The sequence below is a fragment of the Balaenoptera musculus genome, chromosome 11 (assembly GCF_009873245.2).
Source record: "Balaenoptera musculus isolate JJ_BM4_2016_0621 chromosome 11, mBalMus1.pri.v3, whole genome shotgun sequence".
NCBI lineage: Eukaryota > Metazoa > Chordata > Mammalia > Artiodactyla > Balaenopteridae > Balaenoptera > Balaenoptera musculus.
The window spans coordinates 60,678,413-60,750,232 of record NC_045795.1 but is presented as its reverse complement, the minus strand read 5'-3'; the positions used below and the strand labels follow the sequence as shown (position 1 = coordinate 60,750,232).

The 71,820-nt window shown below is 43.0% G+C and overlaps 2 protein-coding genes and 1 non-coding gene across 4 annotated transcripts; 2 read left to right on the top strand and 1 right to left on the bottom strand.

Moving 5' to 3' along the window:
- Positions 1-5,052: 5,052 nt before the first annotated feature.
- Positions 5,053-5,124, bottom strand: TRNAW-CCA. Its single transcript has one exon. It is a non-coding gene; the product is annotated as a tRNA-Trp (tRNA).
- A 35,817-nt stretch (positions 5,125-40,941) lies between these two features.
- Positions 40,942-42,003, top strand: CCR8 (C-C motif chemokine receptor 8). The gene has a single exon (XM_036870412.1). It carries the CDS (start codon positions 40,942-40,944, stop codon positions 42,001-42,003), a length of 1,062 nt encoding a protein of 353 aa, XP_036726307.1.
- A 17,952-nt stretch (positions 42,004-59,955) lies between these two features.
- On the top strand, positions 59,956-71,344 carry SLC25A38 (solute carrier family 25 member 38). Of its 2 annotated transcripts, XM_036869710.1 has the most exons (7): positions 59,956-60,349; positions 65,428-65,549; positions 66,175-66,259; positions 66,960-67,139; positions 67,374-67,542; positions 69,295-69,461; positions 70,548-71,344. In XM_036869710.1, exons 1-7 carry the CDS (start codon positions 60,281-60,283, stop codon positions 70,668-70,670), a joined length of 915 nt encoding a protein of 304 aa, XP_036725605.1. In that variant the 5' UTR covers positions 59,956-60,280; the 3' UTR covers positions 70,671-71,344. The 2 variants fall into 2 exon arrangements, with proteins under 2 accessions (XP_036725605.1, XP_036725606.1); XM_036869711.1 differs by lacking the exon at positions 69,295-69,461 and having other exon boundaries at positions 59,960-60,349; positions 70,548-71,338.
- The last annotated feature ends 476 nt before the right edge of the window (positions 71,345-71,820 follow it).

Sequence of the window (71,820 nt, the reverse complement as noted above, 5' to 3'; positions counted from 1 at the left end):
GCCTCCTTTCTGCTCCCCGAGACCTTGGTCCTATTTTCAATGCTGGTTGAGTTTTCACTGGTGCCTTCCTGGTCTCTTTGCCCCCTGTGCATCTCCCTGCCTTGCTCACCCCCTTCACCCCTCCAGGCCTCAGCCATCCTCCTCCACTTCCTCTCCTGCCCCCTCCTTCAGTTTCTCATCCTGAGGAAATCGAGCCCACAAGCCAGCTCAACCAGAAGAACTGGAACCAGCACTTCAGAAGGGCTCAGTAATAGTGACTTTCTCTATTTAACAAAGATTCCTACCTGCATGCCAACACCAGGGCTGTTTTTCTTAGAATGCAGGCTCATTGAAGTCAGAGGAAGCAGCTTGTCCACCCATCAACAAATGTGGCCCAAGGCATACTCGTTGTTAGGTCCATTGTGAGATGTGAAGGTGGTCTCTGAGCCGTTCCCTCTGCCGTCTTCCTTAAGGAGCTTGTTGTCCGGCGGCAGAGGTTGACCCAGGTGGAAAGGACTGCAGTAGACATTGAGATGTGCCCCTGGTCTCCCTTCAGACTGAAGGACTTATTCCCCCAGCTTCTGGGAGTGCTGCGGGCAGGTGGCCCCCTGCTGTCAGCCGTCTCAGGAATTGTTTTGGCTGAAGAAAGCCCCCTAGCCAAAGGTCTAGCCTGCATCAAATGACTGATCTACACCAGGTTATAAAGGCCCAACTTTCTCAACCCAAATTCGAGGCATCTCAGAAGGGTCATTCCAGTTTCAGAGCTCCCTGGGAGGGTGAGCTGAGGCCTTCAGAGCTTCACCTCTCTGTCTCCCCAGTTCTTGCCTCCCTCTACTTCCTCTCACAGATGTTGACCCCAAGGGCACCCCTTAATCAACTCCCTGCACCCTCATCTCCCTCTCAGAGTCTGCTTCTGGGGAACCCAACTTGCAACATTTGGTGCCGGGAGTGACCCAAGAAAGCAGCCGCTAAGATGGAATTGGTTTTCTTGGTGTAGCAGTAACACCACACCAGGACTCTAAAGTAATCCCTTCCCTGAATTCCTCGTTTTCTACAAATTCATAATCGCATGTGTCACCTTCTGGGCCCAAAGCCCACGTCCTTCCTCTAGTGTAAATTGTTCCCACACTTTCTCCTCTGCTCCCCCAGTCTCCAGACCACAGCCCTGTTTCATGGGTAGGCATGATGACACGGGGGTTTGTGCCTACTTTTGTCATGCTGGCATCTTGTGTTCTGGCCTGAGAGACAGGTCGGAACTCAGGGCTGCCAGAGCAACTGGAAGCTGTGGGAGCAGGAATGCCAGGAAGGAGGGAGCTAAAGGCAGAGCACTGAAATCTATGAGAAAACTCCCCTCCTGGTCTTGGCCCACCTCTCCTCTATGGGCTTCTTTCTTTTTTTTTTTAATCTTTGTATCATTTAATGTTATGAAAATTCATCAGGATCAATAAGAATAGAGGTACAATATCGTTTTGAATGCCCATGTATTCCATTGTATGGATATACTATAATTTAACTAATCCTCTACTGTTGGGCATTTGGAGTGTTTCCATTTGTTGTTAAGGTTAATTTTGTGTGTGGGGGCTTATTTCTTAAAACTGAGGGAAGGGCCACTTATGATGTAATTCTGTTCCCAGTGGGAAGCAGGGCTCCAGTGTTGCCAGGACTATCCCATCTCTTGGGTTTGTTTATGCTGCTGGCAGCATGACAGGCTCGGGGCCACAGGGGAGGGAGGGCTGCCGCCAGGGAGGAGCCAGTTTATGGTCAGGGAGACTGATGCCTAAAGGCAGGATTGGCTAAAATACCCTGAACTTCACTCCCACCACCTCAATGGTAGATGAGGTGACAGTTGATAAGGAGACACGGGAAATGGTCTTGGGTTGCCAAGAAGCAGACCTGAGACAAGGATTCGGGTGTAGTTAGTTTATTGGGAGGTGGTTCTGATTTTGGTGGTGAAAAGCTGGAAGAAGGACCTCGGTTCTTGTCTTCTTTGAAGAAAGAATTCAGCAAAGAGACCAAGATTGTGAAAAAGATATGTGTTTTTTAGAAGCATGTGAAGGAACACACAGGTGAACTCGGAGTGAGTTTTGTGCAATGGGACAGCTTAGGTTGCTTAAATAGGGGCAGTCTTCCGGTTTTTTTCCTGGCCAATCATCTCCATATCTGGTCCTGGTGTGGGCACGCATCTCTCAGCTAAGATGGATTCCAGCTGGCATCTTCTCCCTTCTTTTGTCCTTCCCCTAGACTGAGGACCTACTCTGAGCATGTGTCAGGCCAGGAAATCCATGAGAATGCACCCAATCAGGGCCCAATGCTCCCGCTGGTATCCCAACTGAAGCATCAGCAGGAGACCAGCTGCAGCTGCTCAGCCTGGGGCCTATATATCCCCTACCTCAGTTCCAGGCAGCAGGGATGAGGAAGTCAGGACGTGAAAGAAGGAAGGGAAAGAAACTGACCTGATGTTACTGAGTAGCTTCTGCTGTGGGGACCTGAGGCCTAATCCCACTGGGGACCCTCTGAGACAGGGCCAGGACTCGGGTGACGCACTCAGCGTGCCAAATTAAGGAGGGACCCACTCTCGCACGACCCTGGTAGGTGCCGTCTAAAATTTTGCACCCTGGTGCCTCTCTTGCCTTGTCCTAGTCCCTGCCCTGCTCTGTGCAGAACTAACATCACAATCGTCCTACCAACAACTGGGAGCTGAGGCCTCTCGGCGCTGACCCAATTCTCCACTGATTAAGCGTTGCCCCTGGGTTGTTAAATCTGGGCGCTTCCAGCCCGGAGGCAGGAGTCAGAGGGAGGAAGCTTCTGGTCCTCCAGGAACTGCCCACTGTAGGTGAGATGAACTCAGGTTGGCTAAGAGCACACAGGCCTGGGCATCCATAGCACCTGCAGTGGACGGAGAGGATGTGTTTAGAAACAGAGTTCAGGGAGCCTGGAGTATTTCCCTCCTCTCCCCGGGGCCCACCCCATTCTGCTTCTTTGACGTTTGAAGCCATTAAAGGAAAATTTCAAGAGAATCCCTTGGAGGACTAGACTATGTCTCCTGGAATCCGAAGATGCCAGGACTGGTAGCCTCCTCATGCCTGTGAAGTCCTCAAGGTGAGGTGTCTCTGTGGCAGAGCAAGAGGTGGGCTACCTGGGAAGGTATCACCCAGGTCAGTGGTGGGAGTTTCTAAAGAAATGCACAGAAACGCTCCATGGGAAAGAGGCAGCCTCAGGCACTACCACACAGAGGGCATCAGTGCCAGGCTGTGACCAGAGCAGCCCTGATAGACCCTCTCTGCTCTCCACCTTTCCTCCCCATCTGAACCCAGCCCTGGAGAAAGAAGGGCAGCAGATTGAGTGGGGAGGGGAGAAGGGAAGGATGGGGAGGAGAAGCCACCCACTCCCCTCCCCCAGGACAGTTTCCTCAGCCTGAGGAGGCCCAGGTTGGAGGACCAGGAAGCGTTAAGTGGATAAGAGATCGATGCTTTGATATTTTATTGGACTGAACTTTTTAAAATACGTTTTAAAAAAAGAGTATTAACAGCCAAGTGTGACTCAGAAAGGTGTGGGGTTTCCACGTAGGGAAGAATGAGTCAACAGTCAGCAGTACGGGTTTGCAGGGGCAGTAGTGGGAGAGAAAAATGTCATTTTCTGGTGTTGTCCTCCTGGGTTCATTCATTTGTTAAACCTATGTCCTCTATTCTAGCTTTGCCCAAAGGTGGTAAAATGGCGCTATTTAAAAATTCTGTCTGTATTTCTAGAATTTGTTCAGAATTTGGAAGAGAGTTGTGGTTAATTGGCACACCCCCTGCCCCCACCAGCCAGTGAGGGCCTGGCCCCTGTGTGCTGATGCTGCTTCCAAAGCAAGGGGACTGTTGGGAGCCGAGAAGCCACCCCAGTCGTGCCTGTTGCAGCCTCTCCCCCAAGAGAGTTCCCAGAGGTTGAGATATTGATACAATCACCGTAGCCAAGACAGGAAGCTCTAAGAACTAGAATATTAATAGTAAGACCAGAATTGACATTCATCCAGAGCTCAGTGTTACTGCTGTCGCAGCTGCCTATGGCCAGCGTTGTTATTAAATAGCTTGAACATCATCTCTGAGAAAAGCTGGACCCCCCCCCCCATGCTTGCTGATGGCTCGGTGTTGGATACCAAAGGGATTCTCCTTCTCACCTGAGGCGATAGAAGGAAGGGTCAGTCTCGCTCAGGGCTTGCAGATGTAACATGCACACAGATCACCTGGGCTCTTGTCAAAATGCAGTCGGATCCGGAGTAGGGCCAGGATTATGCATTTCTAACTAGCTCCCAGGTGGTGTCTGTGCTTTGGTGCATGACCACATTTCCAGCAGCAAAGATCCAGAACAGTGGTTCTCCACCTTCGCTGCATATTAGAATCACATGGGGGAATTTGCAAAAAACTCAGATTCAGATTTCATTGGTCTGGAGTGGGATTCTGACCCTGATGTTTTTAAAATTCCCCTATAATTCTATAAACTGCTAAGATTGAGGAATATTGATTTAGAATAAGAATCATAACTGTTATTTGTTTATTTCATAACTGTTATTTATTTATGGACGATAAATGTGGTTGAGGAGTTAATGCCTGCATGGACAAAGGATGATGATTCTTCTAATGCTCTCCAGGTGAGGGTGAAAATGCCTAGGAAGTGTCACCCCACCTGCACCTGATACCTCACGCCAGTGCAGGAAATGGCTGCTGATAAAATCACCCTTCCACCCCAACCTCATCCTGAAAGGCTAGGACAGCCCCTTGAGTGGATTGTGGTTGCTCTGAATTGTCTGTGCAGAAAGGAGGGGAGGGAGGGTACGTGTGAGTGTGCATGCTCGAGAGACATCGATGCATCTGTGATGGAAATTCAGCATGAGCACATAGACCCAAATGTCCCTTGGTACATGAAGCCTTCCTCCCTCAAGTCCCACAGTTTAAAAATAGTTTTCTTCATTTGATGCGAGGCGATGATGGCAATGCTTTGAGACCAGTGACTCTGTAAAGTTCTTTATATATGTGTATATATATATTTAAAAAAATTTTTTTTGGCCGCGCCACATGGCTTGCAGGATCTTAGTTCCCCGACCAGGGATTGAACCCGGGCCCCGGCATTGGAAGCTTGGAGTCCTAACCACTGGACCACCAGGGAATTCCCTCTGTAAATTTCCTAAGTGCTTTTTGTATTAACTTGCCAGGACTGCCATGACAAATTACCAAAGACTGGGTGGCTTAAACAACAGAACTGTATTCTCTCACAGTTCTGGGGACCAAAGTCCAATATCAAGGTGTAGGCAGGGCCACGCTCTCTCATCACTCCAATCTCTGCCTCTGTCATCCCATGGATTCCCCCCTGTATCTATTCTCTTATTCTAAGGACACCAGTCATATTGGATTAAAGGCTCACCCTACTCAAGTGTGACCTCATCTTAACTAATAACATCTGCAATGATCCTATTTCTAAATGAGGTCACATTCTGGGATTCTGGGAGGAACATGAATTTGGGGGAGGATACTATCCAACCCAGTACACTCTTCTTACCTAAAGATGGAAAGATTCCTAAGGCCATCACAGGTACATATTAGAAATACCTTACCCAAATACCTTGCAAGTGGGAGTTCTCTGTTTTACACCAGAGCCCAGCCTGTTCCTTTTCCAGCAACTTCTCAGGCAGTGCAGCATAATGGAAAGAATGCAGAACATGGAGCCTGGTGGACCTGAGGTCGAATCTCCACTTAGCTGTGAGACTTTGGTTAAGTTGCTTATACCCTCTTGGGTTGCATGATTTGTAACATGGGGCAATAGGGCAGATAACCAAACATCTGTGGGCACTTTCTTCTGTGTGTGATACACCATATAAGAACCTTTATAGATGTTATTTGATTAACAGAAATATCATCCTCATGAAGCTGTGAGGATAAATTAGTTAATATAGAGCCTGTACCTGATACACCGTAGGTGATGAACAAATATTAGTTCTTTTTACGTTACTCCCCACTCCAGGTGCTGGCAATTTCTGATATTCCCTAAGCAGAGCCAACCAGATAATCCGCCCTTGCATTTCTGATAGGCAGCCTGGAGCGGGAGACTTGGGAGTCAGCTCTGCCAGGAGCTCCACCGTGACTTGGGCAAGCCACTTAAACTCTTTCCATCCAGTGGTTCACACTGCTGCCTACTCAAGAATGAGCAGCATCTGAGAGCAGTGTGCCAGTGTGGGAAGTGGAGCCCAGGGCCTGGCAGGTGAGAAGGTTCATGGGCTGTGGAGCATTCCTGTCCTGAGTGGTCCTGAGCTCACCTGCTCCATCCCGCCATCTGCCCCTCGGTGCACCTGCCCTAATCTTTACTGGGCTGTGTTCTAAGCTCTCTGTGGATCTGCCAAGGGTTAATTGGCTTCTGGCCTTTAAAGAAAATGTGAAACTAACAGAAGAGCCCCTCCCTGGGTTTGGATAATGTGCGTGTGTGTGTGTGTGTGTGTGCGTGTGTTTCCTTGCTCTCTTGCAGGACTACCTGTTTCTGCAGATTCTTTCCCCACCCCATTAGCTCTGGAAGTGGCAGGGCACTCGTGCAAATCTGTCAGCTACCACATCACGTCCTTGATTTTCTGTCTTCTTCTTCTCCAGGAACCTCTCTGTTGAGGGCTGGTGTGTCCTCCTGGCACAGTTGACACTTCCGATGGGCTCAGCTGCCAAATTGCTGGGTGTGATTATTTTTTTAGGTGTCAAGTGGTGACAGGGGATCCCACCCCCAGTTTATTGGTCAAGCCTTCTAACATCCCAGCTCCACAGTAATAACAACCCATCATATTCTTTTTTTCTTTTAACAATCATAGAAGTATTATTTATAATAGTAAAATATTGGCAACTTCCAACATCCATCCAGAGGAGAAATAAATTGTCATATCTATAATGGAATTCACATAGCAGTGAAAAGGAATGAACTAGAGCTACATGAATCAATATGGATTAATTCCACAAATATAAGATTGATCAAAAGAAAGCAATTTGCAAATGAATTTTTGCAGTATGATATCCACAGGAAAGTTCAATACACACAACAATTCTATTAATTGAACAGGGAGAAATGTATATGGAAAGGAAAAAAGAAATGCAAATAAATGAAAAACCTCCAAAATCTGGACAGATTTCCTCCTGGGTAGAAAGAAGGAAGAGAAGGAACCTTGGAGGACACTGTAAGGGGGATTTAACTATGTTGGCAATGTTATATTTTTAAGCTGGGTGATGAGTTGTTATTCTTTGTTTTTTAATTGGGGTATAGTTGTTTTACAATGTTATGTTAGTTTCTACTGTACAGCAAAGTGAAGGAGAGTTCCCTGTGCTATATAGCAGGTAGTCATTAGTTATCTATTTTATACATATTAGTGTATATATGTCAATCCGAATCTCCCAATTCATCCCACCACCCCCTTCCCACCTTGGTGTCAATACATTTGTTCTCTACATCTGTGTCTCTATTTCTGCCTTGCAAACCGGTTCATCTGTACCATTTTTCTAGATTCCACGTATATGTGTTAATATACAATATTTATTTTTCTACTTCTGACTTACTTCACTCTGTATGACAGTCTCTAGAGGTCCATCTACATCTCTACAAATGACCCAATTTGGTTTCTTTTTATGGCCGAGTAATATTCCATTGTATATATGTATCACAACTTCTTTATCCATTCGACTGTCGATGGGCATTTAGGCTGCTTCCATGACCTGGCTATTGAAAACAGTGCTGCAATGAACATTGGGGTGCATTGTGTCTTTTTAAATTATGGTTTTCTCTGGGTATATGCCCAGTAGTGGTACTGCTGGGTCATATGGTAATTCTATTTTTAGTTTTTTAAGGAACCTCCATACTGTTCTCCACAGAGGCTGTATCAATTTACATTCCCACCAACAGTGCAAGAGGGTCCCATTTTCTCCACACCCTCTCCAGCATTTATTGTTTGTAGATTTTCTGATGATGCCCATTTTAACCAGTGTGAGTTGATACCTCACTGTAGTTTGATTTGCATTTGTCTGATAATTGGTGATATTGAGCACCTTTTCCTGTGCCTCTTGGCCATCTGTATGTCATCTATGGAGAAATGCCTTTTTAGGTCTTCCACCTATTTTTCGATTGGGTTGTTTGTTTTTTTGATATTGAACTGCATGAAATGTTTGTATATTTTGGAGATTAATCCTTTGTCCGCTGATTTATTTGCAAATATTTTCTCCCATTCTGAGGGCTGTCTTTTCATCTTTATGGTTTCCTTTGCTGTGCAAAAGCATTTAAGTTTCATTAGGTCCCATTTGTTTATTTTTGTTTTTATTTTTATTACTCTAGGAGGTGGGTCAAAAAAGATCTTGCTGTGATTTATGCCAAAGAGTGTTCTTCCTGTGTTTTCCTCTAAGAGTTTTATAGTGTCTGGTCTTACATTTAGGTCTATAATCCATTTTGAGTTTATTTTTGTGCATAGTGCTAGGGAGTGTTGTAATTTCATTCTTTTACATGTAGCTGTCCAGTTTTCCCAGCACCACTTATTGAAGAGACTGTCTTTTCTCCATTGTATATTCTTGCCTCCTTTCTCATAAATTAGTTCACCATAGGTGCGTGGGTTTATCTCTGGGCTTTCTATCCTGTTCCATTGACCAAAATTTCTGTTTCTATGCCAGTACCATATAGTCTTGATTACTGTAGCTTTGTAGCATAGTCTCAAGTCAGGGAGTGATTCCTCCAACTCCGTTTTTTTCCCTCAAGATTGCTTTTGCTATTCTGGGTCTTTTGTGTTTCCATACAAATTTTAATATATTTTTGTTCTAGTTCTGTGAAAAATGCCATTGGTAATTTGATAGGGATTGCACTGAATCTGTAGGTTGCTTTGGGTAGTATAGTCATTTTCACAGTATTGATTCTTCCGATCCAAGAACGTGGTATATCTCTCCAACTCTTTCTGTCATCCTTGACTTCTTTCATCAGTGTCTTATAGTTTTCTGAGTACAGGTCTTTTGCCTCCTTAGGTAGGTTTATTCCTAGGTATTTTATTCTTTTTGTTGCAGTGGTGAATGGGATTGTTTCCTTAATTTCTCTTTCTGATCTTTCGTTGTTAGTCTATAGGAATGCAAGAGATTTCTGTGCATTAATTTTGTATCCTACAACTTTACCAAATTCATTGATTAGCTCTAGTAGTCTTCTGGTGGCATCTTTAGGATTTCCTATGTATAGTATCATGTCATCTGCAAACAGTGACAGTTCTACTTCTTCTTTTCCAATTTGGATTCATTTTATTTCTTTTTCTTCTCTGATTGCTGTGGCTAGGACTTCCAAAACTATGTTGAATAGTAGTGGTGAGAGTGGACATCCTTGTCTTGTTCCTGATCTTAGAGGAAATGCTTTCAGTTTTTCACCACTGAGGTTGATGTTTGCTGTGAGTTTGTCATATATGGCCTTTATTATGTTGAGGTAGGTTCCACCTATGCCCATTTTCTGGAGAGTTTTTATCATAAATCAGTGTTGTATTTTGTCAACAGCTTTTTCTGCATCTACTGAGATGATCATATGGTTTTTATTCTTCAATTTGTTAATATGGTGTATCACACTGATTCATTTGCATATATTGAAGAATCCTTGCATCCCTGGGATAAATCCCACTTGATTATGGTGTATGATCCTTTTAATGTGCTGTTGGATTCTGTTTGCTAGTATTTTGTTGAGGATTTTTGCATCTACATTCATCAGTGATATTGGCCTGTAGTTTTCTTTTTTTGTGATATCTTTTTCTGGTTTTGGTATCAGGGTGATGGTGGCCTTGTAGAATGAGTTTGGGTGTGTTCCTTCCTCTGCAATTTTTTGGAAGTTTGAGAAGGATGGGTGTTAGCTCTTCTCTAAATGTTTGATAGAGTTCACCTGTGAAGCCATCTGGTCCTGGACTTTTGTTTGTTGGAAGATTTTTTTTTTTTTTTTTTGGCTGTGTCAGGTCTTAGTTGCAGCTCACAGGTTTAGTTGCCCCGAGGCATGTGGGATCTTAGTTCCCAGGCCAGGGATCGAACCTGCATCCCATGCATTGAAAGGCAGATTCTTAACCACTGGACCACCAGGGAAGTCCCTGTTGGAAGATTTTTAATCAGAGTTTCAATTTCATTACTTGTGATTGGTCTGTTCATATTTTCTGTTTCTTCCTGGTTCAGTCTTGGAAGGTTATACCTTTCTAAGAATTTGTCCATTTCTTCTGGGTTGTCCATTTTATTGGCATAGAGTTGCTTGTAGTAGTCTCTTAGGATGCTTTGTATTTCTGCGGTGTCTGTTGTAACTTCTCCTTTTTCATTTCTAATTTTATTGATTTAAGTCCTCTCCCTCCTTTTCTTGATGAATCTGGCTAATGGTTTATCAATTTTGTTTATCTTCTCAAAGAACCAGCTTTTAGTTTTATTGATCTTTGCTATTGTTTTCTTTGTTTCTATTTCATTTATTTCTGCTCTGATCTTTATGATTTCTTTCTTTCTGCTAACTTTGGGTTTTGTTTGTTCTTCTTTCTCTAGTTCCTTTAGGTGTAAGGTTAGGTTATTTACTTGAGATTTTTCTTGTTTCTTGAGGTAGGCTTGTATAGCTATAAACTTCCCTCTTAGAACTGCTTTTGCTGCATCCCATAGGTTTTGGATCGTCGTGTTTTCATTGTCATTTGTCTCTAGGTATTTTTTGATTTCTTCAGTGATCTCTTGGTTATTTAGTAATGTATTGTTTAGCCTCCATGTGTTTGTGTTTTTTACGTTTTTTTCCCTGTAATTCATTTCTAATCTCATAGCGTTGAGGTCAGAAAAGATGCTTGATATGATTTCAATTTTCTTAAATTTACTGAGGCTTGATTTGTGACCCAAGACATGATCTATCCTGGAGAACGTTCTGTGTGCACTTGTGAAGAAAGTGTAATCTGCTGTTTTTGGATGGAATGTCCAATAAATATCAATTAAATCTATCTGGTCTATTGTGTCATTTAAAGCTTCTGTTTCCTTATTTATTTTCATTTTGGATGATCTGTCCATTGGTGTAAGTGAGGTGTTAAAGTCCCCCACTGTTATTGTGCTACTGTCGATTTCCTCTTTTATAGCTGTTAGCAGTTGCCTTATGTATTGTGGTGCCCCTATGTTGGGTGCATATATATTTATAATTGTTATATCTTCTTCTTGGATTGATACCTTGATCATTATGTAGTGTCCTTCCTTGTCTCTTGTAACATTCTTTATTTTAAAGTCTATTTTATCTGATATGAGTATAGCTACTCCAGCTTTCTTTTGATTTCCATTTGATTGGAATATCTTTTTCCATCCCCTCACTCTCATTCTGTATGTGTCCCTAGGTCTGAAGTGGGTCTCTTGTAGACAGCATATATACAGGTCTTGTTTTCTTATCCATTCAGCCAGTCTATGTCTTCTGGTTGGAGCATTTAATCCATTCATGTTTAAGGTAATTATCGATATGTATGTTCCTATGACCATTTTCTTAATTGTTTTGGGTTTGTTTTTGTAGGTCCTTTTCTTCTCTTGTGTTTCTCACTTAGAGAAGTTCCTTTAGCATTTGTTGTAAAGCTGGTTTGGTGGTGCTGAATCCACTTGGCTTTTGCTTGTCTATAAAGCTTTTGATTTCTCCATCAAATCTGAATGAGATCCTTGCTGGTTAGAGTAATCTTGGTTGTAGGTTCTTCCCTTTCATCACTTTAAATATGTCATGCCACTCCCTTCTGGCCTGCAGAGTTTCTGCTGAAAAATCTGCTGATAACCTTATGGGGATTCCCTTGTATATTATTTGTTGCTTTTCCCTTGCTGCTTTTAATATTTTTTCCGTGAATTTAATTTTTGATAACTTGATTAATATGTGTCTCAGCATGTTTCTCCTTGGGTTTATCCTGTATGGGTCTCTCTGCCTTTTCTGGACTTGGGTGGCTATTTCTTTCCCATGTTAGGGAAGTTTTCGACTATAATCTCTTCAAATATTTTCTTAGACCCTTTCTCTTTCTCTTCTTCTTCTGGGACCCATATAATTTGAATGTTGGTGCATTTAATGTTGTCCTAGAGGTCTCTGAGACTGTCCTCAATTCTTTTCATTCTTTTTTCTTTATTCTGCTCTGTGGCAGTTATTTCTACCATTCTATCTTCCAGCTCACTTATCCCTTCTTCTGCCTTAGTTATTCTGCTATTGATTCCTTCTAGAGTATTTTAAATTTCAGTTATTGTGTTGTTAATCACTGTTTGTTTGCTCTTGGTCCTTGTTAAACGTTTCTTGTATTTTCTCCATTCTATTTCCGAGATTTTGGATCATCTTTACCATCATTACTCTGAATTGTTTTTCAGGTAGACTGCCTCTTTCCTCTTCATTCTTTTGGTCTTGTGGGTTTTTACCTTGCTCCTTAATCTGCTGCATAGTTCTCTGTCTTCTCATTTTGTTTAGCTTACTGTGTTTGGGGTCTTCTTTCCACAGGCTGCAGGGTCGTATTTCCTCTTACTTCTGGTGTCTGCCCACAGTGGATGAGGCTGGTCCAGTGGCTTGTGTAGGCTTCCTGGTAGGGGGGAACTGGTGCCTGTGTTCTGGTGGGTGGAGCTGGATCTTGTCCCTCTCATGGGCAGGGCCGTATCCGGTGGTGTATTTTGGGGTGTCTGTGAGATTAGTATGACTTTAGGCAGCCTGTCTGCTAATGGGTGGGGTTGTGTTCCTGTCTTGCTACTTGTTTGGCATGAGGGGTCCAGCACTGGAGCTTGCTGACCGTTGGGTGGAGCCGGGTCTTAGTGGGGTTTTTTGGCCTTTTTTTTTTAACATCTTTATTGGAGTATAATTGCTTTACAATGGTGTGGTAGTTTCTGCTGTATAACAATAACCTATATGTATACCTATATCCCCATATCCCCTCCCTCTTGCATCTCCCTCCCACCAACCCTATCCCACCCCTCTACGTGGTCACAGAGACCCAAGCTGATCTCCCTGTGCTATGTGGCTGCTTCCCACTAGCTAGCTATTTTACATTTGGTAGTGCATATGTGTCCATGCCACTCTCTCACTTCATCCCAGCGTACGCTTCCCACTCCCCATGTCCTCAAGTCCATTCTCTATGTCTGTGTCTTTTTTCCTGTCCTACCCCTAGGTTCTACAGAACCTTTTTTTTTTTTTTAGATTCCATATATATGTGTTAGCATACGGTATTTGTTTTTCTCTTTGACTTACTTCACTCTGTATGACAGTCTCTAGGTTCATCCACCTCACTACAAATAACTCAATTTCGTTTCCTTTTATGGCTGAGTACTATTCCATTGTATATATGTGCCACATCTTCTTTATCCATTCATCTGACAATGGACACTTAGATTGCTTTCATGTCCTGGCTGTTGTAAATAGAGCTGCAATGAACATTGTGGTACATGACTCTTTTTGAATTATGGTTTTCTCCGGGTATATGCCCAATAGTGGGATTGCTGGGTCATATGGTAGCTCTATTTTTAGTTTTTTAAGGAACCTCCATACTGTTCTCCATAGTGGCTGTATCAATTTACATTCCCACCAACAGTGCAAGAGGGTTCCCTTTTCTCCACACCCTCTCCAGTGTTTATTGTCTGTAGATTTTTTGATGATGGCCATTCTGACTGGTGGGAGGTGATACCACATTGTAGTTTTGATTTGCATTTCTCTAATGATTAGTGATGTTGAGCATCCTTTCATGTGTTTGTTGGCAATCTGTATATCTTCTTTGGAGAAATGTTTATTTAGATCTTCTGTCCATTTTTGGATTGGGTTGTTTGTTTTTTTGATATTGAGCTGCATGAGCTGCTTGTAAATTTTGGAGATTAATCCTTTGTCACTTGCTTCGTTTACAAATATTTTCTCCCATTCTGAGGGTTGTCTTTTCGTCCTGTGTATGGTTTCCTTTGCTGTGCAAAAGCTTTTAAGTTTCATTAGGTCCCATTTGTTTATTTTTGTTTTTATTTCCATTTCTCTAGGAGGTGGGTCAAAAAGGATCTTGCTGTGATTTATGTCATACAGTGTTCTGCCTATGTTTTCCTCTAAGAGTTTGATGGTGTCTGGCCTTACATTTAGGTCTTTAATCCATTTTGAGTTTATTTTTGTGTATGGTGTTAGGGAGTGTTCTAATTTCATTCTTTTACATGTAGCTGTCCAGTTTTCCCAGCACCACTTATTGAAGAGGCTGTCTTTTCTCCATTGTATATTCTTCTCTCCTTTATCAAAAATAAGATGACCATATGTGTGTGAATTTATCTCTGGGCTTTCTATCCTGTTCTCTTGATCTATGTTTCTGTTTTTGTGCCAGTACCATACTATCTTGTTTACTGTAGCTTTATAGTATAGTCTGATGTCTGGGAGCGTGATTCCTCCAGATCCATTTTTCTTTCTCAAGATTGCTTTGGCTATTCGGGGTCTTTTGTGTTTTCATACAAATTATGAAGTTTTTTGTTCTAGTTCTGTGAAAAATGCCAGTGGTAGCTTGACAGGGATTGCATTGAATCTGTAGATTGCTTTGGGTAGTAGAGTCATTTTCACAATGTTGATTCTTCCAATCTAAGGTCATGGTATATCTTTCCATCTGTTTGTATGTATCATCTTTAATTTCTTTCATCAGTGTCTTATAGTTTTCTGCATACAGGTCTTTTGTCTCCTTATGTAGGTTTATTCCTAGGTATTTTATTCTTTTTGTTGCAGTGGTAAATGGGAGTGTTTCCTTGATTTCTCTTTCAGATTTTTCATCCTTAGTGTATAGGAATGCAGGAGATTTCTGTGCATTAATTTTGTATCCTGCTACTTTACCAAATTCATTGATAGCTCTAGTATTTTTCTGGTAGCATCTTTAGGATTCTCTATGTATAGTATGATGTCATCTGCCAACAGTGACAAATTTGCTTCTTCTTTTCCAATTTGGATTCCTTTTATATCTTTTTCTTCTCTGACTGCTGTGGCTAACACTTCCAAAACTATGTTGAATAATAGTAGTGAGAGTGGACAACCTTGTCTTGTTCCTAATCTTAGAGGAAATGGTTTCAGTTTTTCACCATTGAGAACGATGTTGGCTGTGGGTTTGTCATATATGGCCTTTATTATGTTGAGGTAAGTTCCCTCTATGCCTACTTTCTGGAGGGTTTTTAATCATAAATAGGTGTTGAATTTTGTCGAAAGCTTTTTCTGCCTCTATTGAGATGATCATATGGTTTTTCTCCTTCAATTTGTTAATATGGTGTATCACATTGATTGATTTGCGTATATTGAAGAATCCTTGCATTCCTGGGATAAGCCCCACTTGATCATCATGTATGATCCTTTTAATGTGCTGTTGGATTCTGTTTGCTAGTATTTTGTTGAGAATTTTTGCACCTATGTTCATCAGTGATATTGGCCTATAGTTTTCTTTCTTTGTGACATCTTTGTCTGGTTTAGGTATCAGGGTGATGGTGGTCTTGTAGAATGAGTTGGGGAGTGTTCCTCCCTCTGCTATATTTTGGAAGAGTTTGAGAAAGATAGGTGTTAGCTCTTCTCTAAATGTTTGATAAAATTCACCTGTGAAGCCATCTGGTCCTGGACTTTTGTTTGTTGGAAGATATTTAATCACAATCTCAATTTCAGTGCTTCTGATTGCTCTGTTTCTATTTTCTATTTCTTCCTGGTTCAGTCTCAGAAGGTTGTGCTTTTCTAAGAATTTGTCCATTTCTTCCAGGTTGTCCATTTTATTGGCATATAGTTGCTTGTAGTAATGTCTCATGATCCTTTGTATTTCTGCGGTGTCAGTTGTTACTTCTCCATTTTCATTTCTAAATCTATTGATATGAGTTTTCTCCCTTTTTTTCTTGATGAGTCTGGCTAATGGTTTATCAGTTTTGTTTGGTTTAACAGTTTTGTTTATCTTCTCAAAGAACCAGTTTTTAGTTTTATTGATCTTTGCTATTGTTTTCTTTTTTTCTATTTCATGTATTTCTGCTCTGGTCTTTATGATTTCTTTCCTTCTGCTAGCTTTGGGGTTTTTTTGTTCTTTCTCTAATTGCTTTAGGTGTAAGGTTAAGTTGTCTATTTGAGATGTTTCTTATTTCTTCAGGTAGGATTGTATTGCTATAAACTTCCCTGTTAGAACTGCTTTTGCTGCATCTCATAGGTTTTGGGTCGTTGTGTTTTCATTGTCATTTATCTCTAGGTATTTTTTGATTTCCTCTTCGATTTCTTCAGTGATCTCTTGGTTATTTAGTAGTGTATTGTTTAGCCTCCATGTGCTTGTATTTTTTACAGATTTTTTCCTGTAATTGATATCTAGTCTCATAGTGTTGTGGTCAGAAAAGATACTTGATACATTTCAATTTTCTTAAATTTACCAGGCTTGATTTGTGACCCAAGATATGATCTATTCTGGAGAATGTTCCATGAGCACTTGAGAAGAAAGTGTATTCTGTTGTTTTTGGATTGAATGTCCTGTAAATATCAATTAATTCCATCTTGTTTAATGTATCATTTAAGGTTTGTGTTTCCTTATTTATTTTCATTTTGGATGATCTGTCCATTGGTGAAAGTGGGGTATCAAAAGTCCCCTACTATAATTGTGTTACTGTTGATTTCCCCTTTTATGGCTGTTAGCAGTTGCCTTATGTATTGAGGTGCTCGTATGTTGGATGCATAAATATTTACAATTGTTATATCTTCTTTTTGGATTGATCCCTTGATCATTATGTAGTGTCCTTCTTTGTCTCTTGTAATAGTCTTTATTTTAAAATCTATTTTGTCTGATATGAGAATTGCTACTCCAGCTTTCTTTTTTTTTTTAATTTCTATATTTTATTTCCTCATAACAATGTAACATTTTTTTGGCTTTAACAATAACCAGAAAAACTCCTAAAATAGCTACACTAAAGAAATTTCCATTTCCTAACATAACATTGAAACATTTTATCTGTCATTTAAATTTTCCTTTCTCTAGTACATATTCAAATAAAAATCAATCTATAATAAATTAACACAGGACTAATTATACTGCAATCTTATATCATATATATTTATTAAAAAATTTTTTAACAAACTTTTCCAAGTCTAATTTTAAAAGCATTTTAAATCCCACATATTTTAGGGTTTATGGTGTCAAATCAATATTTTGTATTGTTAGAAAACTTTCCAACTCTTGCTGTTGATTTGGTGAGCTAGAAAAAAAATGTACTGTCCATCTTTCTTTTGATTTCCATTTGCATGGAATATCTTTTTCCATCCCCTCAGTTTCAGTCTGTATGAGTCCCTAGGACTGAAGTGGGTCTCTTGTAGACAGCATATATACAGGTCTTGTTTTTGTATCCATTCAGCCAGTCTGTGTCTTTTGGTTGGAGCATTTAATCCATTTACATTTAAGGTAATTATTGATATGTATGTTCCTATTACCATTTTCTTAATTGTTTTGGGTTTGTTATTATAGGTCTTTTCCTTCTCTTGTGTTTCCTGCCTTGAGAAGTTCCTTTAGCATTTGTTGTAAAGCTGGTTTGGTGGTGCTGTATTCTCTTAGCTTTTGCTTGTCTATAAAAGTTTTAATTTCTCCATTGAATCTAAATGAGAAAAAGAAAAAAATAGTAGTAATAATAATAATATTTTCTTGTGACCTCAGCTGTCAGTGTCCTTGTCCCCACAGTGAGCCACAGCCAATCCCTGCCTGCCCAGGAAGTCCTCCAGTACTTCTAGGTAGGTCTCTGGACCTGCTGTGGGCACTGTGGGGCCAGCTCAGACTCTGATCTGGCCTTACTCCCGCGTGTACTTGTCTCCAAAGTCCACAGTTGCCTCCAAGGTCCACAGCCTCAATTGTGGGAGCACTCATCATCTATTCAGATATTTCACAGATGCAGGGTCTAGCATGCTGATTGCAAGGATTTAATCCGCTGCTCCTGTGGCTGCATGGAGAGATTTCCCTTTCTCTTCTTTGGTAGCACTGCCCCTGGAGCTCAGCTTTGGCTTTGGCCCTACCTCTGCATGTGTGCCGCCCTCAGGCATCTGTTCTCCGCCCAGGCAAGAAGGGGCGAAAGCAGTGGCTGATTAGGGCTCACTTGCTCACTCAGGCCAGGGAGAGGGAGGGATACGGCAGTCACAATTGGGATGTGCGGGAGTGCCTGCGGCAGCAGAGGCCAGCAGGAAGTTGCTACAGCCTGAGGCGCGCAGTGCATTCTCCTGGGGAATTTGGCCCAGGTCACAGGACCCTCGGCAGTGGCAGGCTGCACAGGCTCCCGGGAGGGTGTAAGCAGTGACCTGCGCTTGCTCACAGGACCCTTGGTGGCAGCGTTGGCAGCATCGCGCCCGTCTCTGGGGTCTGAGATAACAGCTGCGGCTTGCGCCTGCCTCTGGAGCTCGCATAGGCGATGCCCTGCCATCTGTGAGCGCACGGACCTAGAAGCTCCTATGGCGGGCCGACCCCTCGCCTTGTGTGCTCCGCAACAATGGTCTCTTGCCTCTCTGGCGGGCCCAGGCTTTTTCCCGGACTCCCTCAGCTGTGGCGCACTAGCCCCCTCACGCTGTCTTCATGCAGCCAACCCCAGTCCTCTCCCTGGGATCTGACCTCCGAAGCCCAAGCCTCAGCGCCCAGCCCCCACCTGCCCCGGCGGGCAAGCAGACCATCTCAGGCTGGGGAGTGCTGTTCGGCACTGATCCTCTGTGCGGAATTCTCTCCACTTCGCCCTCTGCACCCCTGTTGCTGCCCTCTCCTCTGAGGCTCTGAAGCTCCCCCCATCCCCAGCAGTGAAGGGGCTTCCTAGTGTGTGGAAACTTTTCCTCCTTCACAGCTCCCTCCCAGAGGCACAGGTCCCATCCCGATTCCTTTGTCCCTTTTTTTTTCATTTTTCTTTTGCCCTACCCAGGTACGTGGAGATTTTCTTGCCTTTTTGGAAGTCTGAGGTCTTCTGCCAGCGTTCAGTAGGTGTTCTGTAGGAGTTGTTCCACATGTAGATGTATTTCTGATGTATTTGTGGGGAGGAAGATGATCTCCACGTCTTACTCCTCTGCCATCTTGAAGGTCCTCCAACCCATCATATTCTTTTATTTAAAATTAATTAATTAATTAATTAATTAATTTTTTGGCTGTGTTGGGTCTTCGTTGCTGTGTGCAGGCTTTCTCTAGTTGTGGTGAGCAGGGGCTACTCTTCGTTGCGGTGCGTGGACTTCTCAGTGCAGTGGCTTCTCTTGTTGTGGAGCATGGGCTCTAGGCATGTGGGCTTCAGTAGTTGTGGCACGTGGGCTCAGTAGTTTTGGCTCGCGGGCCCTAGAGCACAGACTCAGTAGTTGTGGCTCATGGGCTTAGTTGCTCCACGGCATGTGGGATCTTCCCGGACCAGAGATCGAACCTATGTCTCCTGCATTGGCAGGCAGAATGTTAAGCACTGTGCCACCAGGGAAGTCCCCATGATATTCTTAAGGTCACCAAAATTTCCCAAGCACATTCATGCATATTATTGCATTAAGTCACAACATCCTCATGGAGGCTTTGTGCCCATTTTACAGATGAAGATCCTAACCCCTTGTCAGAATGTGATCTGTAGACTAGCAGCATTGGCATTGCCCGGGAGTTGGTTAGACATGCAGAGTCTCGGGCTCTGACCTGCTGAATCATGACCTGCAGTTTAAGATGATTCCCAGGTGATTCATATGCACATTAAAGTGTGGAGGCACTGGACTAAAACTCAGAAAGGTTCAGTGACTTTCCCAGGGTTCCAGGACAAAGTGGTGGCTCAGCTGGGATGAGAACTCAGGCTCTGAGCCTCCAAAAGAAATGCTTTTCTGACAATAATGCTTCACTCTGTGCTTGAAGGTCCAACCATCCTTTAGGTCAGCTCCCGGGTCACGTCCACATCCTTACCCTAAAGACCCAAGCAGACACCCCTGCTTTTGCTCCTGAAGCCCTTGGTGGGCTCCTCTGTACAGTGGTGAAGGCACTGAGCCTTGTAACAAGGAGAAAAAAATCAAATCATCAAGCATCTTCTCAGGTCAGCCACTGGATTTGTCTGGAAGAGCTCCATACATCACTTGGGTGGGCATATCTGAGCAATGGGGCAGCAAAGGGAACAAACTGCTGTGCAAAAGGAGGAATTTGTGTTGATCCCGAGAATGAAGACCAAGGTGGGAGAGAAATTAGGAGGAGAAAAGAGGAAGGGAGAGTGCCAGAGCCTTGTAGGAGGAGGTACAGTAATGCTTCTAAATTCTTGGTGGGAATGGATAGCTTTTTGTGTTTTTTTGGTCTTTGGTTTTTGTTTGTTTGTTTTGTCCATGCCACGCAGCATGTGGGATCTTAGTTCCCCAACCAGAGATTGAACCCGTACCCCTGCAGTGGAAGCACAGAGTCTTAACCACTGGACCTCCAGGGAAATCCTTGTTTGTTTGTTTGTTTGTTGATAGTGGTGAATGGGCTGTGTTTTACCCAAAGTAGAGGCTTGGATTGACACACTGAAACTGAGAACTGGCTAGTGCCAGAGGGGTGTGAGGCCTCAGTGGGCCCTGGGACTGCATAGTGACTGGTATGGGCCAGCTTGTTTCTTGTGCTTCTTGGAACCCCCAAGACCTAGCCCAGTACTCCCAAAATGTTTCTCGTATGAATGAATGAGAGCCGAAGAAATCCATAAATATTATCCAGTCCAATTCCCTCTTTTTTGTTTCTGTTTATTTGTTGTTGACTTTTAATTTTTTATAAGATACATTAAATAGTCCAACATGAAAACACAAATATACAGTTTAAAAAATAACAATAAAATGAACACCAATATACTCACCATCCGAATCAGGAAACAGAACATCAAAGGTTTTATAGTTTTTCCTCTCATGTTTACATCTTTAATCCACCTGGAAATATTTTCTTTTGTAATGTATGAGGTAGGAGGCTAAGTATTTTTTTCATATGGATAATCAATTGACTCAGCATTTCTTGAAAAAAATTTTCCTCTTCTCACTGAGCTTGCAATGCCAACTTGGATATAACACAAATTCCAACTATGAGTGGGTTTATTTCTGGGTTCTATCTTTGGTTCCTTTGATCTGCCTGTCATTTTCAGTGTAAAACTATGTGATCTAATTACCAAAGCTTTATAATAATTACTAATATCTGACATGGTGGGACCCCATGTTGTTCTTTTTTGGCAGTTTCTTGGCTGTTTATAGGCATTTGTATTTCTAAATAATTTTTAGGGCTAGTTTGTCAATCACAAAAAATATTGTGAGGTTTTTTATAATTATATGGACTCCTTAAATCAATTTGGGAGAGAACTCACATCTCTTGATATTTAGTCTTGTAAAACATGAACAGGAAATTTCTCTATAACTCTTTAGAAATTCTTTTATGTATTTTAATAAAGTTTTATAATTTTTTCTATAAAGGTTATTGTTCACTTTGTGAGATTTATGTATCAACACTTCATATTTATTGATGCTATAGTAAAAGAAATCATTTTATAAAAAACTACATTTTATATATGTTTGTTGCTGAAACATAGAAATGCAGTGGAACTGTGTGTTATCAACTTTTCATTCAGCAATCTTATTAAATTCTCTTGCTAACTTTAATACTTTGTAGATTCTTTTGGATTTCCTAAAGAAATTTGTAGAGTTGTTTGGGTTTCCCCCTTACATCCTCTGTAAATGATATCTTTTTTTCTTCTTTCCTAGTCCTTATGCCATTTATTTTTTGTCTTTAACTTATTATACAGGTGGGTATCTCTGGTACCATGTAGAAGTGATGATAGAGAAGGCATATTTTTCTTATTCCTAATTTCAGAGGGATCTGTTTTGACATGTCCTCATTGATGATGATATTTGATTTGTTTTTGTTTTGTTCAGGTTAAAGAACTCCCATCTTTAAGAATTATTTTTCATGAAGAGATGTTGATTTTTTTTCTCTTAAATATAAAGTGTAGAAGGAGAGTCAAGATGGCAGAGTAGGAGGACAGAGAGTTTGCATCTCCTCACAACTAGGGCACCTAACAGACTGGTGGGGGACCTTGACACCCAAGGGGACAGGGGAAACCCCAGAGCGACCAGGTAGGACGTGGGGGGAGTGAGGAGAGAGGAGAAGTGGAGGCGGAATGGGACCTGTGCTCCTGAAGGGAAGCTGGGAGAGAGGAGGGGTTCCCACACCTGGAGAGGCCCACTCCCCATGAGGGGATCAACAGGGACGGGCAGAGAACCTCAGAGGTTCAAAGGAATCAATAGCACAATAACTGAGGCAGAAGAATGAATAAGTGAGCTGGAAGTTAGAATGGTGGAAATAACTGCCGAGGAGCAGAATAAAGAAAAAAGAATGAAAAGAATTGAGGACAGTTTCAGAGACCTCTGGGACAAATTAAACGCACCAACGTTCGAATTATAGGGGTCCCAGGAGAAGAAGAGAAAGAGAGAGGGTCTGAGAAAATATTTGAAGAGATTATAGTCGAAAACTTCCCTAACATGGGAAAGGAAGTAGTCAAGTCCAGGAAGCACAGAGAGTCCCATACAGGATAAACCAAAGGAGAAACACGCTGAGACACATATTAATCAGACTATCAAAAATTAAATTCAAAGAAAAAATATTAAAAACAGCAAGGAGGTCTTCCCTGGTGGCGCAGTGGTTGAGAGTCTGCCTGCCAATGCAGGGGACACGGGTTCGAGCCCTGGTCTGGGAGGATCCCACATGCCGCGGAGCGGCTCGGCCCGTGAGCCGCAATTGCTGAGCCTGCGCGTCTGGAGCCTGTGCTCCGCAACAAGAGAGGCCGCGATGGTGAGAGGCCCGCGCACCGCGATGAAGAGTGGCCCCCACTTGCCACAACTAGAGAAAGCCCTCGCACAGAAATGAAGACCCAACACAGCCATAAATAAATAAAAATTAAAAAAAACAAAAAAACAAAAAAAAAACCCAAAAAAACAACTTTCTTTAAAAAAATTAAAAAAATAAAAAAATAAAAAAAACAGCAAGGAAAAAGCGACAAATAACATACAAGGGAATCCCCATAAGGTTATCAGCAGATTTTTCAGCAGAAACTCTGCAGGCCAGAAGGGAGTGGCAGGATATATTTAAAGTAATGAAATGGAAAACCTACAACGAAGATTACTCTAACCAGCAAGGATCTCATTCAGATTCGATGGAGAAATCAAAAGCTTTACAGACAAGCAAAAGCCAAGAGAATTCAGCACCACCAAACCAGCTCTACAACAAATGCTAAAGGAACTTCTCTAAGCAGGAAACACAAGAGAAGAAAAGGACCTATAAAAACAAACCCAAAACAATTAAGAAAATGGTAATAGGAACATACATATCGATAATTACCTTAAATGTGAATGGATTAAATGCTCCAACCAAAAGACATAGACTGGCTGAATGAATACAAAAACAAGACCCGTTTATATGCTGTCTACAAGAGACCCACTTCAGACCCAGGGACACATACAGACTGAAACTGAGGGGATGTGAAAAGATATTCCATGCAAATGGAAATCAAAAGAAAGCTGGAGTAGCAATACTCATATCAGATAAAATAGACTTTAAAATAATGACTGTTACAAGAGACAAGGAAGGACACTACATAATGATCAAGAGATCAATCCAAGAAGAAGATATAACAATTATAAATATTTATGCACCCAACATAGGAGCACCTCAATATATAAGGTAAATGCAAATAGCTATAGAAGGGGAAATTGACAGTAACACAATAATAGTGGGAGACTTTAACACCCCATTTACACCAATGGACTGATCATCCAGACAGAAAATAAATAAAGAAACACAAGCTTTAAATAACACAATAGACCAATAGATTTAATTGATATTTATAGGACATTCCACTCAAAAGTGGCAGAATACACTTTCTTCTCAAGTGCACATGGAACATTCTCCATGATAGATCACATCTTGGGTCACAAATCAAGCCTTGGTAAATTTAAGAAAACTGAAATCATATCAAGCATCTTTTCTGACCACAATGCTATGAGATTAGAAATCAATTACAGGAAAAAAAAAGTGTAAAAAACACAAACATGTGGAGGCTAAACAGTGTGCTGCTAAATGACCAAGAGATCACTGAAGGAACCAAAGAGGAAATTAAAAAATGCATAGAAAGAAATGACAACGAAAACATGATGACCCAAAACCTATGGGACACAGCAGAAGCAGTTCTAAGAGGGAGGTTTAATGCAATTCAGTCCCACCTCAAGAAACAAGAAAAATCTCGTAAACAATCTAACCTTACAGCTAAAGCAACTAGAGAAAGAAGAAGAAGAAGAACAACAAAAAAACCCAAAGTTAGTAGAAGGAAAGAAATCATGGAGATCAGAGCAGAAATAAATGAAATAGAAATGAAGAAATAGTAGCAAAGATCAATAAAACTAAAAGTTGGTTATTTGAGAAGATAAACAACACTGATAGACCTTTAGCCAGATTCATCTAGAAAAAAAGGGAGAGGATGCAAGTCAATAAAATTAGAAGTGAAAAAGGAGAAATTACAACTGACACAGCAGAAATACAAAGGATCATAAGAGACTACTACCAGCAACTCTATGCCAATAAAATGGACAACCTGGAAGAAATGGACAAATTCTTAGAAATGTACAACCTTCCAAGACTGAACCAGGAAGAATTAGGAAATATAAACAGGCCAGTCACAAGTAATGAAATTGAAACTGTAATTAAAAATCTTTCAACAAACAAGAATCTAAGACCAGATGGCTTCACAGGCGAATTCTATCAAACATTTAGAGAAGAGCTAACACCCATCCTTCTCAAACTTCCAAAAAATTGCATAGGAAGGAACACTCCCAAGCTCGTTCTACGAGGTCACCATCACCCTGATACCAAAACTAGACAAAGATAGCACAAAAAAAGAAAATTACAGACCAATATCACTGATGAACATAGGTGCAAAAATCCTCAACAAAATACTAGCAAACAGAATGCAACAACGCATTAAAAGGATCATACACCATGATCAAGTGGGAGTTGTCCCAGGAATGCAAGGATTCTTCAATATATGCAAATCAATCAATGTGATAAATGATTTTAACAAATCAAAGAATAAAAACCATATGATCATCTCAATAGATGCAGAAAAGCTTTTGACAAAATTCATCACCCATTTATGTTAAAAACTCTGCAGAAAATGGGCATAGAGGGAACCTACCTCAACATAATAAAGACCATGTACAACAGACCCACAGCAAACATCATTCTCAATGGTGAAAAACTGAAAGCATTTCCACTAAGATCAGGAACAAGACAAAGGTGTTCACTCTCACCACTCTTATTCAACATAGTTATGGAAGTCCTAGCAATGACAATCAGAGAAGAAAAAGAAATAAAATGAATCCAAATTGGAAAAGAAGAAGTAAAACTGTCACTGTTTGTAGATGACATGATACTATACATAGATAATCCTAAAGAAGCCACCCGAAAACTACCAGAGCTAATCAATGAATTTGGTAAAGTTGCAGGATACAAAATTAATGCACAGAAATCTCTTGCATTCCTATACACTAACAACAAAAGACCAGAAAGAGAAATTAAGGAAACAATCCCGTTCACCACTGCAACAAAAAGAATAGTATACCTCGGAATTAACCTACATAAGGAGGCAAAAGACCTGTACTCAGAAAACTATAAGACACTGATGAAATAAATGAAAGATGACACAAACAGATGGAGAAATATACCATGTTCTTGGATTGGAAGAATCAATCTTGTGAAAAGAACTATACTACCCAAAGCAATCTACAGATACAATGCAATCCCTATCAAATTACCAATGGCATTTTTCACAGAGCTAAAACAAAAAATCTTAAAATTTGTATGGAAACACAGAAGACGCTGAATAGCCAAAGCAATCTTGAGAAAGAAAAACGAGCTGGAGCAATCAGGCTTCCCGACTTCAAACTATACTGCAAAGCTACAGTAATCAAGGCAGTATGGTACTGGCCCAAAAACAGAAATATAGATCAATGGAACAGTATAGAAAGCCCAGAGATGAACCCATGCACCTGTGGTCACTAACACCATACACAAAAATAAACTCAAATGGATTAAAGACCTAAATGTAAGACTGGGCACTATAAAACTCTTAGAGGACAACATAGCAAAAACTCTCTTTGACATAAATCACAGCAAGATCTTTTCTGACCCACCTCCTAGAGTAATGAAAACAAAAACAAAAATAAACAAATGGGACCTAATGAAACTTAAAAGCTTTTGCACAGTAAAGGGAACCATAAACAAGACAAAAAGACAATCCCCAGAATGGGAGAAAATATTTGCAAACAAATCAACGGACAAAGGATTAATCTCCAAAATATAGAAACAGTTCATGCAGCTCAATATCAAAAAAACAAACAGGGGCTTCCCTGGTGGCGCAGTGGTTGAGAATCTGCCTGCCAATACAGGGGACACGGGTTCGAGCCCTGGTCTGGGAAGATCCCACATGCCACGGAGCAGCTGGGCCCGTGAGCCACAATTACTGAGCCTGCGCGTCTGGAGCCTGTGCTCCGCAACAAGAGAGGCCGCGATGGTGAGAGGCCCGCGCACTGCGATGAAGAGTGGTCCCCACTTGCCACAACTAGAGAAAGCCCTCGCACAGAAACGAAGACCCAACACAGCCATAAATAAATAAATAAATATTAAAAAAAAAACAACCCAATCAAAAAATAGGCAGAAGACCTAAATAGACATTTCTCCAAAGATGACATACAGATGGCCAAGAGGCACATGAAAAGATGCTCAACATCACTAATTATTAGAGAAATGCAAATCAAAACTATAATGAGGTATCACCTCACACTGGTCAGAATGGCCATCATCAAAAAATCTACAAGCAATAAATGCTGGAGAGGGTGTGGAGAAAAGGGAACCCTCTTGCACTGTTGGTGAAAATGTAAATTGATACAGCCTCTGTGGAGAACAGTGTGGAGGTTCCTTAAAAAGCTAAAAATAGAACTACCATATGACCCAGCAATCCCACTACTGGGCATACACCCTGAGAAAACCATAATTTAAAAGGCCACGCATATCCCATTGTTCATTGCAACACTATTTACAATAGCCAGGATGTGGAAACAACCTAAGCATCCATCAACAAATAATGGATAAAGAAGTTGTGGTACATATATACAATGGAATATTACTCAGCCATAAAAAGGAACGAAATTGGGTCATTTGTAGAGATGTGGATGGACCTAGAGTCTGTCATACAGAGTGAAGTAAGTCAGAAAGAGAAAAACAAACATTGTATACTAATGCATATATGTGGAATCTAGAAAACTGGTACAAATGAACCTATTTCCAGGGCAGGAATATAGACTCAGATGTAGAGAATGGATGTGTGGACACAGCAGGGGAAGGGGAGGCTGGGACGAATTGGGAGATTAGGATTGACATATATACACTACCATGTGTAAAATAAATAGCTATTGGGAACCTGCTATAAAGCACAGGAAGCTCAGCTCGGTGCTCTGTGATGACCTAGAGGGATGGGATGGGGGGTGGGGTGGGAGGGAGGTCCAAGAGGGAGGGAATATATGTGTACATATAGCTGATTCACTTCATTGTACAGCAGAAACCAACACAAAATTGTAAAGCAATTATACTCCAATTTAAAAAAATGAAGTATAATATACATGTAGAAGATGCCTATATCATAAATGCATGTATTTCTACAAACGGAACCCTCTGTGTGACCAGCACCCAGATCAAGAAATAGCGTATCACCAGCTCCGAAGTCACACCTTTCCATCTTATCACTCAACCCACCAAGGTAACCAATCTTCTGATACCATAGATTAGTTTTACCTGTTTTTTAGTCCCTTATATAAGTGAAGTCATAGTATGCTGCCTTTGTGTCTGGCTTCTTTTGTGCAACATTATGTTAGCGGATTCACCTATACTATTTTATACAATTGTAGATCATCAGTTCTCATTGCTTTAGTGTATTCTATTGTGTGAATATGCTGGAATCTATTTATCCTACGATTGATGGGCATTTGGGTAGTTTCCAGTAGTCTATTATGAACAGTGCTGCCATGAATATTCTAATACATGTCTTTAGTGAAATATATACATTTATGTTGAATATATACTTCAGAGTAGAATTGATAAACCATCGAATATGTGCATGTTTCACTTTAGTAGAAAAATGCCACACCATTTTCAAAAGTGGTTGCAATGGTTTTCACTCCCACCAGCAGAGTTGGAGAGTTTCACTTGCTCCATATACATGCTGAATTTTATCGATTTTCCTGCATCTACTGAGATGACCATTTGATCATCAGATTTTTTCCATTAATCTATTAATGTGGTGAATTACACTTACAATTTTTTTTCTAATGAAAAAGGAACCTTTCATTACTGGGATAAATCCAACTTGGTCAAGATGTACAAACTGTTTGTACATTGCTTGATTCCGTGTGGTATTATTTTGTGTAGGGTTTTTACCTCTGTCTTCATTGGTGAGGTTGGCCTATATTTTTTATTTGATAATGATCCTAGTTCCCTGAAAGGTTATGAATGCTAAGGTAAACTCTTGACACCCTCCATCTCTAACAATCTTTGACTCCCCGATTTGCAAAACTGCACATTTGATTTCCTCCTTGTTCACATGACAAGGGCTTAGCTCAGGCATTCCCCAGGCAGAGGAATGAAGCATGGCTCCTACAGTAATCCTCCCGGGAATCTTCGGTAATGTGTGCATGTCTGCTAAAGCCCCCAGATAAGATGAGTCTCACACACTCACAAGGAATGGATGGAGAGCATGATTGTAGGGGCAGAGGAAGAAAGCCTCTGTGTTCATGAACCTGAGGCCCACTCTACTGTGTAGGCGTGGGATGTCTCTAGCACGCCTCCACTTTGCTGCTGGAGGCTCCTCTCCTGGCGCCCTGTCCCCACCCTCTCTCTGGTGTTGGTGCAGGATGGAGAGCTCCTGGACCACAAGGCTCCAACTTGCCCACCCCTCCCTGAGTCACTAACCACAAGGCTGCCACACAGGAAATTTGTGAAAATGAGAATTCATGCCTCTTGAACCCAGGCAGTACAGACCTTTTTCAATGTTTCATCTTTGAGAGAACTTATTCTGCAAAAGCTTCCAGAACAGCACCCCTGGGAGTTTGATGGGAAATGGGATATCTACATGATCTCAAAGAATCTCTCACAAATGGCTTATTAAGTAAAGGGAAAAATAGCAACTTTACTACTGGCGGACATTTGAATGAAGTGAACAAGGTTGATATCACCAACGCTGGACTAATGGACATCATGTGTCCCCTGAGAAGGACTCATCATTTCTGTGGTGTTCCTGCCAAAAATGTTTAACCTGGACCTGATCACAAGGAAACATCAGACAAATCCAAATTGAGGGACATTCTGAAAAATAACTGGTCTGTATTCTTTTAAAAATGTCAATGTCTTAAAAAACAGAGAGGCAGAGGCCGTTTCCAATCAAAGGAGAGTAAAAGGACTTGACAGTACAATCCTTGCATGACCCTGGGTTGGATCCTGAACCAGGGGATGAAAAAGTACTATAAAGGTCATTACTGTGACCATTGGTGAGATTGTAAAATAGACTTCTTAGAGAGTAGTACTGTGTTAATGTTAAATTTCTTGATAACAGTACCACGGTGACGTAAGAGAATGTCCTTGTTTTTAAGAAATTCACACTGAAGGGTTTAGGGATGAAGGAACATGATGCCAAAATTTTCAACTGATTTAGAAAAAAAATATGTATATATCACATATATAGAGAGAGAAAGAGCAAGTGTGTCGAAATGTTAACACTTGGTGAATCTTGGAGAAGAATATAGCAATTCTTTGTATATTCTTGCAACCTTTCTTTTCTGGATATTATTTCAAAATAATAAGCTAAAAAATATTTACGTCCATGCCTAGCAAATGGAAAACCACAAAGGTAAAATGATAAGGATCACCTAGGTGGTTAATATAAAGTATAGTTATTAACACATATTTGGTGCTAGATGTCTTCAGAGGAAATTGCTTATCTTCTTAACCCTTTGAGAAAGGGATCATCACCCGACGTGTACAGATGAAAATGATGAGGGCTACAGAGGTGAAATAAAACACTCAAGCAAATCACTGAGTGGGATTTCACTCAGGTCTGTGTGACTCCAAAGCCTTCAGGTACCACAAATTCCCTGGGATGTGACCCTGACAAAAACTGACCAGAAGAGAAGGTGACATTTATGTCCTCTTTGTTCTAAGCTGTTGGGTCTTAATTCATCCTGCCTTTTCTAAGACCTACCTCTTGCTGCCTGCCTTGGAAGTAGTGAGTGGAGACCAAAAAAAAAGGGGCAAGATGTGAGTTGAGTCTGGTGGGGAAGACAGTCCAAAGAACATGAGGGTGGATGTGGACAAGATCTACAGTGAGAAGCAAGGGTTTCTGGCAACCCAGAGGAGAAGGAAGTTGATTCTGACTGCCCTGATGGCTTTGGGTAGCTTACTCCATTTCTGATGAGGATTGATGGATGTGAGAGAAGGGGCACTGGTGTCCCAGTGGACAGTATAACCTGGATTGGTACCAGTTCTGCCTCTTAGGAGCCATGCAGATCTTGGAAAAGTTGGCTAAAATACCTGCAGGGTTGATCTGAGAATTGGATTTAGTGTAAGTGAAATGCTAGTGTGACTGGTTCAGCATCTCTTTTAGGAGCTGGTGTGGCCTTTTGGGATCTGGGAGTAGCTAAAAAGAAAACAGAGGTTGGTAGAGATCATATTGATGTTACTGTGTCTTTGGTCATCAAGGAAACTAGAATAGAGGTGTCCCCAGCCTGGTTCCAAAATGGATATTCTGAACCAAGCTTTAATGAAGGAAAAAAAAAAGAAGAGGAATAATGCATTATTTCATAAACTCCTCTTATATGCAGGGAACAGGGATGAATGGTATCAGGAGAGAAAAAGAGAAGCATCTTAACACTCTACTTTCACCCTTAACTTGGGAGTACTTTTCCTGGGGCAGGGGAGGAAGTCCTCCTAGCTTCCCTGTAAGAGTTCTCCATATGCCTGTGAGCTGCAAAGCATCCTGTCTTTGCCAAACATCCTGGTCCCTAGGTTCCTCCCACAGAATTTGGAATCAATAAAACAGACAATACCTGTAGGTACAGAGATGCAAAGGTGCCCACCCTAAGACAACACAGCCCGAGCACAGGTTTCACCAGCGATGGAAATGCCCACTGCCTGAGGGCTAGTGCTCAGTCTTGGAGCAGTCTCAACCTCAGTCTCAACCTGAAGCTTAAAAGAGGAGCCCAGGGCACTCCCATAACCCCACCAAGGGCGAGATATATAAGCTATGGCTGGCTCATGAGGGGTACTCACAAAATGGAGATATTTATTAAGTGAAGTCAGAATATGCCACCCCAAAATATGCCACTTTGGTATAAGGATTATTTTCAGTTAAAGGCAACTGAGAATCAATCAATACAGGAAGAGTTCTCTGCCCTTCCCTCGTATACCAAAAGCAGGGCATACGTTTCCCTTTGAGAAAGGTGCCCACTCTGTACCAGAAAAAGAAAAGTGCCTCTTATTATCAAAGATAAGAAGTTGACACCAAGTTTAGTTTGCATAAACAGACCTTATTAAAATAGCTCTTGTCTTCTATTAGTTCTCATATATTTCCTTGTCACTTTACGACAATTTATCATCCTTTGAAGCCCAAACCTCCTTTCCTTTGTTAAAATGGTACATAAGCCCCCAAGTCTAACCACTTCTTTGAGTTTCACTCCTTTCCTGTGAACACCCATGCACCTAAACATTAATAAAAATTATGCCTTTTCTTCTCTTAATCTGTCTTTTGTTAGTTTAATTTACAGACCTTCAATTACTGAGCCTAAGAGGGTAGAGGAAACTGTTTTTCTACCCAACATATGCTTAATAATGATAAACTTAGACTTCCCTTGTATACGACTTCTTGTCATGTAGATGCTTTTTATCATTGGGAGAATTCCAAGTGTGGATTAGTAAATTAATCTACAACTTAATCAGTTACAAAATGGAAATTTATCTGCTTTAAATTTGTCACTGATAGCCACTTTCTATTTCCTAAAAACTTATTATTGAAAAGACAACGTATCATTTTTTAAATATTTATTTATTTATTTATTTATTTATTGGCCGCATCGGGTCTTAGTTGCGGCACATGGGGTCTTTCGTTGCAGTGTGCAGGCTTCTCTCTAGTTGTGGCGTGCGGGCTCCAGAGCGTGCGGCTTACTAGTTGTGGCCAGAGTGCATGGGCTCTGTAGTTGTGGCACGCAGCCTCCAGAGCTCATGGTCTCTTTAGTTGTGGCACGCAGGCTCTTTAGTTGTGGCACACAGGCTTATTTGCCCCGCGGCATGTGGGATCTTAGTTCCCTGACCAGGGATCGAACCGGCATCCCCTGCATTGCAAGATGGATTCTTAACCACTGGACCACCAGGGAAGTCCCAACAACATATCATTATTAAATAAAACTTTCAAAATAAAGAACAGTCTAATATTTGGCTTTAATTTCTGCCTGTTTCATTCTAGAATGTGATCACATCCATCCGTGTCTTGGCACAGACAAATGTAGCATATATGCCACCTTAATCTGCTTTTCTAATCATAAAGATTTTTCTGGATTTCTACATAGTTTTCACAATGACTTTTTCCTTTCATTATTCATCATTCTTCAGAGAGCCATTACCTCCTGGGACTCCTGTGATGAAAGTGCCATTGTTTGCTAAACCCCTAAAGGGGGAAATCATATAATTTCACCTTTTTATCTCTTCTAATGACTAGAGCAGTGCTGGGAATATGCTAGGTCCTCAGTAAGTGTTTGTAGTGTTGAAAAAAAAAATGTTAGTAGAAGGTAAATTCTGGGAATAAAGAACCATGTAACAGGCTAAGAAGTCTAATCAGTTCGTGCATACAATATAGCATAAGTTTCCTGAAAATGCAACTAAAAGTACAAATATTATACTATTAACCACACATGTTTCTCCATGTTCAACACTTCAAAGCAATATTGCAGTTGTACCTTTGATTGTATGCAGGCAATGTTCCTGACCACTCTTATACAGGAAATAAATATTTAGCAGTAAGAAAAATTGTAGCTTTTTTGGCGGGGGGGGGTAATCTATGTGGGAAATTAAATTACATAGATGGCAAAAAGGTTTCTGATAAACTGGCTTTATTATCAATAACACATATGCTTTTATTAAACTCAGGTTTCTGTCTACCACTTTTTGTTAAGCAAATGCTTTTGTACCCTGAAAATCATGGGTGGACTTATAGTTGGAAAATGTAGAAAACCCAAAAAGATTCCCCTTAGTTTTATCCACAACTCTGTAATACTATCACATGAGAATTTTAAAAATACAGTGGCATGTGAAAAGAACCCTAGGCTATGCTTCAGAAGACCTGAGTTCCGTCTCTGGCTCAACCACCAACTTACTGCGTGTTTTTGTGGGGAGTTACTTCCTTTCTGGGCTTAATATTCCCATTTATAAAGAAAGAGTTAGGTTTGATGACCTGAGGTCACTTTCTGCCCAATGCTCTATGGCAAGTATATGTGATAGTACTAATTTATGCATCTACACTGAGAGTTGACTTAAACACAGTCTTTTCTTTCTTTTCATTTTGGAGGAAAGGAGATAGAAGATGCTGTGATCTATTATTTGTCAAGTGGAGAATTGATATCTTCTTGCGAGGTAACTGCTTCCGAGGAGGTTATTGTAAGATCTTAAAGTGAGAGAAGGCTAGCCTAGTCCGCCAGAGGAGGTGGAGCTGCTTCTGATAGCAAAGGAGGCTCAAGGGGAACCAGCTGACCAAGGTTGTCAGATATCTGGGAAGATAACTCACATTTCGGAAGATGTCCTCCCATCTTTCCTGTCTTTAAAGGAGTTCTGACTCTGTGCTGATGCACATCTGGGGACTGCATGATTGCATCTCTAACATAAAGCTCAGGCTAGATCTCTTTGCCAGATCGATTTCCTTGGATGCACAAATCAAGCAAGATATCTGTAACTGCCTGTCAGTTTGTTCCCAGGAATCCCATGATTAACCCGCTTAGCCAGAGACATTGGCCCAACGTGTTATGTCCCAATCTGTGATTAGCTTGCCCACCCCACACTCTGTCCTAACAACGGCAGTAGTTAGCTGTCCTGCTTCAACACCCCAGGCTCTTACTGTCCCCACTGACTGTGGTGCAGTGAGCCCATTTCAACTATAGTCAGTCCCCAGCACAGCACTTTATAAGGATTTCGGGGTTTCCTTCATCAATCTTGTTCATTCTGAGGTGAAGGGAAGTCTTCTGGACTCTTGGAGGGACATGACAGAGTTGGACTTACATGGGACTTCCCTGGTAGATCCAATCTAGCATTTCTGTGTCCTAGAGAATTTAAATTCTTTCTCTTACCTCTGTCAAAAGTTTTTTTTAAAAGCATGTCCATCCCTGAGGGTATTCCTTCCAGAACCCGGTGAATGTTTCCATGCAAGAGAAGGTGGACTTGGAGAGACCATTGATTGTGGGGGCCTTACATGACCTTGGCTGTGTAGTTTGGTACCTTCTTCTAGGATGCTGGGATCCCTGCTGTGTGCCCAAAGGTGAGGAACGAAGGCTTCTCTTTAACTCTGTCACAGTCTGTGTCTTTAGAGCCAGGGTATAGTAGTTTGAATAAAGGCCACCCAAAGATGTCAAGTCCTAATCTCTGGAATTTGTAAAAGTAACCTTATTTGGAAAAAGGGTCTTTGCAGATGTCATTAAGTCAAGGATCTTAAGATAGAGAGATTATCCTGAATTATCCAGGTGGACCCTAAATGCAATCTCATAGTAAAGACTCCTTGGTGTATAAATGAGCCCCAGAATCACCTCTGCTGACTGGGCTTGCCTCTGCCCAAGTCACGTCGCTCAGTCAAACTTGGCCTCTACCAAGTGACCCAGTTTTGTGGAGTTGAGGAAACATGCAGGATGGAGGCCAGCCCACTCCCCCTGACTTCCCTCAGCCCCTACTCAGTTACCCTGCATAAAGCAAGGATGCCTGCACCAAGTCCCATGCTGTCATTCTAGCCCATCCTGGAAGTCAGCTTTGGGAGAATCCCACCAAGTCCCTTAGGCCTGCTTGGCCGAGCTGGGGAAGGGTCCACGGCTCCTTCCACAACTTCAGGTGAAACAGGTATCATAGTTCCTGCCCTCGTGATGTGAATCAGCAGTATCTGTGGGCCCTGAGTCTCATTTTCTGTGAACCATTGATCTTTGCTTATCACATACAAAACTCTTATAAAAGATCTGAGGTTTTCCCCAAACTGCATCAGCACGTAAATGATGTGGGTGAGGGGAGTTACCTAGATATGAACTCAGGCACCAGCAGATATTTCTATGAGACTAGATTGCAGACAAAAGAGATTGGATGTAGAGGTCATGAAACAAGGCGTACAGGAGTACGTAAGCAGTCTAAATTGCATCTAAAGAAAGAAGTTGAAGTGTAACAGTGATGGGCGTCATCTGCATGTGAGAATTCTTACCTCGTGCCCTGTGTTTCCACGAGGAACTTCCACATCCCTCCAGGACGGGGAGCATTAGTGGAAAGGACAGCTCTGGTTCCACCTCTCTCCTCACTTACTGCTCCTCATTGGAGGGTGATGAGCACCTATGATTGGCAGGTGGGGAGAGTTTGTCACTTGTTATCTGTTGGACCACAAAAGCCAGATGGATGGGCCCCCTTTCTCTGTTGCCTTCCTGGGACAGCCTGAACCCCACAGTAAAGGTGTTTGTGGCTGTAGACCTTTGTGTAAGTTAACCAAGTTGGTCTGGTTTTGTCAGGCCCAGTTAGGTTCTTGCCTCTCGATACTGAGGCAAGAGACTCTCTTCCATGCAGATGACCGAACTTATCCCACTGGCCTGGTCTCATCCAGCAGAAATAAACCCTGTGTTCATCACTTCACAATTCTGTTCCTGAAACACCTCTTCTCGCCACCGTAAGGAAGAATCTGTTGCGTTTCTACACGCGAAAAATGAAATATCAGAAAGAGAAAGTTTTTAAAAATACCATTTAAAATTGCATTAAGGGGCTTCACTGGTGGCGCAGTGGTTGAGAATCTGCCTGCCAATGCAGGGGACACGGGTTCGAGCCCTGGTCTGGGAGGATCCCACATGCCGCGGAGCAACTAGGCCCGTGAACCACAACTACTGAGCCTGCGCGTCTGGAGCCTGTGCTCCGCAACAAGAGAGGCCGCGATAGTGAGAGGCCCGCACACCGCGATGAAGAGTGGCCCCCGCTTGCCACAACTAGAGAAAGCCCTCGCACAGAAACGAAGACCCAACACAGCCAAAAATAAATAAATAAATAAAATTAATTTTTTTAAAATTGCATTAAAAAAACACCTAGGAATAAACTTTAACCAAGAAGGTGAAAGACGTATACTCTGAAAACTATAAAACATTGATGAAGGAAATTGAAGATGATTCAAAGAAATGGAACGATATCTCATGCTCTTGTATTGGAAGAATCAGCCCCCTGCCCCTGAACCCCAGGCAACCACTGATCATTTACTGTTTCAATCGTTTTGCCTTTTCCAAAATGTCCTATCGTTGGAGTCATATGGCATGTAGCCTTTTCAGACAGGCTTCTTTCACTTAACAATATACACTTAAGACTTCTATTTGTGGCTTGATAGCTGGTTTTTTAAAATCACTGAGTAACATGCCATTGTATACATTACCACAGTTTGTTTATCCATTCATCTATTGAAGGGCATCTTGGTCGATTCCAATTTTTGACAATTATAAATAAAGATGCTATAAATATTCATGCTCAGGTTTTTGTGTGGATATGTTTTCAGCTCATTTGGGTAAAAATCAGGAGCATGATTACTGGATTATATGGTAAGTCTATTCTAGCTTTATAAGAAATTACCAAACTGTCTTCCAAAGTGATTATACCAGTTTGCATTTCCATCAGCAATAAATGAGAGCTCCTCTTAATCTTCTCCCTCTCCAGCATTTGGTGTTTTGATTTTAGCCATTCTTCCACATCACAAGTGTGTGGTGGTAACTCACTGTTGCTTTAACTTACAATTCCCTAGTGAAATAATGTTTTATCACATGCTAATTTGCCATCTGTATGTGTTCTTTGGTGAGATCTATTTTTTAATTTTTAGTTTTTTTGTTTTTTTGTGTGTGTTGTCACTTATATATGATTTTTAAGCATTTTTTTGAAAAATTGAAGTATAGTTGATGTACAATATTACATGTCACAGGTGTACACTATAGTGATTCACAATTTCTAAAAGTTAGACTCCATTTATAGTTATTATAAAATATTGGCTCTATTCTCCATGTGTACATGATATCCTTGTAGCTTATTTTATACCTAATCGTTCATACCTCTTAATTCCCTACCCCTACATTGCCCCTCCCTGCTTGCCTCTCCCCATTGGTAACCACTAGTTTGTTCTCTATATGAGATCATTTTTTTAAACTTTTTAAATCATTGCAGGGTGCGATAGTAGACCCACCCCTATTCTGCCACTCACCACAGATAACATACCTGCAGAGAAGCTGTTCTCGACTGAGCAGCACACATGACAGCGCAGACTCTGAGAAAAGGGAATTAGCAACACTGAAAACCTCTGGAAAGAAGGCTCTAATTAAGGTATGTATTAATAAGCATCCTTGGGGAAGAAGGATATAAGAAGCAGGGACAGTTTTATGTCCCTGGGGGCAGGCAAAGGGAAGACCATGATTTCAGAAATCTGGCACAAGAGGTGACTTTTTTTTTTCTTTGCATATCCCCAGAGTTTATAAACCCTGCATATGTCTTAATAGCTGTCCATGGCTCTGGTGGAGGAAAGAAAGCCATGCCATTTTTCTCTGCAGGATGCTAGGAGGGTGTCAAAGCTCCTCCAAGAGTGGGAAGGTGGATAAGAAAAGATCCCTCCTGTCACCAGGCATCTGGGGAGGAACCTGTCCATTTGCTGCGTACAGTGCACCTGTGAGATAACGGGAAGACATGTGGGTATTATTCTCAAGGAACAAAGCTGGCAAGCAAACGTTCATCCCTAACTAGATGCTAACTTAAATGACCTCAGGCACGTCCCACCAAACCCTGAAAAGCGTTCTTAGCCCCCTTCCACGGAGGGGAACCTGAAACTCAGTTTGAAAAACAAGTCCAAGTTTACTCTGCTACAAACTAATCTAGAACTTGGAAGTCAGGTGGTTTAGATTCTAAAAGATAGGAGCTTTTTACTCTTTTTTTTAAACACACGAAATAGAGAAATATGGAAAAGAACAAGGATTGGAGTAGACAGATGTGGTTTTTGAGCCCTGACTCTAATCTCTCACCCTCTGTGTAACTTCAAGCACTGGACAGAAGCTGAGATTTGGTATAATCGTAACTCCAGGAATAGAAAGGAGATATTAGTGCCTGCTTCATAGGGATTCAAGAGGAATAAATGAGGTGATGCATCTAAAATTCCTGGTCCACTGTGATAAATGGTAGAGCTTGCTAATACTTTCCACAGATTTTAATGATAAAAGAGCACGGGGGAACTGTGGAGTGGGCATCAGTAGGAAGGATCTGGGGAAGAAAATGAGTTGAAGACCTCCTCATAGTCCAGGATCTTAGGAGAGCAGAAGAGAAGGACCATGAAATGGAAATTGTTTTGAAAAATAACTGTAAAAGACAAGTAGGGAGGAAGGTGTAGGAGGGGAGACTGTTGTTTTGAAAGTTGCTGGCCACATAAAAAAGAGACCCACCTCTGTACTTCAGAAACTGTTTTAAAATCTATTTTGCGTACATAGTGAAATTAGTATTTTTAAAATGGCTAACTTGCTTCGCATTTCAAATTATAGAAATGTGGCATAGTGGATAGGGATGTCTGAATGTTCAATAATCAAATGCCTTGGAAAAATAATAAGTCTAGGTTGAAATTGCCTTGAATGTAAATATCAGTTTGAGGAGAATGATCATGTTTTTGTTTGTTTGTTCGTTTTTCTGAAAACGAATTTATTAATGTCTCTCTGTAAGTGAACCAAGTGGATGTACAGCAGCAAGAAACAGAGCATTGAAAATCAGCTATACCCCATTATAAAGAAAATAAAAAATCAAATACAGTGAGAGACAGATAAATACTTACAAAATACGTTCAGGGGGTGTGATGCAACCGGGATTGACCACACTAAAACCACAGCTGGATGAGACCTAAGGCTGGACACTGGTGGGGCTGAGATAATTGGTGAGGATGGGTCAGCAAATGTAGCCACTTAATTCCATGCCCCCCATTCCATGGGTCCTAAAACTCCAGGTGCAGGGGAACCGTCCTACCGCTGAAACATGCATGGGACACCCAGAGGATGGTACATCGTCTGATCGGGAAGAGTGTGGAAAAGTCACCTCATCTCCTCATTTCCTGGTGCTCGCGTTCTCCCCACGGGCCTCTTTCCTAACAATCTTCCCACTTGGGGAATGCGCACCTTCAACATCCTGTTTCAAACAGTTTGGAATTTGTCTGGAGGATGAAGGGGAATGGGGGGAACCAGTGAGAGACAAGCCCTAGGTGTTTGGACAGGCACATGTCACTCTAATTTCCAATCAGGAAGACGAGTTGACCAAAGGCTCAGCTTGCCCCCGGAATCAGATTAGGGCTTGCAGCAATCCTGCTGTTTTGGGGCCAGCTCCTACAAAAGCAAGTTAAAAAATGGAGGTAGGGGTACTGCAACTCACAAACCTGCAGGGTTGTAAATGATACCTATCGTCAAAAAATGTCTTGAGGAAAGTCATCAAAAAGGGCTTGAAAACAAGGCAGAATTGCAGGAAAGGGATTTCAAGAGGTTGATTCGAGTCGCCATTGAAGCACATGAAAAGCGGCTGAACTTTGCCATTGCTGCAGTTGGCCAAAAAGGGCGTATGCGTCTTTCCTGAATATAAGAGAATGATCATGTTTTAAATGTTGAGTCTTCCTTTCACTTTATCTCTATTGCAGAAGGAAGGAAGGGAGGAAAAGGAAAAGAATCAAAAGCAAATATGGCAGTATGCTAGCAGTTGCTAATTCTGAGGGGTAGAACTATTTTAAACTAGGTATTTAAGTTTTCTTTGCGAATTTTGGCTTTTCTTGTCCCACACAACCCCTCTGTATTAGTCAGCCCAGGCAGATTTCAGCTTTTAAAAAATGCTAATAGGCTTTACTTTTTAGAGAAGTTTTAAGTTTACAGAAAATTTGAAAATTTGGGTAGAAAAGGCAGAGAGGTCGCATGTAGCCCCTGTATTAGTCTGTTTAAGCTGCCATCACAAAATGTCACAGGCTGGGTGGCTTAAATGACAGGAATTTATTTTCTCACAGTTCTGGAGGCTAGAAGTCCAAGAGCAAGGTGCTGACAAATTGGATTTCTGGTGAGAGGCTCCTGGGCTGCCTTCACACTTTGTCCTCATCTTACAAGGACACCAGTCCGATTGGATTAGGGCCCCATCTGATGATCTCATTTAACCTAAATTACCTCCTTAATGGCCTGTCTCCAAATATAGTGACATTGGGAGTGTCTTGGTCAGTTTGGGCTCCTATAAAGAATACCATAGACTGGGTGGCTGACAAACAACAAATTTATTTCTCACAGTTCTAGAGTCTGGGAAGTCCAAGATGAAGGTACCAGAACAGTCAGGTTCTGGTGAGAGCCCTCTTCCAGATTGCAAACTACCAAATTCCCATTGTATCCTCACAAACCCTAGAGCAGAGAGAGGAAGCAAGCTCTCCTGTGATTCTTATAAGGGCACTCATCCCATTCATGAGGGCTCCACCCTTATGATCTCACCTAATCCAATCACTTTGCAAAGGCTCCACCTCCTAATACCATCACAATGGGGGTAGGGTTTCAACATACAAATTTTGGAAGGACACAGTTAGACCATAACAGGACTTTAGGGCTTCAACACATGAACTTGGAAGGGGCAGGCGGCACAATTCAATCCATACTTTTAAATAAAAATATTGTTAAATGAATCTCTCTTAGGTGCCTCTGTGGCCAAGTCTTCCTGCCTTGATGGATTATACACTTGAGCCCAATGTGACAATAACTGACTACTACTATCCTGATATCATCTCAAGCCCCTGTGATGGGGAACTTATCCAAAGAGATAGCAAGTTGCTTCTTGCCATCTTTTACTGCCTCCTGTTTGTATTTGGTCTTCTGGGAAACAGCCTGGTCATCCTGGTCCTTGTCACCTGCAAGAAGCTGAGGAGCATCACAGATATATACCTCTTGAACATGGCCCTGTCTGACTTGCTTTTTGTCTTCTCCTTCCCCTTTCAGACCCACTATCAGCTGGACCAGTGGGTGTTTGGGACTGTAATGTGCAAGGTGGTCTCTGGTTTTTATTACATTGGCTTCTTTAGCAGCATGTTCTTTATCACCCTCATGAGCGTGGACAGGTACCTGGCAGTTGTCCGTGCTGTATACGCCATGAAAGTGAGGACGACCAGAATGGGCATAGCCCTGAGCCTGGCAGTGTGGCTGATTGCCCTCGTGGCCACCAGCCCATTACTAGTATTTTACCAAGAGGCCTCTGAAGATGGTGTTCTACATTGTTACTTGTATTACAATCAAGAGGCGCTGAAGTGGAAGATCTTCATCCACTTTGAAATGAATATCTTAGGCCTGTTGATCCCATTCACCATCCTTATGTTCTGCTATATTAGCATCCTGCACCAGCTGAAGAGTTGCCAGAACCACAACAAGACCAAGGCCATCAAGCTCGTTCTCATTGTGGTGGTTGTCTCTTTACTCTTCTGGGTCCCGTTCAATGTAATACTCTTCCTTACTTCCCTGCACGACATGCACATCTTGGATGGATGCAGCATGAGCCAGCGGTTGATCTATGCCACCCATGTCACAGAAACCATTTCCTTCATCCACTGCTGTGTGAACCCTATTATCTATGCGTTCATGGGCGAGAAGTTCAAGAAACACCTCTCAGAAATATTTCAGAAAAGTTGCAGCCACATCTTCCTCTACATAGGGAGACAAATCTCTAGGGAGGCGTGGGAAAGGTCATCCTCCTATCAGCACTCCTCCCATTCCTCCAGTATAGACTACATTTTGTGAGGCAGGTGCCTTAGAGCAGCCCTCTGCCTCCATCACCCGTCTTCTTTCAGGAGACAAAAAATGATTCACACTGGAGTCTGAGACTAAGTGAAGGGAGACTCTTAGAAATTTGGCTACAGACACAAGACTTATTTCATGATATTCAAGGAATTCCTACTATTGCAAATTAATCTTCTCAACTTTCAAAAACTTTGTTACTATTTTCTGAAAAGAGTCTATATATTTCACTATGAATTGTAATGTTAGCTCTAGGGATTTTTTTTTTCCTTAGTTTTTGGAGTATCTTTATCAAATACCGAATTAAATTTTACGAAATGCTTTTTCCTTATCTATTGAAGTGATCGTGTAGTTTTCCTCCATTATTCTGTTAATTTGGTGAACTATATTGATTGATTTTCTTATTTTAAATCAACCTGTATTTTCCCTGGAAAAAATGACCTCATGGTTATGATCATTTTAATAAATAATTGGATTATCTTGGGATTTTCGTATCTGTGTTCATGAGAGATCTTGTCCTGTAATTTTTCTTTCTTATAATGTCCTGGCCATGTTTGGCCCCCAGAACAAAGGGTGGATTGTATTATACGTCAATTATAACGTAATAAAAAAATGCAAGTCCCCCTCCCCCACACACAACAAAACCAACCAACCTGACAACTCTTCAACAGGGCCTGTAATACCCTGCAAAGATTGTCTCCCTTTTCTCTTTACTTGTGCTGGTCCAGCCACTCTGGCCTCCCTTCAATCCTGGGAGATTGATCTCCACGATTTATTCAAATGGTTCTTCCTCTCAATTTGTGTGTGTGTCTTTTTCTCCCTGAACTCTAGTTAACTGAGTGTTAATACTTTTCTTATCCATATCTTGTAGCTTTATTTTATATTTTCTGTTTTTTAAAGAGTTCTTTAATTTGCTCTTCCAATTTTCTAATTCATGTTTTAGCTATATTCCATCTATTATGCTCTCATTTCAGCTATTATATATATATGTGTGTAGATAGATATATATATGTATATAATGTGCTCCTTATTTCAACTATTATATTTTTCATGCTGGCACAGTGATGGCCTTGATACTTGCTGGGTTGAAATGATGAGGTCAGATAGAATCATGCTGTGTGTAACCTTTTTTTAAAAAAAATTTTATTGGAGTATAGTTGATTTACAATGTTGTGTTAGTTTCAGGTGTACTCCCCTCTGTTTCTTTTTCTTTTTTAAAAAAATTAATTATTTATTATTTATTTTTGGCTGTGTTGGGTCTTCGTTGCTGCACACAGGCTTTCTCTAGTTGCGGCGAGCAGGGGCTACTCTTTGTTGCGGTGCACAGGCTTCTCATTGCAGTGGCTTCCCTTGTTGCAGAGCACAGGCTCTAGGCGAGTGGGCTCAGTAGTTGTGGCTCACGGGCTCTAGAGTGCAGGCTCAGTAGTTGTAGCACACAGGCTTAGTTGCTACGCGGCATGTGGGATCTTCCCGGACCAGGGCTCGAACCCGTGTCTCCTGCATTGGCAGGTGGATTCTTAACCTCTGTGCCACCAGGGAAGTGCCCCGTCTGTTTCTTAAAAGGAATTCCTGACACCAAACTCAGCCTGGTGGCTTTGTGTGTTCCTTGCTGAGGCAAGCCTCTACTCTTTGCCATTAGCTATATGCAAAAGGATTTATATATTTGAAACAAATAATCAGCTGACTACTGGGCTATGTTGAGTCAGATTTAGATGACTCTGCTCAAGCCACATCCATGATGGCAGCTATCCTGTCCATGTAATAGATACCAAGATCAAGCCACAGCAAGTTCATTTAAGAGCGTGAACCAATTTTTAAGTATCTTGACAGATATACTTGCAGGTGAGATGATATAGGAGAAAATAATTATAATACATGAAAAACATGTTTTGAATTTTATAAAAGGCATTATAATTGGCCCTCACGTAGCTCTGCTAATGGAGGAAACGTATATAAATAATCTTAAACGGCAAAAGCAAAATGCCGTTAAACCCTAGGTCTGAAGTGCATTGGAATTTACTTTCTCAAAGCAATAGCAAATTACCTTTCTAATAATAGATGGTTTTATTAAATATTAAAAGTGGCTAGTGTTTACTTGAGTTCATCCTGACTTGTCCTGATACATCCTGAGTGGCAGGGGAGTCAACCTGAAATGGAACATTTGCTAGAAATAATCCACCAAACAAAGAATAATCCGTATGTGTTTCATCTAGAGATGACTATAAAAAAAAAAGAGAGAGAAATGATGAGGTCAGGAGGGATATGGGGAAGGGAACAGAGGGACATTCACATTTTTAGGCACCTACTCTGAGCTGGGCACTTAACTGGCATTTTCTCATTAATCTTCAAAGAGCCCTTCAGGGTGATTATTGTTAACCTAAGAGGCTGCCAAATCAGAATCCCAGAGCATGATGTCTCCAAAGCCACGGAGTTCCCCCCTACCTCCTGCAAGTGCACTGTCTTCTCACACGTGCCCTGTGCTCCTTAGCTGGGCTGCCCCGCTGCCTGGCCTGGAGTAGGCTGAGTTCTGCAGGACACGACTCTGAGTTCAGCCAGCCCCTCGGAGGGGCCTCCACCTAGGGCACCACCAGACTGGACCAGTTCGATGGTCGGGGTGTGAATTGGGGAGGGGTCTCCTCTACGTGCTACTGGACTGCTGCCTGCCAGGATTTTTCTCTCTCCAACCCAGCAAAGACCATTTGGAGCGGCCAACACTTGTGAAGTGGGATGTATCTCTGGATCTTGAACCATGCTGGCCTTTCCTGATAGGACATTGCAGGGGACACCTTGGAATTCCTGTCCTGGACCCTGCTCCTCACTTACAAGCCAGCCTAAAGTAACCTCTCTGCATGTCAAGGCAGTCATGTATAAGATGAGGTTGAAGATGGTGATGATGATGCTTTCTGTCTTGCCTTCTCCATAGGACTGCCTGATGTCCCACCTGTAACCTGTAAACATCTTTGTAAACATAAAAGGTTAAGTATTATTACTATAATAAAAATACACAGCACATAGCCTTCTACTAGCTGTGCAACTTTGGACAGCTTACTTTAACTGTTCTGTGCTTCAGTTTCCCTACATGTAAAATGCAGACAGTAATAATGCATACCTCTGATTTCTGTGAGACAGTTGGTTATATAGGGTTATGCGCTGTGTCTAACGCCACCTACCGTTCACTAGCTGGCAGTAACAAGAGTCTCCTACAGCAAGATTGAAAGAATGGGAGATCATTCCTGTGTGTATCTGGTATATGTGTGTGGTATGTTAAGAATGTGTCTGTCAAGGAAAGGCTGAAAAACTGTTCCAGATTAAAGAAATATATGATCTTAAATTGGATTCTGGATCCAGGGGAAAATGCTCTGAAGGATGGTTTAGGAACAATTGGTGAAATTTTAATTTGGACTATTTATGAGATAGCATAAGTATTAAAAGCGATAAAACAGGGCTTCCCTGGTGGCGCAGTGGTTAAGAATCCGCCTGCCAATGCAGGGGACACGGGTTCAAGCCCTGGTCTGGGAAGATCCCACATGCTGCAGAGCAACTAAGCCTGTGCGCCACAACTACTGAGCCTCCGCTCTAGAGCCCGCAAGCCACAACTACTGAGCCTGCGTGCCTAGAGCCCGTGCTGGGCAACAAGAGAAGCCACCGCAATGAGAAGCCCGCGCACTGCAACGAAGAGTAGCCCCCACTGGCCGCAACTGGAGAAAGCCCGCACGCAGCAACGAAGACCCAACGCAGGCAAAAATAAAATAAATTAAATAAATAAAATAATTTTTAAAAAGGCGATAAAACAGAGAAACAGAACAGTGCCTGGGTACAGAAAGCACAACAATTAATGTTACTTGTTATTACCAACTAGGATGTAAGCCCCATGAGGTCATCGACTTTATCTGTTTTATTCACTAATGTATCCCCAAAGTCTGGAACAGTCCCTGGCACACAATATGTACTTAATTAATATTCGTTGGATGGAGAAATGAACTGGTTCCTGAAACAAGACACAGTTAAGAACTGGGGTGAGGTATCAGGGCCATCTGTCCTCACACGCAGAGATTGAGGATATCCACTCTGGTTCCTGGTCATTGTTTTGTGACCCTGGTGACCCTGGCTTGCAAAACATTCTGAGATTGATTCAGTTGTTCCAGGCACATGGTTCTCACAAACAAAAATGCATCTGGCAGCTCCCGACATCAAATGCATTTGTAACTTACTAACCTGTGATTGCCTAATGTCCCTTCTAGTTCTGCTCCCCACTGCTTTGCCTGGCAGTGGGAGAGGGACTTGGGATGCCCTGGCTGCCATCCTCTCTCTGCCCCTCAGGGGACCAACACAGGCTCTGATTGGCTGAGTCTGAGCCTCAGGCCGGTGCTCATCTACCAGGAGGAAGGCTTGCCTTTGTAAGGAGGTTCAGTTGGCACATCTCAGCTGGACATCATGCTGCAGAGAGGTCTCAGGTGGCTGGTGAGGCACCGACAGGCAGCACCCCTTCTCCCAGCCCTGGCTGGCCAGCCCCGGATGCTCAATTCAGACTGGATGCCAGCCCCACCCATCACCGTGTGTACCCACATTGTGTACAGATGCAGGCAGCTGTGAGTGTGGTCAGAGAGTCCCAGATTGAGAGAGGTGGAAGGAACCCTAGACTCCATTGACAGATGAGAAATCTGAGGCCTGGAGATACAAGATGGCCTGCCCAAGGCCACAGCAAAGCCTTAGAGCCAGGCCTCCTGATTCTTAGAAGATACTCATTCAACTTGGCCATTTTGTCCTATATTGAGAGGTGGACCCTCAAACTGGGAACTTAGAGACAACATCTGGAGGTTTCTCCAGTCTTACTGATCCTCCTGAACATTTTCCATATGGGAAAGTTGGGTTGCTGATTCCCCAGAGCAAGCAGAATCAGGGAAAGAGAATCTGATTAGTGGCAACTCAAGGGAAAGCAGTGATGACAGTTTAATGTAGCATTTTCTGGACCAAAAACAAAAAACAAAAAAGGCATAATTAAAAGTGAATTGTGGCAAGAGGGAGAATATATGGGGATATATGTATATGTATAGCTGATTCACTTTGTTATAAAGCAGAAACTAACACACCATTGTAAAGCATTTATATTCCAATAAAGATGTAAAAAAATACAGTTTTAAAAAGCGCAAGCTTTGGAACCAAATAATATTCACTTTTTAAGTCTTCAGTTCAAAAGGAGATCACAGGAAGTTACAAAATACTCAGATCGTGGGTAGATCTTAACGGTGCTGAATGGAAAAAGTAATAAATACAATGAAGACCTTAAATTTAAAAAAAAGTGAATTGTGGAGCAGAGTCAAGATGGTGGAGTAGGAGGATGTGGAGTTCGCATCTCCTCACAACTAGGGCACCTACTAGGTGCTGGTAGTGGTCCTCAGACACCTAAGGGGATGGGAGGAATCCCTGCATGACCAGGTAGGATGTGGGAGGGAAGGACAGAGGAAAGAAAGGTGAAGGTGTGACGGTACCCTGCGGGGGGCTGGGGAAGGGGAGAGGTTCCCACACTCAGAGGGGCCCACTCACGGCAAAGGGATCAGCGGGGATAGAGAGGGACCTTAGGGGGATCAGAGGATTGGAGGGGAATGTGGCCAGCCTCTCCCCCACCCACTCAGGCCCTGGTGAGCCTGCTGGGGTCCCAGGCCTGAATTCCCACCCCCTGGGGCCCCCTCCGGCCGGGCAGGTCCCGAGCCTGACCCTCCTGCCCCCCCAGCCCCCCCACCCCTGCCAAGACCTCTTCCAGCTGTGCCGGCCCCAGCGGGGGCACCCCTGACAGGGCTTCCTCTGGCCATGCATGTACAGGTAGACTAAGTGCCGCCTCCTCCAAGGCCTCCTTCGGCTGTGCCAGCCTCTGCAGGTGAGGCTGTGGAGGCCTGTGCCCCAGCTGACCTGCATGGGCATGTGTGCTCTGGGCCAGCTCCAGGAACAGACGCTGGTGAGAGGAACACATGCAGAGCTGGGGCTGGCACAGTGGGTCCAGAGGTCTACCTAGAGGTCTTGGAAGCCTACTGGGGAGGCGGGGGTAGGCTGTAGCTCACCGTGGGGGCAAGGACACTGACAGAGAAGGCACCAGGGAATTTTTTATTTTTTAATTTAAAATTTTTTTCATTTTCTTTATTTTCTTTTTTCTTTTTTAATTTTTTCTTTTTGCTGTTCTGGTTCTGTCTTGTTTTGTTGTTTCATTTTTATTTTTTTTCTAATATATTTTTTAATTTTCTAATTTTATTTAATTTTTTTATTCTTTGTTACTGTTCTGCTCTTTTCTGTTTGTTTTATGTTTTTTGTTTTTGTTTTTTTTTGTTTTTTTTTTGTTTTTTTGCCATGACACATGGCTTGTGGGGTCTTGGATCCCAGGCCAGGGCTTGGGCCTGAGCTCCTGTGGTGGGAGTGCTGAGTCCAAGCTGCTGGACTAACAGAGAACTTCAGGTCCCAGGGAATATTAATCAGTGTGAGGTCTCCCAGAGGTCCTCATCTCGGCACCAAGACCCAGCTCCACCCAGCTGCCTGCAAACTCCAGTGCTGGACGCCTCAGGTCAAACAATCAGCAAGACAGGAACACAGCACCACCCATCAAAAAAAATGAGATGACAAAAAAAATATGTTACAGATGAAGGAGCAAGGTAAAAACCTACAAGACCAAATAAATGAAGAGGAAATAGGCAACCTACCTGAAAAAGAATTCAGACTAATGGTAGTAAAGATGATCCAGAATATCAGAAATAGAATGGAGGCATGGATTGAGAGAATACAAGAAGTGTTTAACAAAGACCTAGACGAACTAAAGAACAAACAAACAGAGATGAACAACACAATAACTGAAATGAAAAATACTCTAGAAGGAATCAATAGCACAATAACTGAGGCAGAAAAACGAATAAGTGAGCTGGAAGATAGAATGGTGGAAATAACTGCTGAGGAGCAGAATAAAGAAAAAAGAATGAAAAGAATTGAGGACAGTCTCAGAGACCTCTGGGACAACATTAAATGCACCAACATTTGAATTATAGGGAGACAAGAAGAAGAGAAAGAGAGAGGGTCTGAGAAAATATTTGAAGAGATTAAAGTTGAAAACTTCCCTAACATGGGAAAGGAAATAGCCACCCATGTCCAGGAAGCACAGAAACTCCCATACAGGATGAAACCAAGGAGCAACATGCTGAGACACATATTAATCAAACTAACAAAAATTAAATTCAAAGAAAAAATATTAAAAGGAGCAAGGGGGGCTTCCCTGGTGGCGCAGTGGTTGAGAATCTGCCTGCCAATGCAGGGGACACGGGTTCGAGCCCTGGTCTGGGAAGATCCCACATGCCACAGAGCAACTGGGTCCGTGAGCCACAACTACTGAGCCTGAGCGTCTGGAGCCTGTGCTCCACAACAAGAGAGGCCGCGATAGTGAGAGGCCCGCGTGCCGCGATGAAGAGTGGCCCCCACTTGCCGCAACTGGAGAAAGCCCTTGCACAGAAACGAAGACCCAACACAGCCAAAAATAAAAAAATAATAATAAATAAATAATAAATTAAAAAATTAAAGAAAAAACAAAAAAAACAAAACAAAACAAAACAAAAAGGAGCAAGGGAAAAGCAAAAAATAACATACAAAGGAATTCCTATAAGGTTATCGGCTGATTTTTCAGCAGAAACTCTGCAGGCCAGAAGGGAGTGGCAGGATATATTTAAAGTGATGAAAGGGAAAAACCTACAACCAAGATTACTCTACCCAGCAAGGATCTCATTCAGATTCAACAGAGAAATCAAAAGCTTTATAGCAAGCAAAAGCTAAGAGAATTCAGCACCACCAAACCAGCTTTACAACAAATGTTAAAGGAACTTCTCTAGGCAGGAAACACAAGAGAAGAAGAAGAAAAAGACCTACAAAAACAAACCCCAAACAATAAAGAAAATGGGAATAGGAACATACATATCAATAATTACCTTAAATGTAAATGTATTAAATGCTTCAACCAAAAGACACAGACTGGCTGAATGGATACAAAAAGAGACCCATATATATACTGTCTACAAGAGACCCACTTCAGACCTAGCGACACATACAGACTGAAAGTGAGGGGATGGAAAAAGATATTCCATACAAATGGAAATCAAAAGAAAGTTGTAGTAGCAATACTCGTGTCAGATAAAATAGACTTTAAAATAAAGACTGTTACAAGAGACATGGAAGGACACTACATAATGATCAAGGGATCAATCCAAGAAGATATAACAATTATAAATATTTATGCACCCAACATAGGAACACCTCAATACATAAGGCAACTGCTAACAGCTATAAAAGGGGAAATCGACAGTAACACAAAAATGGTGGGGGCTTTAACACCCCACTTACACCAATGGACAGGTCATCAGGACAGAAAATTAATAAGGAAACACAAGCTTTAAATGACACATAGAACAGATAGACTTAATTGATATTTATAGGACATTCCATCTGAAAGCAGCAGAATACACTTTCTTCTCAAGTTCACACAGAACATTCTCCAGGATAGATCACATCTTGGGTCACAAATCAAGCCTCCTTAAATTTAAGAAAATTGAAATTGTATAAAGCATCTTTTCTGACCACAATGCTATGAGTTTAGAAATCAATTACAGGGGAAAAAAAACTGTAAAAAACACAAACACATGGAGGCTAAACAATACACTACTAAATAACCAAGAGATCATTGAAGAAATAAAAGAGGAAATCAAAAAATACATAGAAACAAATGACACTGAAAACACGACGACCCAAAACCTATGGGATGCAGCAAAAGCAGTCCTAAGAGGGAAGTTTATAGCAATTCAATCCTACATCAAGAAACAAGAAAAATCTCAAATAAACAGCCTAACCTTACGCCTAAAGCAACTAGAGAAAGAAGAACAAACAAAACCCAAAGTTAGTAGAAGGAAAGAAATCATAAAGATCAGAGCAGAAATAAATGAAATAGAAAAGAAGAAAACAACAGCAAAAAAATCAATGAAACTAAAAGCTGGTTCTTCGAGAAGATAAACAAAATTGATAAACCTTTAGCCAGGCTCATCAAGAAAAAAAGGGAGAGGATTCAAATCAATAAAATTACAAATGAAAAAGGAGAAATTACAACTGACACCGCAGAAATACCAAGGATCCTAAGAGACTACTACAAGCAACTCTATGCCAATAAAATGGACAACCTGGAAGAAATGGACATATTCTTAGAAATGTACAACCTTCCAAGACTGAACCAGGAAGAAATAGAAAATATAAACAGAGCAAGCATAAGTAATGAAATTGAAACTGCAATTAAAAATCTTCCAACAAACAAAAGTCCAGGGCCAGATGGCTTCAGAGGTGAATTCTATTAAACATTTAGAGAAGAGCTAACACCCATCCTTCTCAAACTTCCAAAAAATTGCATAGGAAGGAATATTCCCAAGCTCATTCTACGAGGCCACCATCACCCTGATACCTAAACCAGACAAAGATGTCACAAAGAAAGAAAACTACAGGCCAATATCGCTGATGAACATAGATGCAAAAATCCTTAACAAAATACAAGCAAACAGAATCCAACAACACATTAACAGGATCATACATCATGATCAATTGGGATTTATCCCAGGGATGCAAGGATTCTTCAGTATATGCAAATCAATCAGTGTGATACACCATATTAACAAATTGAAGAATAAAAACCATGTGATTATCTCAACAGATGCAGAAAAAGCTTTTGACAAAATTCAACACCCAATTATGATAAAAAACTCTCCAGAAACTGGGCATACAGTGAACGTACCTCGACATAATAAAGGCCATATATGACAAACCCACAGCAAACATCATTCTCAATGGTGAAAAACTGAAAGCATTTCCTCTAAAATCAGGAACAGGACAAGGATGTCCACTCTCGCCACTCTTATTCAACATAGTTTTGGAAGTCCTAGCCACGGCAGTCGGAGAAGAATAAGAAATAAAATGAATCCAAATTGGAAAAGAAGAAGTAAAATTGTCACTGTTTGCAGATGACATGATACTATATGTGGAAAATTCTAAAGTAGCCACCAGAAAACTACTAGAGCTAATCAATGAATTTGGTAAAGTTGCAGGATACAAAATTAACGCACAGAAATCTCTCGCTTTCCTATACACTAACAATGAAAGATCAGAAAGGGAAATTAAGGAAACAATCCCATTTACCATTACAACATAAAGAATAAAATACCTAGGAATAAATCTACCTAAGGAGGCAGAAGACCTGTTCTCAGAAAACTATAAGACACTGATGAAAGAAATCAAAGATGACAGAAAGAGATGGAGAGATATACCATGTTCTTGGATTGGAAGAATCAATATTGTGAAAATGACTATACTACCCAAAGCAATCTACAGATACAATGCAATCCCTATCAAATTTTCAGTGGCATTTTTCACAGAATTATAACAAAAAATTTTACAATTTGTATGGAAACACAAAAGACCCTGAACAGCCAAAGCAACCTTGAGAAAGAAAAACAGAGCTGGAGAAATCAGACTCCCTGACTTGAGACTATACTACAAAGCTACAGTAATCAAGACAGTATGGTACTGGCACAAAAACAGAAATATAGATCAATGGAACAGAACAGAAAGCCCAGAGATGAACCCACACACCTAAGGTCACCTAATCTATGACAAAGGAGCCAAGAATATACTATGGAGAAAAGACAGTTTCTTCAGTAAGTGGTGCTCGGAAAACTGGACAGCTACATGTAAAAGAATGAAATTAGAACACTCCTTAATACCATACACAAAAATAAACTCAAAATAGATTAAAGACCTAAATGTAAGACTGGACACTACAAAATTCTTAGAGGAAAAAATAGGAAAAACACTCTTTGACATAAATCACAGTAAGATCTTTTTTGACCCACCTCCTAGCATAATGGAAATTAAAACAAAAATAAACAAATGGGACCCAATGAAACTTAAAAGCTTTTGCACAGCCAAGAAGACCATAAATTAGATGAAAAGACAACCCTCAGAATGGGAGAAAATATTTGCAAACAAAGCAACTGACTAGGGAATAATCTCCAAAATATACAAACAGCTCATGCAGCTCAATATCAAAAAAAACCCCAATCAAACAATGGGCAGAAGACCTAAATAGATATTTCTCCAAAGAAGACATACAGATGGCCAAGAGGCACATGAAAAGATGCTCAACATCACTAATTATTAGAGAAATGCAGATCAAAACTGCAATGAGTTATCACCTCACGCTGGTCAGAATGGCCATCATCAAAAAGCTACAAACAGTAAATGCTGGAGAGGGTGTGGAGAAAAGGAAACCCTCTTGTACTGTTGGTGGGAATGTAAATTTTTTTTAATTTATTTTTTTTCAAGCCACTGAATAAACTTTTTATTTTATATTGGAGTATAGCCAATTAACAATGTTGTGATAGTTTCAGGTGCACAGCAAAGTGACTCAGCCATACATACACATGTATCCGTTCTCCCCCAAACTCCCCTCCCATCCAGGCTGCCCATAACATTGTGCAGAGTTCCCTGTGCTATACAGTAGGTCCTTGTTGGTTATCCATTTTAAATGTGGTAGTGTGTACATGTCGATACCAAACTCCATAACTATCCCTTCCTCTCACTCTTCCCCCCTGGTAGCCATAAGTTCGTTCTCTAAGAATGAAAATTGATACAGCCACTATGGAGAGTAGTATGGAGGTTCCTTAAAAAACTAAAAATAGAGCTACCATATGATCCAGCAATCCCATTCCTGGGCATATACCCTGAGTAAACCATAATTCAAAAAGACACATGCACCCCAATGTTCATTGTAGCACTATTTATGATAGCGAGGACATGGAAGCAACCTAAATGTCCATTGATAGATGAATGGATAAAGAAGATGTGGTACTTATACACAATGGAATACTACTCAGCCCAAACAAAGGAACAAAATTGGGTCATTTGTAGAGACGTGGGTGGACCTAGAGTCTGTCATACAGAGTGAAGTAAGTCAGACAGAGAAACACAAATATCGTATATTAACGCATATATGTGGAATCTAGAAAAATGGTACAGATGAACCTATTTGCAGGGCAGGAATAGAGACGCAGACATGGAGAACAGACATGTGGACATGGGGCAGGGAAGGGGAGATGAATTGGGAGATTGGGACTGATGTATGTGCACTGCCATGTGTAAAACAGATAGCTAGTGGGAACCTGCTGTATAGCACAGGGAGCTCAGCTCGGTCTCTGTGGTGAACTAGATGGGTGGGATGGGGAGGTGGGTAGGAGGGAGTTCCAAGAGGGAGGGGATATATGTATAAATATAGCTGATTCACTTCGTTGTACAGCAGAAAGTAACACAACATTGTAAAGCAGCTATACCCCAATAAAAAAAAAGTGAATTGTGTGCAAATTAAGTGCTCAAAAGTAGCATCGATTGGATGTCACCCCTTTCATCATTTCATAAGATAAGTAAACTCATTCCAAAATATTTTGAGTTCAGGTTTGGTTTCATATGATCAGTACTAGGAAAGAATTCTTTGGAATCAAACTAGAGAAAGAGAGACTTTTCCTGTTGGATTCAGATGAAACTAACATCTTAGAATGCTTGCTCTGGGCCAGGTACTGAGCCAGGTACATTCCAATATCATGACCGCATGCAGTCCTCACAGCAACCTACAGGGCAGGTGGTGTTATTCTCATTTTACAGATTTAACAACTGATGCTCAAAGCAGTTAAAGGACAATTACCATTCAGTGCAGTGTATTAACGGGAAGAAGTTAGGGAGACAGAATTCAAATGCCACTCTACCCTCTACTAGCTGGCAAAAAGCTCACTGCAAGAGGGCAGTAAGGATCGGGGACCATTCCTAGGTGTTAGGCTTTTTCCCCCCTTAAAAGCCTGTCTGTCTATAAACAATATAAGAATCTGTATTTTCTCTATCTGTGTAGGTAAGGAAGAGTGTATACAGGGAACTGTAAGCCAGTAACTAAGCCAGAAAAAAAGTAGAAACTGTACAAGAGCAAGAAGGACTGATTGGCCCCGATGATATGAACAATAACCAGGTGGAAGGTACAAGAAAATGTTGCCATATGATGGATTTTCCAAAACCCAGGGAGGAGGGTTGGCCACCTAGACCTGGTCCTCCTCTCCTCTGTCTGCCGGAAAAGGGAGTCTCTGGTTGAGCCCCCAGCTGTAATGGGACAGTAAAGAGGCCTAATAAACCAGAGAGTCAACCAAGGTGAACTGTGTTGGGAGAAGAGCCTGGAGGATGTGGGGGAGCAGGAGAGGGAAACGGCCGGGAAAAGACCGTGTCTTTGAATTGTTTATCAACCAGGCTCCCAATGTCACTGAGACTTGACCAGACTACAGATTCCCATGTGCAAGTAGGAATCCTTCTAACAAGGAAATCTGACCATTTCATTCTCCTGCTTATAGCTCTTCTGTATAAAGCCCAAATTCTTTACCATGCACCTTGGGCCCTAGTCTTTCTCTCTGACCTCCTCCCTTGCCCCCCTTCCCTACCACTAGACCTTTTCACTTGTACAGTTCTGGGAACATGCTCTCTCTCATCTCTGGGCATTTATTTGTACAGGCTCTGCCTGGTGAAAACTGCCCCATCTATTAAATACATGCATAAATGAATGAATCAAGTTGGAATTGGATCAGGCATAGTCTGCTACCTCTTTTGGATTTTCCAGGTCTCAAGTAGCCACCTCCATTCCAATACAAAGGATTATTCCCTACCCAACGCCAGCTGGAGCCCCATCATGGTGAGGCTGTACAATGAACACATGGAGAAGATGGTGGATGGGACGGGGACGAGACTTCCAGGTTATTTGCGCTCTTTGCAGTTCCTTAAAGAGGCAGACTTAGCCAGGATCACTAAAGCTGTCCCTGGTAAGTTCACATCCCTATAACAGGAGCACTTAACCTCGGTTGGAGCGGGGCTCTGGATAGTGCAGGACTGTCGGCAAATCTTTGCTTATGTGTGTGCATTTTCCTCGAGGAGCTCTGTGCCCCAGCCCAGTTCCCACACCTCCTGTGTGGGCTGCATTAGCCTGAGAGTCAGGTACGAGGCAGTCTGGGCATGGTGATCCTAGACTCACACAATATTAGGCCAGAAAAGGAACGTGGAGGCCATCTTGTTCAACCTGCTCATTTTACAAGAGAGAAAACTGAGGCCTAGATAAGTGATGAAGTGAGTTTTTGGCAGAGCCTGGACTAGAATCAGGAATTCCTGACTCCTGGGGCAGTGCTCTCTCCACCCGTGTCTGCAGTCACCCCGGCTTCTCATACCTGCCAGCCCCACCCTCTCTTGTAGACCAGACAGGTGCAGTCTCAGTGAGGAATTGGGAAGAGGCAGTGCCTGGGATTAAGGACCAGTGCCTCTACCCTGGTATACACAGGGTCGGAAGCTCAGTGATGCAGCCAGGGGGCAGTATCTTACTGACCCCTGAGGCCAGAAGCCAGAACCTGTTATGGACAGGACTCATGCTCCCTCTAGTGGTCAGTTTGAGCTGAGCTCTTGAACCAGTGAAGGACATCAGATGGAAAACAAAGACCGGATCCCGCATTGCAGAGACAGGAGCCAGCCGAAGTCTTCTAATTTTATATACCTAAGCTGTCATTTGAAATTCTGCTTTGAGATTCTTGGTAAAAATGCAGGTGTTTGATAAGTCTTGGATTTTATATATTGGAGGCTTTACCTCTAATTAAGTCCTCTAAATTATCCCCATTTCAAGTCATACTGTATAGACAAATCTCTCTGAAATCTCAGACCTGTGGCAGTGAGAGGGGACATATATACTTAATTTACAGAAAGGATTTTTGCCTGCCTATTCCTTGATCTGCCACAATCAATGCATTCAGATTAGTATTTATTATTCAGTTGATAGGAACACCAGTGTCCCGAATTCACAGGCAGTTCACTCCTCACTGCCTCTCACACTGCTGATCTCATCCCTTCCTTGGAAGCTGCTCGTCTCCCTCAGAGGTTTATGCGGCCATCCCGGGGGGTGCAGATGGGAAGCTGAGGGCAGTGGGTTTCCTGAGGACCTCCTCCGGTTGGATGCTTTCTGCCCTGGAGACCGCACCGTCCCAAGGGTCAGACTCCAGCCCGATGTCTTTCTCACCGACTCAACTCTACTCTCCAGTCCAGATGGTAGAAGACACCCGCCACTTTTTCTGGATCACAGAGATGAAGAAACTCGGCTTTGAGTACGTCATCTTCCACAGTGCCTCAGAGAAGAAGTGCATCTGCTTGTTCCAGCCTGAGCCCCTCCTGGAGGGGCTGCCTGGGTGAGGCACAGGGAGCCATCCCAGCCAGTAGCTCAAATGGGCTTTTTCTTGGTCAAAGAGCAGGGAGGGGTGGGGGTGAGAGGACAGTTGGTGGGTCCATGGCTGCCTTCAGCAGGTTCTTGGTTACTGCAGCTTTATTCTACTGACTCCCTGGGTAGGGAGGCTCCACCAGCCCCTCGGTCACCCACCTGAGGTGTGGCCTCTTCCTGTTAGGGACTTCCTGAACCTCCTAAATGGCAGTGGAGTAAGCAGTGGACTTTGGAAATAAGGGGGAAAAACTATTCTTGTTCAGTGGCCAGTATATGACAGACCCTGCACGTGGAGATTTGGCTGTCTTAATTTAATGCCCACAAAAATTCTTAGGAGATATTCCTATCTTATAGATGAAGAAACAGATGGCCCAAGTGGTTCTCTGACTGAGGTCACATGGCTAGAAATGTGAGATTTAGAGTTAGGTCTCTCTGCCTGCAAAGCCCATGCTGTTTTCACTGCACCTTTCTAGTTCCCCCTGAGACCAACCCAAGAGGGAACACAAGATTCATCAGAATTTGTGGTTGGAGCTGCTGGTGGGGTGGGGAGTTTCTTCTGCTTTTAGTTTATTCTCTTCTAAGCAGGTGTAACTTGCTTCAGACAGCCTTGTTTGCTTCCCCTGTATTTCTTTGCTCTCACGTCTCTGCTCTACCCTGAGCGATGCAAGAATCTTGTTCTGGATTGCAGGGAACCCTTCAGCATGTCACCTCACTGGAACCTGGCCATGTGGAGTGGAGTTCTGGGTGACTCTTTTTTTCCCTTTCTCCCCTCGTCTGCCCCTGCAGGATTATCCATGGTGGCGCACTGGGGACCGTGATAGACACGTTTTTCATGATGGTGTACAACAGTGCCAATGCAGTCTTTACAGGAACCATAACCATCACCTTCAAGAGGTCTGTTTCCTTGCCTGGGTTCAAGTTAGGAGTAAGCTGGCATGGGGTTATTCCATGTGTTGTGATGGAAGATGAGGGCTCATGTAGCAACCCTGAGTGCAAAGAGGAGTTTCTATTTTGCTTTTCTCATGGACCAATCTAAACTTGTTAGATGTTCCTTTTTCATCCAAGGACAAGGTGATAAGCTTGAAGATGGGTTATGTGTTCCAACATAAAGATATTCTACATAGGATGATGATGAACTACTTTTGGCTGCCTCTGATTTAGAGAAAGCTAGCCCATGTGCCTGTAAATATTTACTTCAGTCCACAAATAATTATTGGGCCCCTACTAAAATGAAAATTCCTGATATTTGATTAGTCTCTTGCTAAACATGCACACATTATTTTGTTCGATCTTTACTATAATCCTGGGAGGTCGGTACCATTATCTCCAACTTGACAAATGAAGAAGCTGAGGTGAATACACAGCTAGCAGGTGACAAATGCAAGGGCCCCTGATATCTTGGAGTAGAACCCCAGGACCTCCACTCTGGCAGCCTCATCCTCCCACAGGGTCATCCCTCCCTTTCTCAGGAGACCAGCCCACCAGCCGCTCTCCCCCATTGTTCTCTCCTAGACCACTCACCCTCGGCTCAGTGGTGAGGCTGGAGGCAAAGGTCACTGGCATGGAAGGAAGAAAGGTGTTTCTCTCTTGCAAAGCCCAAAGCAGTGACAGGACCATACTCTTTGCCAAAGCTTCTGGTAAAGCCATTAGAATTCTTTTTTCCTCCTGTTTGTGCCCATCCTTGTGATCGGGCACAGAGGGTGACTTTCCACACTGCCGAGGGCACTGCCTACCCCGGGAGACTCTTAAGGCTGCGTGTTTGGGGTTGGAGGGGATGGTCACATGGAGAGGAGCCTCTATAAGTTATAGGATAGAGGCCATCATAACACACCCATTCACCTCTCTGGGAGGCCAGTGTTGTCTAGTAGAAAAGTAGTTCGAGCCACAGGTGCAATTTTTAAAAATTTTATTGAAGTATAGTTGATTTACAATGTTGTGTTAATTTCTGCTGTACAGCAAAGTGACTCAGTTTTACATACATATATTCTTTTTCATATTCTTTTCCATTATGGTTTATCACAGGATAACAAGTGTAATCTTAAGTGTTCTAGTAGTCATGTGAAAAAAGCAAAGAGATAAAATTAATTTTAATAATTATTTCACCTAATTCAATACACCCAAAATATCATTTCAACGTGTAATAATGTAAAAATTATTCATGAGATTATTTTATCTTATTGTCATGTCTTAGAAATCCAGCGTGTGGATAACTTACAGCACATTTCTGGCACGAAATTTTCAGCGTTTAAAGGGAAATGTGGATCTGCCAAGACAATAAAGTTGTGTTTAATGGAAAAATATTCCACACTGCTTCGGTTTTTAATACAAATTAATTATAATTAAATCAAGTTTAAAATTCTGGTCTTCAGTCACACTAGCCACACTTCAAGTGCTTGATAGCCACAGTTGGCTACTGGCTACCGCATTGGGCAGAGCGAGTCTGGACTGTAATTACCTTCAGACGTGACGCCCAGAAGCATACCTCCCTGCAGACGCCCCACGCAGCTCCGGGCGCAGGGAAGCCCCGATCCTGCAGTTCCAGAGCTCTCCACGAGGCAGCACTAAGGAGCACACCCTCGCCAGCGCGTGACCCGCGTCCAACCCCGGAAGCTAAATTCCGCCGTTATATCTAGTTCCTCCGGCTTTCTCCACTGCCGGATGCACTCCGCCTAATACTCTCAAGTCCTGAAGACGGCGACGGGACAGGATGGGCAGGGCAACAGAGCCGCGCAGTCCGCTGAGCTACTGAAGAGCGGCGCCTGGAGCCACTCACGTGCGGTGGGCGCGCAGGTCCCGACCCCCGACCAGCGCAGACTGCAGAGAAGCCCCGCGGTAGAACGCGTCGCCCGGCTACCGCCATCGCGTCGTCTTCTCTAGAATCGTCAGGGCCGGGCCTGAGCTCCCACCGACGGCACCCCGGGCCCGGTGCAGTCGCAGGCCTTCCCTCCAATGATTCAGAAGTCACGCCCGGCGCTGCTGCAGCCTCAAGATGTCGGAGACAGGGTGGAAACGCTTATGGTAACCTGCGGGGAAGGGAAGGCAGGGGTTCCGGCATTGCTGGCTCGGGGAGGGAAATTCGGAAGGTTGCCGAGGGTCAGCGGCCCTCGGGGAACCTTTTCTGCCTCCGGGATGCGCGCATAACCGGTTGGGGACGTGGCGGCAGAGATGAAGTTTGACTAAGGGATTAAAAGAGGGGAGGGAGGAAGGAGAGAAGTTGCAGTCCAGTCCTTGGGACAGGCAAGCAAAGGTATCGCTCCTGTATTGGTAATCTGGGTAGAGGTAGGCGGAATTGCCGGGGCCTTCGCCGGTGTCGGGGGGGAATGTGCCCGTGTGGTCCAGAACGAGGTGCGAGCGCTACGGGACGTTGCTTTGAGTTGGATGCCTAGAATGACAGGTGGGAGGACACCTGGGTAGATATTTGGACCATTGCAAAGCCCGGCAATAACGCTAAGCCTGAGAAGCGGTCGTTGCTCGAGCGAGGTGGGTTGGGGCTGCACAGCGCCCGCGAGCTGGACCAGGTGGACCCTCCCGGCAACCGGTGCGGTTTGCCTGCGTCACGAGGCCACGCCCCTCCCGCGCCTGGATTGGCTGCCGTGTTCGAGCCGCGGGGCTGCCATTGGTGGAGGCGGAGGCTGGGCTGGGCCGGCGAGGACGGTCCAGCTGAGTTGCTGCTAGTGGTGGGTGGAGGCGGGGATGCGGCTTCGTTTTAGGCCGGGAGGGCCAGTTGGCAGCGGCTACTTTTCTCCCTGAGGTCAAGGTCACGGCCCACCTGCGCCGGGGGCAGGGCAGGGGTGTGGGGTTTTTTGTTTTGTTTTTTATCTTTAACAAAGGTGGAGGCGGGGACCGCTCTACGTTGACATCTTATAACATGTGCTTACGTATTTCTTTTTGGGTCCTCCAGCTCTGGCCTGGAGATCTGAATTGGATTTAGGATATAGTTTTTTTAAAGGGGAGTAGGAGTTGCTTGTGGAACCTGTTTGCTAACTATTCAAGTGCTGCTTATTGCCTTTATGTATCTATGTATCATTGTTTGGTTGTTTTTGCCCTACCCCCCCCTCAAAAAACAAAAAACAAACAAACAAACAAAAAAGCCAGCTGTATTACTCATTTTATTTACCTTGAATAAATTTGGGCTGTTTAGGAAAAAAAAAATCAAACGTGCCTTAAAGGGTATGCCATCCACCATTGACAATATCTTAAGACTAATCAAAATGAAAAGTGTAAATTCTATCTTTTTAAAACAATTATGTTACCTGTTTGTTTGTTTGTTTGTTTTTAACAGAGATTAATCTATACTGCTGGTTTATATTTTGCATCTGTTCTATGCTAATGGACCTGGAAGATTACAAAGTTAAAAAAGTTATGGGCTCTATGCATGTATCCACAAATATTTATTTAGCCAATAAAATGTCCAAGCAATGTGCTTTAAAAAAAAAACTTTAAGAAAATAGTTCCTGCAGTGGAGGACAGTGTGTTGGGCATTGGGGAGCAGTATACAGTAGTTCCATACACAACCTGTGAGAGCATTAGAGAGGCAGCTCCAAAGAGAACTGCTTAGAAGCTGTAACCGCAGGTCATTCCTACAGCCTTACTGGAGCAAAGGGCTGGAGGGAGCCAGGGGAGAGTCCCCTGTCCAGGGATGTGGCCTGCAGGGTCCTCTAAGCCTTATCCTGTGGAATTGTGCTCAAGGGAGAGCCATGTGCAGATTTCCTGTTAGATGAAGTGATTCGTTCTTTTTTTTTTTTTTTTAATTTATTTTTGGCCGTGTTGGGTCTTCGTTGCTGTGCGAGGGCTTTCTCTAGTTGCGGCGAGCGCGGGCTACTCTTCGTTGTAATGAGCGGGCTTCTCACTGCGGTGGCTTCTCTTGTTGCAGAGCAGGGGCTCTACGCACGTGGGCTTCAGTAGTTGTGGCTCGCGGGCTCTAGAGCACAGGCTCAGTAGTTGTGGCGCACGGGCTTAGTTGCTTCGCGGCATGTGGGATCTTCCTGGACCAATGCTCGAACCCGTGTCCCCTGCATTGGCAGGTGGATTCTTAACCACTGTGCCACCAGGGAAGTCCCTGACTCATTCATTCTTGATTGTTGAGCACCTGCTGTGGACCAGGCTCCGTGGTCAGTGCTGGAGGAACCATCATGAACAGGACAGTTCAGGCCTCTGTCCTTGACCCTCAGTCATAAGGCAGGTGGGCTCCGGCGCCGTGGAAGCACTGAAGAGGAGCACTGAACACGAGTGTGGGCTTAGGGTAGATCAATGGCAGGGTGTTCACTGGGATGGAGCGTCCTGGAGGAGAGGCACATGGGGGGTGAGGGAGAAAGATGAGTTCAGGTTTGGAAATGTCAACCCGCGGTGCCTGTGGGACATCAGATTAAGTGGATATGGGAGTCTGCGGAAGACAGGTTGCAAGTGTGGACAGAAGGGTGGAAAAGAAGAGGCTCTGCATGTGAAGGAGGAGAGGCCAGGGAAGTGGGAGGAAGATCAGGACAGTGTTAATCCCAGAAGCCGGAGGCAGAGCACATTTCCAGAAGGAGCTGGTGGTGGTCAACAGCCAACAGCAGAATGCTGCTGAGCTGCCTGGGAAGTGCCCTGGACTGTCACTTAGACTGCGAGGGATGGTGAAAAAAGCATGAACTTTGAGTCCTAGCCAATGGCTTCAAACCCTGTGACTTAGGATACATTGTCATCCCTATGAGCTCCAGTTTCATCTGGAAAATGGGTTTGAACATCTAGCTCTTATGAGCATTGTGAGGTTTCGAGGTGTTGTATATGGATGCCTCACCCCAGGCTGCTCTGGTAGCGGGGGTTGGCACTGCTGAGGCTGGAGACCCCCAAGGAGATCACTAGGATGGATCAGTTGGGGGCAGGCTCTGGGAGGAATGAGGGGTCATCAGCAGGAGTTGGTCATGAAACAGTAGGTAGACCAAGGAGTCTTATTTGTCTCCCAAATGTCCTGCTGGGACATGAAGGAGAGGCAAGCATGTGGAGAACCGTGGACAGAGTTTCCATTAGGGGATGTTGAGTTTGAGATGCCTACAGGCCATTCGAGGGGAGGTGGGGGAAGCATGGGGACAGTGGACTCGGGAGAGAGGCTGAAGCGGGCTGGAGGTGTGGGCATTGCCGGCATGTGTGTGTCGAGCATGGTGTGGTGTGGAGGTGAGGGTGCCCTGAGAGGCCGCAGCTACGGGGAGATAAGAGGAACAGCAACATCTGTGGCTGGGGAAAGGAGGCTTAGAAGGGCAGCCAGAAACCAAAAAGAGAGGAGCGGCGATCAGCTGTTTCAAATGTACCAGAGAGGCCAAGTAAGAGAAGGCCACAGATGGGAAAGGGATCCTGCGGTATGGCAGGTCCTTGGTGAGGCAGCTTTAGTGGAGGGGCTTTATCTGGATGGCAGACTTTGGGGACCTGAAGGGAGACTAGTGAAGAGGGAGTGGAGATGATGTGGCATCAGGCTGGAAAGATGGGGGGCTTTCAAGCTTGTTCCAGACAAAGGAGAAGATGTCAGTGGAAGTAAGAGGCTGAGTATGCAGGGAAGAGAGGCTCACTGATGCCACAAAGGTTCGGATGAGGCTGAGAAACAAAATTTGTGGGACTATGGGTTAGCAAAAGGAGCAGGACACACATCTGATGAAGTTGTTCCCATCTGGCTTGGTTGTACTTGTGATCTTACCTTTGATGCTTGGAAGGCTATTTGAACGCGGTTATAAGCTCCAGTATTTATTATCTGAACTTATTAAGTCCTTTTAAGGAATTCCAGTTATAAATTGAGACTTGCTCTTTTGGTGAAACGTGGAATAATCTCTCTTCTCCGTGAAACAAATACCACAGATTACAAACATTTTGGTTGCGGGTAGGTAGTTTTTTTGACGTGTATAACGGGTAACTTCATCTTAGTAGCATTTTAGAACTATAGTATGCCATTTATTAAAAACTAATAGTGCATCATAATTATAAAGATTTCCATGTGGAACTATGTGTATCTCTATTAGGCTAAAGATAGTTTATACTGATGTCTCCTGCCTGGTCTGTTATGACATGGATATTGTAACCGTCTCCCTTTGTTTGTCTGTGACTTCCCACTCCAGTGGTAAGAAACCTGGCTTCCACCATTTGTCATTAAATTCAGTGCTTGTTCCATTCGAAAAATAAAAAAGAACAAAGAAAAAATTTAAAAAAAGAAAATGGAAAAAAAAAAAGTAATAGTGCAAATGCCATTTAATGAGAAGAGAGAAGATCTTTGGATGGAGTTTGCCCAGTGTCTCCTTTGGAAAAGAGGACATTTGTTTCCTGCTTGGATTTTTAAAAGTGTGTTTTCACAACCATTTGATGAGTCTGGATTCCGGGGCGTGCCGTGGGGCCTCTGGAGTGCGCTTGGGGGAAACACAGTCAGTCTGCGAGGCAGTCCTGCCCTTCTGGATGCCGCCTCTCGATTAGACAGTGTGTGTGACTCTCCCGGCTTAGAGGACAGCCAGCAGACCCAGGAGTGGCTGCTGGCCTGTGGCGCCCCTGCGATCTGTTTAGGTCTCAGTGAGACGAATGAGTATGTGACCTGGGGAAAGTTTTACATTAAGGAAATGCATGGGTTTTACAGGAAGTGGCACAGACGTTTCACATTGTACCTGCTCACTTACGGTTTCACTTCCTTTGTCTTACTCCTGTAAATAGCCTGCAGGCCCTACAACCAAGGGAACCTGAAACCAGCAGTTCAGAGTTAAAACACTGTTCAATTGATTTTTGCTTTTGTGATGAGAAGGAGTCGGCCAGTAACTTACCGTCAAGACAAGTAGGGAGGTGTGGTCAGTGGCATAATTCACAGATGGAAATAACCGTGTTGCTCAGTAGGAGCAAAGTTATCCATAAGTTTTTAATTATCAGTAATTACTAAAGTTGTTATCAGTAAGACCAGAGAGCTACCTCTTGGAGTATACTGTGTTCTCAACAACACTCCAACACTGTTCATTCCTGGCTATGCTTTTCCCTTCTGTGAAGTCTGACACTAATACAGGGCGCCACCAGGTGAGCTTCTGAGAGATCCTTACACTGGTCCAGGTGTGGCGAAGGCTGGGACAAAGCTGCTGACACAGTGTTCTCTTGCCCTGCAGTTGCAGCCCGTGATCAAAGCTTTCCTGTGTGGCTCCATCAGTGGGACCTGCTCTACCCTCCTTTTCCAACCCCTGGATCTCCTCAAAACGCGCCTGCAGACCCTCCAGCCCTCAGCCCATGGGTGAGGCCTGCTGCCCCCTCCCCCGCCCCCTCCCCCCCTTTTCACTGAAGAACTGGTTTCAACAACTTCTCTCAGACACTGGCGCATCTTTACTGTGTTCAGTCAACTTCCATTCTGTTGGATGAGCAAAGAGAAACACAGGCCAGGCCAAGCTTTCATGTGTTTTATATATACTCTGTTATATTTGACACTTCTCTTAATTAAGTGGGGTCCTTCCCTGAGTAGCTTCCTGGGATCTGCCTTGGTGACGTTTGCATTTTCCTGTGCCAGCCTGTAATGTCATAACTGTGCTGCCTGGCACAAGTAGTGGGTGGTTTTCTGGAAATAAGGTAGGTATTGAGTGTCTCTTGTGTGCCCCCGATTGGGCTCAGCCCTGTGGGAACTGCACAGAGTGTATGTAAAATGAGAAGTTATCCCATTGCTTGCAGTGTGAATGGACAAAGAATCACGTACCTGCCACATCGTGAACGCACAGGAACTCAGAGTAACTCCAAGATACCTTTTAGAGATTCTTAAGTGTTCTAGAAAAGAGTCCATACAGAGAAGTCTGTGAGTGGGGAGTTCTTTCACCAGGATGTGGTCTAAGTGACTTCTCCTTCCTTGCCTCCATTTTGTCTGCCTTCAGATCCAGACGTGTTGGGATGTTGGCTCTGCTCTTGAATGTGGTTCGCACGGAGAGTCTGTTGGGCCTCTGGAAAGGGATGTCCCCCGTAAGCTGCCTTTTGGGTCTTGTCTTGCACCCCCTCCTTTAATAACTAGCCGTCTCTCATCCACCTCACACCTCCTCTCTTTTAAGGGAACGTGAGGTTGGAGGTGGTGGGAGGGTCTTTCTGGTCTTCCTGCCCATCCCTCTCACTGTCGCTGGCTTCCATTTGAGGGCCCTGGGAGTAGCACACCTGTGTGCCCTGGGCACGACTTCTTAGTGCAGCATGAAGTCCTAGAGCAGAGGCAGCTGGCGCCCCACCTGTCAAGAGGCCTTGCCCTCACCCCTCCAGTCCCTCCACAACTGCATTTCTTCGCCTAGACAGCTTTTTCTGGCCTTAGGAACTCACTTTGCTGGAAATGTCATGGAATTCACGCTCACCCCAGCCCCGCAGCAGCCCTTAACCAATGAAAGACGAGAGCTGATGTTTAAAACTTCCCTTCCCTCCTCAGGTGGCAGGGTAACACTGATTCCCAGAGTTCCCCAGAGGGATTCCGTTGCCCATGGCAATAACTGATGAGATGACGCACTCTTTGTTGGCTGCCTTCTCTCCCATCTCATTTCCATACTCTCCCATTGGTGTTCCCTCCACACCTTAAATTGACTCCTTGCATGCGAACCCTGGGTCTTCTTTGGGGAAATCCAGCTCAGACAGGATCTTACGTGTTGCTGTTTGATTCCGTTCCTCCCTCCGACTTGTTCCTCAGTCCATCGTGAGGTGCGTCCCTGGCGTTGGAATCTACTTTGGCACTCTCTACTCTTTGAAGCAGTACTTCCTGCGAGGCCATCCCCCGACCGCCCTGGAGTCAGTTATACTGGGGGTGGGCTCCCGTTCTGTTGCGGGGGTCTGCATGTCACCCATCACTGTGATCAAGACACGGTACGAGGTGAGTGGGCAAACAGAGACACCGGGCTCTTGAGTCAAGTGGCCGCTGATGCCACCTCCCGATTTATAACCTAACACAGGGTCGATGTGGTCGGAGAACTCATCTGTGTAGTCAGGCCAAGCACATGCAAACCAGAGCCGCCAGGGCTCCGGTAATGCACCCTGAGGATGGCTTGGTTCAGTGCGCAAACCCACGGCCACTGTGCCAGCCATTGGTTCTGTGCTTCCTTTGCAGAGCGGGCGGTACGGCTATGAGAGCATCTACGCGGCCCTGAGGAGCATCTATCACAGCGAGGGGTACCGGGGTCTCTTCAGTGGCCTGACAGCAACACTCCTTCGTGATGCCCCCTTTTCCGGAATCTACCTGATGTTTTACAACCAGACGAAAAACATTGTGCTTCATGGTACGGGTAAAGGAAGGTGTGGTGGGAAGAGATATCCCTGGAGAGAGCACATCCTCACCACTTTCTCTGAGATAAGAGACTATTCGTTGTTCTTAGCAGCTCCAGATTCTTATCCTAGTTTTAGAGACCGAGCCATATCTGCATTGTGTCAGGCATGGGACCCAGTGTTGGGATGCAAGGGCGGCCATGAAGACATGGTCCCTGCCCTTTTGAGTTTATAGCTTCCTAAGGCAGACTACTGATAGTATGTAATTCTTGAGTCGGGTAGGGGGTAGGATAAAGCTCATTTTGCATAGGCTTTGCAGCAATACTTCCCACATTTGCCTGATCTTAAGAATTCTGGGTCCTACCCAAGGCATCCTAAATCAGAAGCTTTGGGGTAAGACCTGAGAGACTGTATTTTTCAAGAAGCACTTGTGATTCTTATCAGACAAGTTTGGGAAATCCAATGGGTTAGGAGCTAGGAGAAAAATATTTTCATGTCCCTTGCTGTGCTCCTAGTTAACATTGTTTTGAGCCCTCTGTTTGGATGGAGGAAAAGATGCCAAACCCCTAGCATTCTGGCAGGCCCACCCTTCCAGTAAGCTCGTGTTGTCAAGACATGGGCAAAATCGACAGGCAGTAAACATCCACCCAAGCAGAGCCAGGCATTGATAGAAACACATCCTGTAAAGTGAACCTGCATTCAGTAAGGTGTCTATGGATAATGTGAGCAAGGAATTGCAACCAAAGTCATTTAATTGGGAAAGGCAGAATGCCACCCCCATGACAGTGGTGTCAGTTGGGGTGCTTTGGGAGATTTGCTGCTTCTCCCCAGGCACCAGGAGGTGTGACACTACAGGTCACAGCCTTACTTTACAGGAGAAATTTAAGGCAATAAGGGAGCTTGGATATACATTTTTAACTTCTTCATCCTAAAATTTTTTTTAAATTTGGTATTTAGAAATCATTTTATGCTTACCAAAAAAGCCACAAGAATAGTACCTATAACTCCATAGCTCTTTATTATTCTATGTGTATAATTGTTTTCCTCAAACCATTTGAGAATAAGTTGCAGACATGATGCCTCTTTACCCTTAAATACATCAGTGTGTACTTCCTAAGAACAAATGCATTCTTGTATAACCATCGATAGTTCTTTCATCTGTAGTCTTGATTTCTCCAATTTTACCAATAATGTATTTTGTGGCAATTTTTATTTTTTATTTTCAAGAGTATAAGCCAGTTATATAACCTCAGCGTGGGTTTCCCTGATGTTTCCTTTCAACTAGATTCGTTTATACCTTTTTAGCAAGAGGAGCACATAATTGAGGTTGTGTCTTCAGTGCCTTATATCAGGAAGCTCATGACATCCGTTTGATACACTGTGGGTGATGTTAACTTTTTATCACTATAAAAAGTGTCTCCACTGAAAACTCAATTGTTTGTTCTTTTGTAATTTCTAAGTATCTCTGTGGGGAGATACTTTGAATCTATATAAATCTATATAACACCTCCTGTCCTTTCATCCATATACCTTAGCATCAGTGAATGACTCTTGCCTGAATCAATTATGCTGATGGTTGTAAAAAGGTGAACTTTTAGTTCCATTATCCTACTTACACTGATTAGTTTAGATTTGGAATTCTTAGCCTTGTTTGAATCCAGACCCTTCTGGCTTTCAGGAAGAATTAGTGGGCAACTTGGCATGGATATTTATCTGATGAATGTGGGATTTATTTATAACTGAATGTTGCCTTTGTCCTGTTTCAGACCAGTTGGATGCAGTCCTTGTTCCCATTGTAAATTTCAGTTGTGGGATATTTGCTGGGATTCTGGCCTCACTGGTAACTCAACCTGCAGATGTTATCAAAACTCACATGCAGCTCTCCCCAATGAAATTTCGGTGGATTGGCCAGGCAGTGACACTCATTTTCAAAGTAAGGCTTTAGAATAAATATTGGTTCATATTGTGGTTAAGGCTTTCTCTCTAAGGTGGTAGCTCTTATCCTTTACATGGTAGAATCACCTGGGGAGCTTTTAAAAAAATCCCGATTCCCAGCTCATAACCTGGGCTTATCATATTAGAATCTCTGGGGGAGATGAAACCCTGACATCAGTATTTTAAGTTCCCTGGTGATTCCAATGTGTTGCCAAGGTTGAGAATCACTGCTAAAAATCTATGGTTGTGGGGTTTTTTGTTGTTACTGTTGTTTTGGTTTTGTTTGTTTAGGGAGGGAGCCTGACATTGGGACAACCTGTGATATTTGTTAAACATGCATATTGTTGGGCTCTACCCCAGACCTACCTAGTCAGGCGATCTGGGAGGACTCCTTAACCTAATCAAGGACCTAGGAGAAAATGTAGTCAGAAAAAAATCACAAGCACATTGTTTTGTTTCCAGGAGTTTGCGCTAATGCAGATGGACAGATGGTATTGAAGATAAAAAGTACAGTAATTGTACACTAAAATGCTATTTAAAAGCCACTGAGTAAGCCCTTTGGAAACATGTACTGTTATCAGATATTCTTTTTGAAAGTAAATTTCTCACCTAGATCTTTAGATGTTTCTGTGCTTCTCAATTTTTGTATGTAGCACAGGACACATGTAAGCATCTGCAGCAAGTATCTGACTTAACCTAGATATAAGCAAGTATTTGTGAATCTGATCATATTCATCACACTGCTTAGGTTGCCTGCTTTCTTATTCTTTATACCTAAAATCATGAAGTTTGAAAATAGAGTCTTCAGTATATGTGAAGATGGTAAGATTTTCAGCTAAGAAATAAATTCCCCTGGATGGAGCAAGCCTAAAAAAGATAAAGCTTAGCAACTACTCCAAAAAAATTTTTTTTTAGTTAATTGCCTCCTTGGACCCAGTATTCACAGTTTTAACATTAGTTATAAAAGTCTAAAAAGTAAGACTTAACAATGGGGTAATGCGGAGAGAGATCCTCACTCTCGTACCAGGTATATAACTGTATCGCTGCTTTAGTCCCAGGGTTTTGGCCTCCATTTTCCTCCTAGGACTATGGGCTGCGTGGCTTCTTCCAAGGCGGTGTCCCCCGGGCCCTCCGCAGAACTCTGATGGCAGCCATGGCGTGGACAGTCTACGAAGAGATGATGGCCAAGATGGGCCTGCAGTCCTGACCGAGCCGGGACCAGGCAGAGATGGGATCCGTTGCCCTGCCTGGTTTCTGCCAAGGACCTCTTCATCTCACTGCCCTGGAGTTGGACGAAGTCCTATCTGGAAAGCCAGGCAAACACGTCACCTTCAGTTACCCAGCTCAAGAAGAGAATAGGTGGGCCCGACTCAAGCCTTCCAGACCTCCCAGAAGAGGAGTCACTGACATGGACATCATACTGGGGAGTTAGGAGAAGGGTTTGCATACCCTGCAAGGCTACTTGAAAAGGCATTTCCAGAGAGTGCTCTGTGCGGTGGCCCTGCTCAGCCACCCACTGCGCCACAGTGCCTCTTTGGATCTGCTCTTGGGCAGCACAGCGCCAGGGATGCTGTGGGCCGCCTGCAGTGGCGGAGGAGTTCCAGCAGCCAGGCTGGATCTGCTGAGAGAGGAGTCACTGTCACCAGGCTGAAGTCTGCCTCTGAGGTGATGTTAGGATGAGGAAGAACAGATGTCACGACTTCATTGGTTCCTCATCGACTTCTCAGAGGCTCCGGAGAAGGGGGGCAGTGGCTTCCTAGCCCCTAAGTGTCCAAATAATATTGTTTGATCTTGGCTCCGGCACTGTTTCAACTCCAAGTTGCTCTGGCATTTTTCTGCAGCTAAAGTTGGATAAATAAAGTGAAGCACTTTATCATTGAATAACCTCAAGTGCCATGACTCTGCTCTAAGATAACAAAACAGTCTAAGGTGGCTGACTCTTGATCTGTATAGGTCCTCAAACCTAAAATTTTTAAAAATAGCTTTATTTTGCATATCATACAATTCATCCATTCCAAATAGACAATTCTGTGATTGTTTTAGTAACTTTACTGACTGGTGCAGCCATCACCATAAGTCGGTTTCAGAACACAGTCACCCCTCCCCCCCCAATAAGATCTCTTATTTATAGTTAACCCTCGTTCCCAGCCCCAGCACAGCCCCGGCAGCCACTGAACTGCTTTCTGTCTATAAATTTGCCTTTTCTGTGCACTTCCTACATAGTCATACGCTACGTAGTGTGTTGTATCTGGCTTCTTTCACTTAGCATAACGTTTTGGAGGTTCATCCATGATGTGGCATGTTCAACACTTTATCCTTTTTTTATGGCCAAATAATATTGTGTGCCTATTTTATTT

Coding starts and splice junctions, on each gene's coding strand:
- CCR8 (XM_036870412.1), top strand. CDS start 40,942: ATGGATTATACACTTGAGCCCAATGTGACAATAACTGACTACTACTAT.
- SLC25A38 (XM_036869710.1), top strand. CDS start 60,281: ATGATTCAGAAGTCACGCCCGGCGCTGCTGCAGCCTCAAGATGTCGGA. Junction 60,350..65,427: donor ACAGGGTGGAAACGCTTATG/GTAACCTGCGGG, acceptor CTTGCCCTGCAG/TTGCAGCCCGTGATCAAAGC. Junction 67,543..69,294: donor GAAAAACATTGTGCTTCATG/GTACGGGTAAAG, acceptor GTCCTGTTTCAG/ACCAGTTGGATGCAGTCCTT.